Raw genomic sequence first — 64,914 nt, forward strand, 5'->3', positions numbered from 1 at the left:
ATCTTCCATTGCCAAGGCATCATGAGCGCGTTGGAGAGCCTATAATTTGCCTTTCAGCTCCTCATTCTCCAAACGCAGAGGCTCAGCAACGGCTTCAGCCTGGGCAGCCCTCTCGGTTGCGTTTCGCGCAGTTTCCCTGGCCAGCCGAAGCTGTTCATTCACAGCTTGGGCAGCCTTGGAACGGGCCTCGAGTCGCACCTGAACTTCAACCTCGAGGGCCTTGAAGGCCTTCTCCTTGGCGGCGGCAGCTGCCGCCAGCTGTTGGTTCTCCTCCCGGAGAGCACGCGCTTCAGATACGTCTTTGGCGCGAGCTACTTTCAACTTGTCGTTTCACGACAAAGCAGCTCGATGCGCGGCTGCATCCGGGCCTGGAGAACCCGAAGCTCATTGGTTAGCCTACCCTCCTGGTAGCTAGCCATGGCTTCCCCAACGCACCATGAGGAGCAGCGTGGCGAGCCCAGTCCACGCACTCCACAGGGGTACGAAGGGTTGTTCCTCGGCGTATGTTCCATCGTGGAACATACACTTCATTGGAATCCGACACTGCAAAAGAAACAAAGACAGTAAGGAAAAGATGATAAAAAAAGGGGAAAAACAAAGGAACCCTACGCACCTGTAGGGTCAATGACAGGCCGATATCCGCCAAACCCATCACCTGAACCTAAAGGAAATCCATCCAACAGGTCAGGCAGATGGGAAGGTGGCAAAGATCGGCGGGGAAGCCCTGCGCGTACTGATGGTCCGGCTGTCGGTGCCGGTGGCGCGGGCATGGTGGCAGCCGCCTGTGGTCGCCGTCGTGGTCTCCGCCGCGGTCGCCGCCTCCTTAAAAGCAGCAGTAACCGCCGGTTCCGTGAAGGATGCTGTAAAAATCGCACTCACGGCCGGCGGGTGACGTCATCTCGGCCGGAACAGTTGGCTCGACGGAACGAGCAACTGGACCAGCGGATGCAGGCGCAGGCGACTGGGTCGACGCCTCAGGAAGGCTGACGAGCCTACCGTCATTGGCGAGGAGGTACTCCCCTGCGTTTCACCCCGGATTGCGTCAACATCCACGCCTGCACAAAGAGTGTTAAAAAGAAAATTATGAAGTGACAAATCTACAAAGGCATTATGATTATACTTACGGGTTTTCTTGACCCTGAACGTACGGACGGGCGGGGAGGAACCCGATGGAGCCGGCCTCTTGGTACCGGTCACCGTCGTCTTCGTTGGTTCTCCGGATGGTACGGTCGTAGCCTCCGGAGCAGTGGTCTTCTCACCACCGGGCTTCCCCGCCACCTCTTCACTATCTGACTCCGGTGTCAGATAGAACCACTGGATCAGCTGTGGAGGCCTTCTCCTTCCCCTTCACGCCTGGCAGCAGTCTTCTTCTTCCGCACAAGGGGAGGACCATCTGCGGATTCCTCAGAAGAAGATAGGATGTAAGGATTTCCAACAGCGGGTACAGCATTGAGGGGTTCGGGATAAAATATCTCCTTACCTGGGCGCCGGTGGCTCAGGATCTCTTGGCCCGGCGGATAGACCTCCACAAACCTATCCGCCGTTTGCTCCAGGATGGGCAACTCATTGTCGTCCAGAGCACGAGTGCCCACCCGCACGGGACTGTCAGCTTCCCGCGGGAACAGGAGCGACTCCAAATTATTCCCCTCTGAAAGAAAAGAAACAGTTAGAAAATAACTAATATCAGCAAGAAAGACAAGACATACCATAAGGAATAGAGTTCAAACCGTATTCGAGAAGGATAGGAAACCGAGACCATCCTTCCATACCCGGCTCATCCCCAGCAGCACCATCCCGGACTCCGCAAACCGGAAAACCGGAGATTGGACCCGGGATATCTTCGCGAACCATTCCGCCTCCTGGTAGCTGGAAGCGTGAAGGCTCGGAAGCGCTTGACCCTTCTTGAACTTCATAGCAATGGGGATGGCGCGGGGCAGAGATGTAGAAGAACTCCCGCTTCCACGATCGGAGACTGCGCTCGGTCACGCAGATCTTTAAACCCTTAATACGGGTTGTCAGGGTGTACCACCCTTGGACGCACCTCCAAGTATAGAAGGTCATCAGGCGGTCCACGTAGGGCTCAATACCCAGAATCCGGCACACCCACTCGAAGTGCCGGACCTTGGCAATCGCCATCGGATGCACCTCGGTCAGGTGCACCCCGTGCCTCTCCAGGACACGGTACATAAACTTTGTCAATGGGAACCTAAGGTTTCCATAAACAAAGAATGCAGCATATACCCCGATCTTGCCACTGGGGGGCATCGTACACAGTCTGGTGAGATTCAGGAAACTCAGGCTCGAGAGACTCGAGCATGAACTTCCTGACGATGTACTGGTACTGATCGACAGGTAGAGCACACTGGCACTCGCCAGCAGTACTCCTATCGTCGGCTACAGCTTCATCATCATGAGAAGACATTTTTGCAGAAAGAAGAGTGATTTCGGGAAAATGCTTGCCTGAAAAAGGGGAAGTATTTGCCGGAAATCACTAAGAAGAAGAAGAGAGGTGAAAGTGTGAATTGCAAATAACCCTCTTCCCCTTTATATAGTAATCGCAATTAATGCGGTGAATTTAATGCGGAGGAGAGAGAAATCGACGGTGCAATGAAACTATGACACGTGGCAAAAAGCAAGCTGGCAACAGCTGTTGAAAGGACGTGCCAGTAACTTCGCGGCCACGCGCCCGAAAAAACACGCCCACGCGCCTGAAAAAGCGACTGGAATGACCATGTTCTGTCACGTCACATAACTTCCTGCACGTCCTGACAGTCAGAAGAAACTGTCGCACGACGTTTCAGATGTTTGGATTGTTCTTATCCTTACCAACCTTTTGAATTTCAAAATTCAAAAAGATTCAAAAGTAAGCGGGAAAACACCCCTTACCTTGGCAACCAAGTAACCATAAGACGGACGCGGGTACAGTGTTAAGGCAAAACCTTCACATACCTTGCACCCGCAGGGAATTGAAGCCAAGAATACCCCAGCAACAAAGTAACTATAAGACGGGTGCGGGTGCAGTGTTAAGGCAAAACCCTTCACATACCTAGCACCCGCAGGGAATTGATGCCAGGGGCACCTTGAAAGTAAAGTAACCGTAAGACGAGCGCGGGTACAGTGTTCAGGCAAAACCCTTCACGTACCTAGCGCTCCGCAGGGAATTGAAACCAAGAAGGATCTTCTGGGCAATGCTTGCGGAAACGGAAATACATCCCCGCATAGCGGGAACGTCGAGAACTACATTGTTTAGAGGCTCAGGATGGAATTGGTGGTTTAAACATAATTGATCACTATGTTCAAACCACTAAAACCTCAAGGAGAATCCACACAAGTGAGACTCAACGCTCCTGACTTGCGAGAAGGTTACATACCTACCCGCATCATACCCAAAGATCAAGCAAAAAAAATCGGGAATTTTGCAAGTGACATTAGGAAACCCGCGGGAAGAATCCCCACGGAGAACCTTAAAACTAAACCCTTTTCAAAACCCTTGCTTAAAGTCAAAGTTCACCTCACTTTATTAAACATTCGTGAGAAGAACATTGGACTGGGGGGACTTGAAGAGGTAGGTCCCAGCAGAGACCAGTTGGTCCCGCAAGACTCACCTTGAACAGGGACGTCTGCGCAAAGGCCATCTGCTCCCGCAGGACCCACCATGCTCATAGAATCTTACGCGCAGTACGCAAGCTGTACACGCAGGGAAAGCCTCCCAATGGTGAAGTACCCCGCCTGTTCCCGCAGCTGCGGATACAAGCCATCAGGGAAGGCTACCCGCAGACAGCAGGGCTACACGCACAAGACACTAGCTACTTCAGCAGTCACGTGAAGGAATGAGCAAGGCAGGAACAATCCCGCCCAAATGAGCCAGTCTGATTCTGAAAGATCTTTTGTACCATACCTACCAAGGTATGGATAGGACAGACGATCTGACCAGAACAGCCCATGAGCCATCACAGGGTGACAGCTCACCGACAACAGTGCGAGGAGGAGCACCCTCTAGTACTGTTTGTCACTATTAGCCGCTGCCTACTCACCAACCCTTACTGTGGAGCATGCGCAACCTACAGTTGGTGGAATAGTGTTACTGTTGGCCGTAACCTACTCACCAACCAGCATGGCCTGCGTACAATCCACAGTAAGTGGGACGTGCATAGTCTACAGTTGGTGGAATAGTGCAGCCGACTTTGTTACTGTTGGCCGTAACCTACCCACCACCACCAGTATGGCCTGTGCGTAATCCACTGTTGGTTGAACAGGAATACTATTCAGCCGCTGTACCTTCTAGAAAACCTACCTTCGGCTATAAATACTCCAACATCTTGGAATGGTAAGATCATCTGCTATCCAGTTATCTAGCAATCTCTTAATATACACTTATATTCAGAGCAACCTAGTCTGATTCTCACGCCGGAGGGTGGTCACAAGGAGGAACCCCCCCCCCTTCTCAGTGACGAGCTTACGGTGTTTGTTTTGCAGGTCTCCTGAAGAACAGCCTTCTCAGCTAGACCTCATTCGTGGGAAACATTACTTAACCCCCAGATTATCTATAATCTGTACCGGGTCACTTAGTGTTTCTTCAGGTTTACACTAATCACTTTATAAATGTTAGCAGCCGTTCAATTAAGACTGTTTAGGCAGAATTAGCATACAATTATTGTCTCTATCAAGACTATAATTAGAATGTTAATCTCACCTTTATTATTAAAAAAAAAACTTGATTTTTTCAAAGGAAATTACCACTAGTTTGATCTTACTTATCAATAATTGATCATGCTTAAACGCCTCTCTCACAAAACGCCTACACATGAACATTGTGTACAAAGCGTCATGCCCAAAACTTTGGCCGAAAACGGGCCCGGGGGGGGGGGGGGGCATTGGCGTTTTGACCCAAAACGCCTCCAAATATATACCACTACGGATGGGCTAAGGAAGTCTATCGATTCACGTATCATTAAGCTCCAAGTCTCCCACCGACAAACCAATTGTATTTATGAGCAATTTGAACTCATGTACTTGTCATTGTTACATTTGTTATTTGTTATAATCATATCAAGCCTTAAGTGGATTATATTATACCACATTTTGAAACACACTTGCATTTTGGGAACCCGTGAAGCTCTCCTTGAAGTTGATCATACGGTTTTTAGTCTTATTAGGTATCACATTTACTTGATCGCCTAATCAGGTAAGAATATCATTCTACTTTTGAGAAACATACCTCAGTGCTCTCGTATATCAAGTACAAAACCTCGAACAATCATTTTAGGTGTTTGTATGCAAAACCCAACCTATTTTTAGCTTAAAATATATGTAAGGCTCGTTTAGTTGGACAACTAATGAACTGAGTACTTAATCGACTAGTTGATTTATACTAAGAACGTATATTGTATGTCATCTCAGCTGTAATACAGTAGGCGAATAATATGTAATGTTTAGTTTGTGTACTTATATTATGTAAAGTTTGTGTGTAAGTTATCTATATTTGCGATTTATATTATATTAAGTTTTTTTTTTTCATTACTGAAAATAAAATTGTATGCTTTGTATCATAGTATCATAGAAGACTAGAAAGGATAGCTGGTATCCAAGAATATTTGATCGAAGCCCGAGTCCATTAGCATGGGTCCAATTGCTCATAGTTTTGACTAATTTGTCAATCCATGGCCCAAGATCACTCTTATTTGTAACCCATCCATTTTAGTCTTTAGACAGTCAACCCAATCTTTTAAGTAGAGGTGCAAAAAAAAAACCGGTTCCGGACCCGACCCGGCAGTTCCTACCTGGAACCGGACCCGACACTACTCTACCCGCGGGTATGACTGGGTTTTGGATTTCCCTCCGGAACTATACCCGGAACCGGTGAAGCGGTTCCGCCAATACACTGTCAAAACCTTACCCTACCCTACCCGAAACTCGAAGAAAACCCGATGGAACCGGTCAAAACCCGGTCAAATACTCGAATATACTCGGAATCGGTTCCTACTCGGACCCAGTTTTTGACTTTTGTTGACCATACCCGGTTCCGGTTCCTAAGAATACCCGGTTTGTGCACCTCTAACTTTAAGTTATCGTCTTTAAGAGCAAAGTCAGGCCCTCAGAACTCAGAACATCCACAATAAGAACCTTGAAAACCACAAAAAAAAACATGTCTAATCACCCGCCATATCATAAAACATTATTCTTTTACAACACCTAAGTCTCACCCAAAAAAAAATCCACAAAAACACCCAAAAACATTCTCACATCATCGCCACATTTTACTTGGGCCCAGTGCATGCAAAAAAGTAAGTTTTGGTAGTTCTGTGAAAAACCTTTATATTAAAAAAATGATTGTTAAAAACAATCCACAGTAAACAAAAAAGGGTGATGCGGACAAACAAGTAAAAAACTTCATAAAAATGCCCCTTATTGGAAATGTTTTTAGAGCATTCTCTCGTGCACTATAGTTATGTGAGTGAGTTTTGTAAATTATGTGGTATAGTTATGACTGTTAGTGAGGAGAGAGAAAATGTTATACGAGAAAGTTAAATCTTGGTTTCATTATTCACCCCGTATAATCTTTTAATATTTTCTGAAAAATGGTTATGAGTAGAGGATAGATAAAAGATAATAATAGAGGTATAAAAGATATTATTTAATTACAATTAAAAATAATAATGAATTTTAATGTTATTATAGGATATCAATAGAGAATGAGCTAAGATGTTCTCAGCTTTTTGCACTATAATTTCATTTGTATGTTAACCTTCTTCTATATATATATATATTTAAAAAAATTAAAAAAGAAATAATAATTTTGTAATTATTAGAAAGGAGGTTTTGAGGCTTTTTACAAGTGCCATAATAGTTACGGGCAAATGTAAATAATTACATAACAATATACAACCAATTACTCATAAGAATTTTGCAAGTTTTATTCACATTAATAATTTCGCATGTAACATGTTATATGTAAAACACATCGACGTTTTTGAAGTCGATTCTTTTGAAGTACTAAAAAGTAAAAACTATGCTGAAATTAAAATGAATAAAATGGTTGACATTATGGTATCTCTTTTTTTTTAAATGGTTTTAAATAAAATAAATGATACTGTCTTAGAACAAAAGTATTATACATTATATAAAAATTATGCAGTTATACCATTATAATTGTATTGTTATATTATTATAAGTGTGTTATAAATATGCTAATAATTTTTGTGCAAGAGTAAACAAAAATAACCCTCTCTTATAAAAGCAACTACGTGGCACATTCTAATTGCAGGAAAAAAAATCCACATTTTAATATATGTGTGTGGTATTCAGTTTCAAGGCATAATATTTTCACTTTTTAGACTAATTTTATGTTATAGTAGTTAATGAACAATTTAACTTAGAATATATATAAATGTTTCTTTTGATTGATGAAATGAATTAGAATTTTGTTTCGGTTGTATGAGGTAATCATATTTGACTTTTTAATTTGTTGTTAGAGCAATTAAATGTAATATCTACCAACATTATTATGGTGGTATATTGGTTGTACTTTCTAATTAATGGAGTGTGTGTTTTTCGGTAAAAAATAACAATGTAGTTTTTTTTTTTGAGATTGAGAACTTGAGTCCGTAGTTGACAACTAGAAATATTTGGAATAGTGAAAAAAAGCATGAGCCCTTGCTACCTCAGTTGACCGGCCAGGGCATGAAAAGACACAAAAAAGGCGAGGGTTCGGGGGCTATTGTCGTCAACTGATGGGCATGTTTATTAAATTTTGTATTTTTAGTTAACATTGTAACTAATCATTTATCTCCATCACACTCAACAACCACATTTCATATCTCACATTTCAGCCCACCATGAATATTGCCGTCTTTTTTTTTGGGGGGGAAGATGCCTTTCGGTTCGATCACCCCATTAGGCCCGTAGTTTGCAGTTTCTTTTTAAGGGGTAATTTCATATTATAGTAAACAAGTTTTAAAAATGTTTCAATTTGGTCACTCAATTTAAAAAAAAAATGTTATAATAAATAATTAAACTTTCAATTTTATTAAATCAAAGGTTTTAAAATGTTTTTTTAGCAGTTTTTTGTTTCACATAGGAAATCTTTTTATATTTTTATTAATGTTGACGTTGAGTGACGACATGAATTTTTTTTTATTATTGAATTTTAATATAATTAACGTTTTTTAAAATTTAACTACATATATTTCAAATTTCGACTCCCACATCTTATCCTCCATTTCTTTCCTGATGCACAAAAATTCGATGAGACTCGATTTGAAAATTTAGTTATCAAATTTGAGGGAAATATGCATGATTGACCTAATTGGAACACTTTTAAAATTTGGTTTCCATTATATGATATGTTCTCTTTTTTTAAATATATACTTAAAAAATATGTGTTCTCAATATTAAATACAATTACCCACTCGTTTAAGGCCGTTTTTATATTAAAAAAAATTACACAACCCAAATCATAATCTAATAAGATCATTAAAATTTTAATTGTTTTAAACATATTTTTCTCATATTTGTCTTGAAAAATTCGTAAATGGCCTTGTATTATAACACATGTTTTTAAATGTGAGAAAGTGCTTTTGCCTTAAAAAAAGTAAATTACATGAATATGACATGCTTTAAGTCGGTGCTGATTTTTATGTGTGACGTTTAATACTGTTTTTTTTTTTGCATTAATGTTTTTCATAAAAATTAACGCTTTTTGTAACTTTTAAAAAATATAATATTATTTCTTAGAAAAGTAACATATGTAGGAGATGTCACCGCTAAATAATATGTTTATGTCACATAGGGTCCTTAATTTGCTTATAAATAGCACTAGCAAAGGTCTAATATTTCACAAATAACTTCTTAATTTACAACCTTTTACAATTAACTATGAGCACAAATTTTATATACATCAAAGATCAAGACTTCAAGTCTGAATTCGATCTAATTCATACGATTATGCCTACAACACATGAATCAAATATTTACCTAGAAGATGATTCGATCATAGTCTGGTCATCTCGAACACAAGTTTTAACATCAAATGAAGTTTCACCTGAAGAATCAAACGTTACAAACCCTGAAGTGCCTGAATCTGCAATCAACCAGTCTCCACCACCACCACCACCACCACCACCGAGGCCAGAAGTATCCTGGACTACAGTCTACCTGTCTCCATCGACACCACCAACTTCTAACATGTATTCGTTGGGAGAACAAGCCACAAGCGAATTACCGAATCAAAGCAACACACAGAGGCTTTACCGTTTCCGTCGACCTGCGGAAAACTCTAACCAATGAATATGTGATCATCGATAGGATATTGAGTTGTGTTTTAAAAAAAGTTTCATCTTTTATGGAATATGTATATATTGTTGATCTTCTATAGGATATTGAGTTATGTTTAAAAATAAGTTTCATCTTTATGGTATATGTATATAGTCTTGATATAATGTTAGTTATGAATAACATAAATTTATATGTTTTTGGATGATGCAGTATACCTATTAGCATGTTAAATTGTAGTTTTTAATCTTTTAAAAAATGGCGCATTTATGTAACGATATTCTTTAATAACTTCCGATTCATAAAATCGAGCTGTAAAGTTATAATATTTATAAACTTTTGCACGATGAAGCATACGTATTAGCATGTTGTTAAATCGTACTTATTGATTTTTTTGAAAATGGCGCGTTTTTTATAACGGTATTCTTTTAATAGTTTTTGAGTCATAAAATCGTAATTCTTTGAAATGGCGCGTTTTTATAACGGTATTCTTTTAATAGTTTTTTAATCATAAAATCGAGTCACGAAGTCATAATACAATGTCTTTATATAACAAAATATTCATGTCTCATCATAAAAAACTAAAGTAATGAAGTATTATGCAAAAATCGGTTGTTATTATAAAACTTGCTATTTATTGTGTTAAAAATAACTCTGTTAAATAATATTGCTTTATTAATATAAGTCAAGACGTGTCAAATGCATGTAGATGATTGCGTAATAAAATGTACAATTAAAGTTTTTTTTTTTCATTGATCGGCAAATCATATTTGCTAATAAATTATTACATCATTAAGATAACTATGTGTCAAACTAACTTAAATTTATGAGAATCAAAAACTGAATAAAATGTCAAATCTTTTGTTCTTTCGATAGATAAAATTAATTGTAATTATCAACTATTTTTATGAAAATGATTACAGTTCAACTAGTTGAGGTTATTATTTTAAAATAGAGAGTTTCGGGTGTGAAAAAAATAAAATAAGAGGTTTTAAATTAGGTAATGGGGTTTTCTCATAAATTATGAGTTTTCAGAGGGTGTTGCAGGTCGGGACTGATAGGACGACTAATATACGAGCTTCCGTCCAAAGACATGCCAACTTAGCACCCCACAATCTTATACTTAAAATATAAAGATTACAGGGTCGATCAGTGGTCCGTCGATAATTCAAATGAACATAATAAAAAAAGTCAACTATTTGTATGACATAAACATATTTGAGTTTTTAATTTTATTTTGTTGCAATAAATGCAACAACTAATTAATGTAAATGGTTGTAAATGTCTTAATTACCCATTTTGTTTATTCTATAAAGATTAAAAAAAATCATTTTTAAAAATGTTTCATACATAAATTTTTTCATTTTTATAAACTTTACAATTGTTATACCACTTTTTATTTAAAGTATTTTCTAAATATTATGAATAGCAAGAACTAATGAACTCACTTTTTTTAAAACGGCTAATAGTATTAACAAAATACAATTAAATCTACACCAACTATCTCAACCCAACAAGAGGCTTGCTCGGTTTCAAACCCAAACAAACGTGGTTATCTTGATGTGTTTAATGATTTTATCTACCGGAGTCGTCACCCCTCAATATCTTTTCATTTCTAGGTTTCCACAACCACCAACATGTCGAAAAATGACGGCGTACAACACCTTCTTATACTTAAACTTGCTCGATTTAAGGAAAGGACAATTACACCGACCGCACCAACTTACATTAATGTTGCACCGAACACCATATTTCTTTCCAAATTCGTGTTGGCAACGTACAATACATTCCAACAATAAATTCTTGTTGGATCCCCAACTGTGACACCCCTTTTCTACAACGCCTCAAATAGGCGGAATTTTATTCACAAGCAACCCTTCACCCGAACATGTTTACTTTTGGTATCCATTTTAATCAATAACACACATAGCTTCATTGCGAGAAAAATGTACCCGATGTCCCATCTAAGAAGTCGGTAACCTCATTACTATTCAACCCAAGTTTTTAGGAGCAAGCAATGGCCGGTTATATTCGTTGTGTTCAAACATCTATTTTTATTATTTTTGTTTAGCTTCTATTTAGAATTGTGGTACTTCAAGCATTCTTCTGAATTTTAGGTTATAATATGTTAAAAGACACAATTTAAAAGCGTGTAATTCAATAATGTTAAGATTCTCCGACAGTTTCCAAAGCTTCAAGGCTTGGAAAATTCTAGATTAAAGACCCTTAAAATGATGGAAATATCAGCTAAGACTAATATCGAATTCCTAAAATATTCTTAGATGGTCCTATATCATTATTGCTAAAAAACATGTATTTGTAACGACCAAATCCGTAGTATACATCGCAATTGGATTTGGTTCATAGGGTACAACTCTCATTGCTAATTAATTTGCTATTGGTTTCAGCTACATAATCATATTCTGCGACGGTTTATTGCTACAAAACGAGACATCACTATTCTAACTACGGATTTTGCTATGAAAATATCAGCTACGGATTTTTCTGCTATGGAATTTATAGCTGCAAATTTTAGGAGTTATATTTAATTAAAACCAACCATTTTAGGAGTTTCACATCAACCTTATATCTTACCATGGAACTTATGCTTCATTTTGGTATTAGGCTTGCACTTAATAAATCCTCAAAACCCATTGAATGATAGTATTTTAGACATGTAATAAACGATTAAACGTCACATCGGATATCTACATATGCATACAAAATATCAAACCCATTGAATGATAGTATTTTAGACATGTAATAAACGATTAAACGTCACATCGGATATCTACATATGCATACAAAATACTCAAACCGTGAATTATGGTGTTAAGGTCTTTATTCTCAAGAAAAACATGTCGATATCATCTAAGGTGCATATACATATACCATATAATACTCAACAATTACCAAAACAGACCTATCTTGCTAAAACTCGATGTGGTGAAAAGCTATCCTCGGACAAATAGGTGAACAAATCATCACTCTTACACAACGCGTAAACAATGTCCACCATACTTGGTCGTTTTGAAGGATCCTTATGTAAACACGCAATAGCGATTGACATAACATTCATCACTCCGTCCATTGTGCAAGATTCCACCAATATAACATTATCAACAAACCCTTTTAGCATATGTTTATAATTCTCCTCATTCCCATTAAAATTGGCATATGCCTCTACCCATAAAGCCTTTCCCGCTTCATCCACGGCTTCCCTTCCCGAAATAAGCTCAAGTAAAATAACCCCGAATGAAAACACGTCCATTTTAGTAGACACAACTCCATCGGATAAGTATTCGGGGGCAATGTACCCTTGAGTTCCCACAATATGCATTGTTATAGCATTGCATCCCGATTTTGCTAGCCCGAAATTGGCAGTCTTGGCTCTCATTTCTGCATCCAGGAGGATATTATTACTCTTGATGTCTTTATGCACGACTCGTGGTATGGTGTGTTCATGGATGTATTGTAGACCGTTGGCTATATCAATCGCGATTCTTAGCCTTCTTTTCCAACTTAGCCTCTCTGACTTGCTATCGTGAAGTTTTGTATATAGAGATCCGTTTTCGAGATACTCGTAAACAAGATAACAATTTGCATCAGCCGAATCTATACAAAATCCTTCCAAATTCACCAAACTGCCATGATTTATCTTCAAAAGAAAAGTAAACACTAAAAGTTATGGCCATCTAAAACAATATAAAAAAAAGGTAAGTTTCTAGTGACTAATCATTCTCTAACTGTCATATTTGAAGAAAAAAAAATGTATTGTTAACATGTTTTTTTTATGACCTAAACATATAAAAAAGTAGAAAAGCATATTTTCATTGACCAATATCCTTCCTTCATCCGCCGTTTTGTAGAAGGCGCCACCCACCAAATAAAGCCCAAAGCGCCCAGGGGTCGGTGTACGCCTGCGCTATGTGGTGTTTTAGGCTACACACAACGCACACCATGCACGGTCTAAGTCTAAGCAATAGTCTTGACGCACTGTCTAGCCCGATTTTATGATCTCTAAATCTTTCATTTTCTTTATTGTAGTCATTTATATCACTTTTGAATTAATTTACATGTTTATTTATGTTATTTATTTCAATATTTGTAACTATTTTGTAAAATTTGAAAAACCTACTAAACTTAAATTTTCCTATAAAGTAATGTTTTATTCCTACTTGAGAGAATTCTAAAAAAAATTATCTATGCTTTTGTTGTTCATCATTAATTCAACTTTCTTAACTTCAAAAAATCGTCAATATGTTTTATGAAGTAATCTTGAGTGAATGAAAGATGAAGTGATATGTACCTTTTGCAAGATCTTGAGTTCTTCACAAGCATTCCACTTCATCCTCTTGATTGCATACCACTTCCCATCAATACAACCCTTAAAAACTGACCCTTGGATCACACTTCATCAAATCCATCTGTTGCTTCATACAACTCTTCAATACTATACACTTTATATTTATCCAAACAATTTGAAACATCAGCCATAAGACCAACTCCCACTTCAAATTTCTTACTCTCTACATCTTTTTTATTCTTTTCTACCCTATTTTTCCATTTAGACTCTCTATATGCCCAAAAACCACTCATCAAAAGTAGCAGAACTCCACAAACTCCAAGTCCAACTCCCAATCCAATAACCTCACCTTTTCTGTCACGCTTTTGATCCGATGAGACGGTAATTGGTGGAGGTTGTGAGAGCTCGGGAAGCCGCAAAACAGGCACGAAAACGGTGTCGGAAGGTCGAATATTATCACCATTTGTTTCTACTATAGAGTTTGTTGTTGTCCCAAATCTTGAAGCTATGGAAGATATGGTGTCATATGGTTCAAAAATATATGAAATGAGATAATTAATATTATTTTGAAGTTGGGTTTTTGTGGGGCACTTGCAAAATATTGGAAAGGTTACATCTTGGCCTGTGGTGAGGTTTATAGGGACAAGGGTAGGATTGACTCCACTGATTGGTAACTTGTGAGGTTGTGAAAGAGGCTAGTGGACACAAGATAAAAAGTGTCACCTGCCTTGATAGTGTAGTTGATACTAGCATATGATATATTTGTAGTTGTGTTAAGTGAGTTGCATGTGCAAGTGAGTGGAATAAAGAGGGCTTGGTTAGGTGAAAGAGGTGAGGTTAGAGATGTTAAGTTGCTTGGTTTCGCGATCATGGGGCGGCTCACGGCGAATAGATCGCTTATTGAAGCTAAGTCGAGTTGGTTCGGACCCATGGGTCGAAAGAAGGCGTAGGTTTGGCAAGAGGGTGTGGTTTGGTTAATATTGCATGCATAGCCAGTGGTGTTTGGAGGTAAGGCTTGTGGGAATGAATGTTTGAAGAAGTTTTGAAGGTGCAAAAGGAAGAAAAACAAAAGGAGTCTCATTGTTTTTTCTTTTCTTTTTTTTTTTGGTATTTTGTGATGGTGTTGTTTTGAGAAGATAAGTGATGAATTCATTGAATTGAACTAATGAAGTCACATGGGACTCTATTCAAAGTTTGATGGTACTAGAAAGGAAAGTCTTGGTCAAGCATGACACTAAAGTCTACCCATACAAAATATGATGACCATGGCGGCTCAACAAGGCCGGGCCCACTAAATTACTCTTGGGTCAAGGGTGTAAGTTTTTAAAACACGCGTAACTATGACGTTATAACTCATTCTTTCTGTATATAACCCATCTTTTTAAAATATTTGTCAGTTTATCAAACAAAAAGAAAACAAAAACGAGAAAACCAAACATGGAGCATGTAGCGTTACGTGTGGGGAGCATCAAGGATGGCTCAACCTCAACATCGCATGACTTACATGCAACCTTTGTGTTAGCCACACCAAGATTGTCTTAACCTCAAAGTTGCATGACATGCATGCAACCTCTATGTCAGTCACATATGGATATAGCCTATACTGGAATAAGCGTTAGAGACACTCTTATAAACTAATTTGTATGTCATGGTAGGTTAATATGTTTATTATCGAAACTTGCTTAGTTCATTATTTTTCGGATATTGAACATATTAATATATATGATAAAATAAACTTGACAAGAAGTAGTTAATCTTAATTTTCTTCGGTTAAGGTAAAGTTTGAAGCTTTTGTTGTTTTTTTTTTTAATTTTACGTGCAAGAATCTTAGTTACTCTCTTTTACCGAGTTTGTCTTTTTTATTCTACGTACAAGAATCTTAGTTACTTTTTTTTACCGAGTTTTTGTTAACAGAAAAGCTAACGAAAACACAATTATATCCAATAAATAAAACATGAATTATTTATTTACAAGATATCTTAACAAATATTTCAATAACTATACCCGATAAAACTCATATTATTAATTGCTAAGTCAATGAAATTTTTTGTGGCTGTCAAGTTGGGAAAATAGTGTATTTTAGCATTCCAATAAACGTATGATATAGATTGTTTTTTTTTTTTTTGATATTGATATATACTTATATATAGATCATGTGTGACGTGGGTCGATGAATGATGGGGTGGCTTATAAAAAATAATAGAATGCTGACGTTTGGATCCAACAGAAAGCATTTGTTAAGTAGAGTTCTTTTTATTTTAAAAGTTACTTATTACCTGATTGAAAAAAATATTCACTTAATAACATGTACACGAATAACTGTTTATTTATTTTTAAATGGGTACGTGTTTAAAAGGTATAAGATATCGTTGAGGAAAAACTAACTTTTTTTTAGCAACTAAATAGTTATACACTACGGGGTTTGTACATAAAAGCTTTTTTCAGGTCTGTCGTACACGATACGTACGGGTGACACTATTTCGAATTAAAGACAACATGTGTGTCACACCCCGAAAACCTTAACTTAACACAGCGGAAGTCTTAACTTTAATTCGTCGGGTTATGACAGACGCCGATAGTCAACAATAATAAACAATTAATAATAAAAGCATCATCTTTTATTATAAGGAAATATTTTACAACATCAGAGTTTACTACACGTGCTAATGCACGGTTTACAACACATCACTTTTGTTCAAACACCCCACGCTCTCGTTTCCATACCATCTCGAAACCTTCACTTTCCTGCAAAGCATATTTAAATAATATTTGGGTCAACACGAATGTTGGTGAGTTATTCCTGAGAAGAAAAACTTATTATATAAATATAAACAATTTATATATAAACAACACATGAATATAATGGTGTACGGCCATTATACTCCCAATTAAAGACCGATCAAACACGGTACACACAATAACGAAACCCACATTTAACCTTTAAGCACAAAAAGCGTTAGTTGTAGACTAGCTACAAATATAACGCGTGTATGACTACCAATTTGATAACTCGAAACGTACCATACTCAAAATATTTCCACTTTTAACCCAACGCGAATGGAAGTGGGGGGCGTCACCCCGATAGATCTACCAACATTTCTGTGCCCGCCGTCCGGTTAACAGTTATTTAACCAAATTGATTCATCCAACAATAACGACAATTTGTAGTATAATGCGTTTTCAAAACATATATATATAAATACGAATATAGATATACAATATGCTTTTCGGAGGAAGAACTCACCTTTAATTTCAGTGTTCGAATAAACTCTTGTTCCTATATTAGTACACGTTCGTTAATCTTAAATTTGACTAAAATATACATATTCTTATTCTAAAATCCACACAAGCATATAACACATAAAGTTTACTACTTATAAACTTATAATTTTATACTTAAAAATATAAACAAGTAATAATCAACTAATAATTGTTTTATTTAATAATTTAATTTAATTATTAAAATTTATAAAAATTATTACCTTTAGTTGCTGGAGTGTTTTGGAAAAGTTCAAGTTATTATTTTATTTAAAACTTTGACTCTATTATAATCGGTTTTGTCAGTTTTGCCGGTTTCGTCGGTTTTGAGCTTAAAAACGAACCGGTTGTCCTTTTTACGAAACTTTTAGTTTTAAATTATCTAAAACACTTTTTATATAGTTTTTAGTTAAGTTTTATTGGTTTTTCAATAAAAATGTTTTGGTTTTTATTTTATTGCCAATTTCTTAAAAATGCCAATTTTTAACGTTTTCGTGTCGGTTTTCGCGACACGAACCGTGTTGGTTTAAGTTTTGCTATTCTTGACTTTTCTTATACTTTAACTTATGTTAAATATAAGAATATTATGACTTTAGGAGCTGTTTTAATTCAGTTCCAAAAACTCATGTCGGTTTACCTTAAAAGTCGAACTTTCCGACCGTTAAAGTCACCGACAAGCTATTTAAGTTACAATGTCAAAACCAAACCATTTGGTACAGCAAATATACATATAATAACAAATAATATATCATCATATACATGTTTGATCATCTAGCACCAAGTATGCACACAAAACAAATTTCTAATTACACATACTCAAAACCTTAACTTAAGTCTTCAACTACACAATGAACATGTTATTTCTATGTCTCTACAAGGTGTTTATGTACCAAAATTTCCAGATCTTAATAACCCATATTAACCTCTTATTTCATCCCATTATCATCTTTAAAACAAACACATACTTGATTCTTTAACAACAAAGTTTCTTTATTTAGTAAGTTGTTTGCTAATTCAATTATTGTGTTAGCTAATCAATCCTTTAATCATGCATCCTATCTTAGTTTCAAGTTGCCATTAATAACAAATTGATCACATTCATCACAAGTATTCACATCAAAATCCAAATTCCAACTTTTCTTAAATTAAAGTTTCCTTATTTAGTAATTTTAACAATCTTTGTTAATCTTCAAGTTCTAACTATTAATTCTAGCATATAACCTCTCTTACTTTCAATTAAGTTATTCCATATCACTTTTGATTCATCAATCCATCCAAAATCCATAATTAATCCAAAACCCAAAAATCCTCAAATTTCAATTATGAACAAACTCTTGTTTTGTTTATCTCTAACAACAATTTCTCAATAATTCATGTCCATATTATCAATCCTTTTTATCAATAACTAACCAAAAATTCTTCCTAACATTAAACTCAAACATCAATTTCATCCATGATTACACTTAAATACCAAATATTCAACAATGTTTCTAATCAATCTTAACAATCAAAGTATGAACTTCAAGATGAATGTATGTAAGTATAAGTGGGTTTAATCCTTCCTCTTACACATACACACATACTCACGGCTCATACACACACACAAACATCCATAAATTTCAAACTTTCAAGCTTCAATCAAATTCAATAACAACCAACATCAACCTTAAATCAAAACTTACTTGGAGATTTGAAAGATGAGAATGGTGATATTATTGAGTTGAGAATGGTGTACTTTTTCCTTAATCTCTTTCTAATTTTCTTGATCTTATTCTTGATTTGAACCTCCATGATTTCTTGATTATGTATGTGTGTGTTAATATTTGAATTTGTGTTGGTGTGTGTGTGATTAGGGGTGTTTGGCCGTAGCTTTTTAAGGAAAAGGAAGAGAGTGGGTTGAGTGGTGAGTGGGTTAGTAGAGTGAGAGGTGGAGGAGTGGGGTTGGTACAACACAACATCTTCTAGAAGGTGTTAATGATGGGTGTGGTGATTTGGTGATTGGGGATTGGAGAATGAAGGAGGTGGTTTTGATGAGGTGTTAAGGGTGGGGCCGGTCCAAAGGGGAAAGGGTGGGAAAAATGTGGGTTTTAAACAATAATCTTAAGTTTCCGTTTTAACGTCTAACGAATTTTAGCTAATCAAACGAATCCCGTTCCTAATAATTTTTGTCAGACTTTGAACGAAATTGGATTCTAGATAATAGAAGCCTAAGAAATTAATTTTTGGAAATAGTTGTCGTTGGGTCCGTACCGGGTCGTCCACCGACACTTAGTTTACTTATTTTGCAATTTTAGTGATTCAAGCCTTCTAAAATTAAGTTTATACATTGTCTCTAATACTTTAATAAGTATTTTAATTTTTCGAAATCATTTAGCCTCTATAAGAATTTATTTACTTTTTGACTCATTACCCGAGGTTATTCCACGTCAGGCTTGTTACGTGGCGATTTTTGCACTTTTTGTTGACTTTGGAATGTCTAGATTACTAATAAAGAAGATTTTTCTCATAATGACGAAATTTTTATTGCTAATCGAGATTATAGTAGTCGCGGTTTTGGCTAATTTTTAGCCGGGTGTCACAATGTGAACAAAAGAAAAACTAGTCCTAGACTCTCAAGTTTAAAAAGTTGAAAGTAAAAAGAAATAAGTAAAAAAAATACTGTAATTTAAATCCATTTATTATGAATGATGTAAATCACTAAATCATGCTAGTGTAAATTTTGTCAAGTAATAAAAAACATATTAAGAAAATAACATAAAAACGAAATTAAAGTTTTGCTGAGCTAGCATTTTAGTTAAGGAATATAAAATTTGAAGGATTAAATAAGTTAAATCCATGTTTATATCAATGCACTAAATAATTGAACCATTGATGTGTAAGATAAATATTCTTCCATCACATAAAGAGTAGTAAAATCTATCACTTTCTTAGACTTTGAATTTTAGAAAACAAATCTAAAATGATCAACATTTTTATTAGGAATGGACTTTTCTAATTCACTTTTGAAATGTATGAACATGTGTCTAGTAAATAGTAATCACATATAAACTTTTCTACAAACTTATTTAAGCGAGGAGGAAGTTGTCTCAAATTTCCTAGATGTCACGTCAGCGACAAATCAGTTTTTTCCTCGTTTAAAAGGAGTCCCATTTTTCCTAATTTTCCCATTTTGATTTGTTTATCAAAATGCAAAATATATCAACTTGAAAATAAATTAATAAACTAAAAATAACTTAAAAATCAATAAAAATAAAACGTTATATAATTATAAATACAAACTTTACAATACTTTAATGACCATGAAAATACAAATAGAACACCATAAACAACATATTTTTTATGAGATTTTATAAAATAACATGTAAAGAAAATAAATACAAAGTTTCAAGTTTTTTGCCATATACATGAGGTGAGGTTCTATTAAATTTTGACTATCTTTTCATGATATCATCCTTAGTGACTGTGAAATCCCAAAGATCCCCATATTTCTCATTAAAGTCCCAAATATCCATCGTGTTGTAGTCCGATATTAACTTGTCTCGCGCACCTCTCTCCATGTTATATATTTGCGGCTCAAAGTTGTACGCCTCGCTTGGTTTATCCATCTCGATTATGCAAAATATTATAACGAATATGGCCGCCCCAATGTACAAATACTCTCCCTAAACAATATAAACATTTGTCACACTTCTATAGCATCAAAACTTCACGTATTTGTCACGTCAACAAGGCTCTTACTTAGATACTTTTGTGTGTAAAAAATGTGTTTTCACGTTAGCGAATAGAGTTATCTTGTGATCATATTCACTTTTTTAATCAATAAAAAAGGGATTAAATAAAAATATATTATAGCGCGTATAAATAGTTAAAAAGTTTAGGGTGAATCTAACCGGAACATTGAAGTACATCCCAAGAGCCACGGAGGGAAGAAATAACCACGAGATGAGACCTAACGATGATGCAAAAGAAGATCCATGTCAATTTAATATTATACGCACACTAATACACTATATGCATATCACTGAAATAGTGACATGTCATACAGTCTACGAGTCATATAAGCTCATGGGAACCATTTGATATGGCAAAAATGCATATATTTGCCCTTATAAGGTGTGATACTAGTTATACTAATACGAGCATATATAAATTTACTTGAACTGACTATGACTATGGTTGATGTGGTGTGCCAAAAACCATACGTGCCAAATGATTTAAAAATTTGCTTTATACGGCCCTTATGATACGATAGACATGACAAATTTGTGGTTATGCAAAAGTTATACGAGCCGTATAACCTCATACGGCTCGTATGATGTGACATGTATGCTGCAAAACAAAAGATGTACCTTGAAAACCAGATGGAGGATCGACCCCCGCGTAATCTTCTTTTATCGACCCCCAAAATGTCGCTGCAAACACGAACTCTAACCATTAGATTAAAAAATAAAAAAATCAAAATCAAAATAAAAAAAATAAAAAAAAATTGTTACATTTGTCATCTCCTTCATAATAAGTGTGGTGTCCATCATAGATTCCGTACACAAAGTCATCCTACACCAACACCAAACTCACTTCATCAAAATTTAGCTCAAATCCTAATCGAACTCGAATCAATAAAAAAAGCTCGAAACAAGTCGAGCTTTTCCAAACCTGCGCCTCAAATAACGCTTGTTTAGTTAATGAGCCTGAGCCCGAGCCTTTTGTATTTTCTATGTTATTTTCTTTTTTCTACTTCTATGTATTAGTCATACACTACACAACCGAGTTCGAGCCGAGCTTTAGCTCGTTTAAGGTATTGCACGAGCTCAAGCTAATTCAAAATTTATTAAAAAAATGTAAATACGAAAAACCGTATAAATTAAATAATAAATAATAAAAGACCCGAACTCAAACTTAAAAATACAACTCCCGAGCCAAACTCGAGCTTTAGAAAAAGAGTTTGAAGCCTCAATGTTAAACCGATAACATCTCTGAATATTATTGGATTGTCACAACTGTATTACAAATTATACAATTATAACAATCCAATAATATTCAAAGATATTATATGTTAAGTGTTATAACACTCAAGCTCGAGCTCTCATAAGTCAAAACAAGTTGAGCTCAGGCTCGTTAGAAATTCGAGAAAATAAGAAAACATACGTCACTAACGCCGGTATTGTCCCACCGATCAACGGGATCTTCATTAAGATCGGGTTCGTATTCGCTCAATCCCGCAGCGTTCAATCTCCGTATCCAGTTTCTACCATTGTTGTTGTTGCTGCTGCTTCTATAACTGACACTGAATGATGTGGACCAAATATTGTTACAAGGAACCGTTATTCGGTTAGGAGGTTGTTGGGAGTTAGTTAAGATTTTGGGTATTGAAGTGATGGATAGAACAGATGCTGAAACTGAAACACCCGCCATTTTTTTGTTATTTGGATAGTGGTTGTGTGGCTTTTGGTGGTTTGAGTTTGTATGAAAGAAGATGATGATCATGTGACTTGTTGGTGAAAGGTTTTATCTCAATGTCAAGTTATGTTGTGACACTGTGTACTTCACCAAGTTTTTGTTGGTCTTGTGACTTGGGGATCAAGAGCATTTTTGAAAAGAATCCTGACTAGTCATCGATTAACTCTCAATTAATTGCTAGTCTCTACTTTACTAGTAAATTTTGGGCTAGTTGGCTAGGTTAATTAATCGGTCAACGGTCAAATCCAGTCAAAATTGGCGGTTTTCGGCGAGATTCCGACCAAAATAAGTGATTTCCGGCAAGATTCCGGCTAATTTCCGTCCAAAATATGTTGTGTATGTATAAAACTAAAAATTACGTATAAAAATGTGTGTGTGTGTGTATAACACTGACAAATATACATTAAAAGTCCGACCCAAGTTCGAATCCCACCTGTGTCACTTTTGGGTGGATATTAGCAATGAAGGATTTGAGCTAGGCCTTGTGCAAAGGTCGTCAGTTCGAACCCAGAGCACACCTGGGTTAAGACAACATAGTATGGCACAACGGCTGTGAAGTGGCAGTTGGCGGTATTGTTTCTCTAGGGAACGCCCAAGCCAAACTCTGAAGCCAGCGTGAGCCCGGTTAAGACAACATAGTATGGCCAGAGTGGGGTATCGGGGCTCTTCAAATTTGAAGAATGCAGCAATCTAAATACAAGAAAATCGTCGTTTTAAAAAATATGGTTAGAATATTTATACGAATTAAAATTTAAAAGAATTGAAATAAGAATGTGGGCCGAGCCCAACCTGAGTCCAGTCGGCCCAAACTCACCTTTTTGAACAGCCCAGGCCCACAGAGTGTGAGCGGTTAATATTCATGAAAGTTGAAACCAGACAGTTATTGATTTTCTCGTTGTTACTTTCAAACCCACAACAACAATATATCGACTGTAAGTAATGTCATCACGTTAAATCTTTATGTACTATCAACATACGAATGTAAACTGTAGAAAACATATTAATAAATTGCAAAGTTAAAAAGTATGTTGCAGGCCCGGGGCCTAAATCGAAACAAGATTTTGTGGCCTTTTCATGACAATTGTTAAGGGAAAAAATTTGCTTATTACAAGTTTTGTACTCATATACTTTAGTAACAACCAGCCTACCACCACACCAGTACATTACTTTGGGTTTACTTTACTCATTATAATATATCTATATATAATGTTTTTTTGTACTTGGAGGCCTCAATTAGTGTGGGCTAAAGTCCTAACTTTTTTTGTATTACTTTTTGTTGAACTTGAGTTATTGTAGCATTTGCTTTTTTTTAAAGTTATGTTTCATGTTTAGTATTTCATAGTTGTAATATCGCGCCTAGGCTTGCTATTTAGTCAAAATCGAAAATTTATATGTACATAAAAAATTTGGGATATATGTAAACATGTATAAAATGGGTTATATCCCAAACCGGTTCGGGTGAAAAACCAGTTTTGAAGAAACCAAATCGGGTTTAAAACTGGTTTCGAGGCAAGAATGTTCAGCCTGATCAAACCAAACCGGTTTGGATTGGGTTGAAACCAGTTTAGGACCAAAAACTTTTTTTTTGGCATGTTTTTCGAATCGGGTTGGGTCCAAACCGGTTTTGAGGCAATGAGACTACAAAGCCGTTTTTTTGTATGCCTCTATGTATATGCATATATCAAAAATTACATATAAATTTTCCAATCTGATTAATCCCGATTAATTGTTAGTTGGTAGTTGGTACCCCAATGGATGACTAGCACCTAACGAGTTCTACAACTCTAAGTATTTCTGCATGTAATGTTGTCTAGAAGGACTAGAATGGAAAGTGCGTATTTTAGGTATACATTATCATAGTTGGTGAAGGTTATGTGATAATAACTTTGCCATATGAGAATATTTGTTGCTCATTATTCTTCGTTTAGCGAAGTAACGATGAACATGCTTCCCGTTATTATAACTTAGATCGTAACGAATGTATGTTATTATAATTTTTAGTGAACAAATTTCTGAACTTTTATGCAGGCATACCATTATTATTATTGTTATTACTTGCCAATTTTAATGAGTTTCAACAAGCATTATAGTATTAGGATCCTATGGATACTTGTGTTGGTTTTACAAACAACCGACTCGTTTAAATGGTTTTTCTCGAACGAAAAAGTTGATTCTAGCAAGAAACATTCGCCAGAAGGTTATGATCATGATATTATTGGTGAATTCTCGATGGAATCGTTTGATAGCAAAAAGGGTGTGAGTTTGGTTGAAAAAGCAAAGAGAAAGGTGGTTGCGTTGCCGAATTCTTGTTGGCAAAACGCGTATCAAAATTTGTTTGCGGGGTGCTCAGAGATTGTAGCAGATGAAGAACAACGGTCCCGGTTAGCGTGGCATCTTAGTGATTGCTTTCAAAAGGATAGTGGGAGGTCTCCTTTTCCTTATTGTGATGCTAAATCACTCATGGTTGATTGTTTCAAAAGATTAGAAAAAGAGGCTCATAGGGTTTATCTCGAGTTTTATCTTGAAACCAACTCCATATGCCATCAATTACAGTCAGTCTTTCTCTTTCTCTCTCTATACACACACACAAATTGATGCATTCTGTTCAGAGCATGTATAATGTTGAGGACTACGAGAACCACATAATGCAATGGTACAGTGTGCATAAAGTATAATTAGAGATAGTGGAAGAGTGAAATATTGGCGGTTAGATAAGTGTCAAGTGTATTGTATTTAAAGCAATGGGTACAAATGCATTACGCATTTGTTGTAGTTTTCAACGTATTTCTTGGTTCTAATTTGAACACTCCCATATATGCATGGGCAAAGCTTCTTTAGGGCCCAGGGTGGCCCCCTGCTTTTTTACGCAGTAGTGTAAATTGACCATTTTTCGCCCGGAAATTTTTATACGTAGTGTAAATGTACCCGTTTTGGTCCAAAATTTGAGCCCGGCCCCCTCGTTTATGGTTTTCTAAATACATTTTGACCCCCCCCCCCCGACGAACTAATATGTTGAGAACTGCTAGCAATGCATATTGCATTTGTTCATATTGCTTTAAATGTGGTACACAAGACAGTTATGTAACTACCCATTTTTCTCTCATACTATCTCTAATTATCTTTTACGCACTATGTACAAAGCACTTTTACACGCTTCTTGCACTTCTCAGTATGCATTTGGTTCTAAAAAGATTGTGTCCGCGTATATATTTCTTTACATATATCATATGGTTACTAAAATTGATCTATGACCGGTTGTAGGACCGACGCATTCAAGAAACAAACGGAAAGATTAGTGAATGAACTCAAAAGATCTGCCGAATACGCAGAAGACAAGTTAGATAACATAAACAAGAAAGCCGAAAGTCTGTTGCATAGTTCAAATGATATTCACAACTCTTTATCTTCTATCGACGATCAAACACAACAACTGGCTGAAACATCAAAACACGTTGAAGAACGAGTTAATATCGTATTGGAGCATTCACACTCGGTTTACAAACAGTCTGTTAAAATAGCAGACTCTCAAACTGAGCTGCAAAAAGGACAAATGATAATGAGTGAAAGGATAGATGAAGGAATGATGATGGTTAATGAATCTGCTAATAAGTTGAGTGAAGAAATGATTAGTTTAAGGAATGAAGCGGTTGAGATTGAAAAGGAAATCGGTAAAGTTGGAGACGCAATGTTTATGAAGATGAATACTTTACAAAGTAAAGCCGATGATATTGAGAACATAACCGAGACCTCGTTAGACAAACAAAAACAACTTATCGAAAGCCAGAGTTCCGCTATTGAAGTTCTTCAAACCGTCACACGGTTTCAGTCACAAGCTCTAGAAGAAAGCAGGTATAAAATAACAAATATTATATATATATATATATATATATATATATATAATATAGGATGAGTTTGAATACAGAACTCTTAAATAATTTAAGAACTTTAAGAACTCTTTAACATTCTATCGTTTTTTATTTTTACTTTTTTGCATATTAATACTATTTGAGGATAGTCTTGTCACTTATATAATATGTATATTTATGATTACAATAATGAAAATTAGTTTTTATACATATCTAATTTTTTTACACATACGTAAATTTGTAACTGATTTGTTAATTTACACATATGTAAACTTGTGATTTATATATGTAAAAAAAAATTTATATAATAAACGTTAAAACTACTCTCAAACAATAATAATATATAAGAAAATTTTAAAAAAATAGTTTTTTTTTGTTAAGAGTTCTTAAAGCTCTTAAGATAACTATATAATCATATGTATGTGTATTAAATTATCAATTAAGTTTTGAATATTATTGCAGGGGAAGTCTGCAGCAGTTGATTTCACTTGGTCAAAGTCAACAACAGGAACTAATACAAAGGCAACAACAACTTAAACAATGTCATGATGATCTAGTTGAGAATTCAAAAAATATATTAGCTGCACAGGTTCACCTTTTTCTATATAATTTGTTGTATTTGTTCTAGACAGAATTACAAATTTTGTCCTTTAAATATATGCGATTTACGGATCAGGTCATTTAAAAAGTTTATTTGCGTGCGGTGTCCTTTATATGACAAAATACATTCACTTTTTGTCCTTTACACTAACTGTCATCCAAAATCTCAGTTAAATCCAAACATGCCAAGACTTAACGGGGTTTTTGTTTAACATATATTATTTAGTTTCTTTTTCTAATAATAATTTAATTTGTTTTTTAATGTAAATACTTAAATAATATGCGTAAAAAGACTTAAATTCCCTCACATGCCAAGACTTAACAGGGTTTTTGGATGCCAGTTATTCAAAAGGACGAAAATCAAACAAACATGCCGTGTAAAGGACACCGCCTGCAAATAAACTTTTTAAAGAACCTGATCCATAAATTGCACATGTTTAAAGGACAAAATTTGTAACTCTGTCCTTTTTTATTAAGTTAATATTATTCTGATTAATTCATTTGTGTTATATAGGATATATTCAAGTCAAAGCAGTCAAGCATGTTCGTTGCAATCGACAAGCTTTTTACTCTACACAACGCGATATTGCTTGAATCGCGTGTCATCAAAGCTTTTCTCGTGTATTCAATATTAATATTCACTCTTTACATGTTTACAAGTACAAAGCAAACCTACAATGTGAGATCAAGGTTATACGTAGGTAAGTAACCGAGATTTGACTTTAAACGAGTCAACTTTTGGATTATTTTTTTTTATCTAATAATAATCGTTTTCTTCGCAGGGTTATGCATGACATTTTTAATTGAATACGTGGTGCTTCGATATGGAAACGACATAGAACAACAAGCATGGATTATAAGCATTGTTCGGTTAACGTTTGTAGTTCTTGCTTCGTGTCAACTTTCGTATGCTGTTTACACGTACAAAGATTACGAGACGTTGAATCACGAAATGCTGCAATCGCTTATTGCGAAGGTTAATGTGATGGAAGGAAATAAAGGGTTTGTATGTGAAGATAATGATAGTGATATTGACTGGTGTTCATGGGTTGATAAGGATATAATATCTGATGATAAATTAGAAGATCTTGACTATTGTTTGCAGCCTGAACAAGTCAACACGGGCTCGATTATCGCTAGAGGATATAATCTTCGTCGTCGCGGTCTATAGTTTGATTATTATTATTTTGTAGTCAGTTTAAGAATTGTGTATGTAGTAATGAGTTTGAAATATGTTTATTGTTAAAATTAAGAGTAATTTATAAATATTATAGTTTGACTTTCCAAAGTCAGCATTCATATTTGAATGAAAGTATGAATGCATTCAGTTTGTCACCAAGAGTAAATTGAAGATTTTGCACCTCAAATTCTGGTTTGACTATCTAAAGTCAAAATACCAATAGTTATAGTTGAATAAAACCATTCAGCAAATTTTCTTGTCAATAATTATTATATAATACAATTACAAAGCTTGGTGCCTCTTATATATATATATATATATATATATATATAGGGGAGGGTTATCCTAAAAATAAGTAGTTTCCTAGGAAGACTAAGAATAAATCATAGCCATTGGATCATGTTAATCAATGGTTGAGATTTAAAATTACCACCTAAAATTACTCTTTCACCATTATAACCGACATAGTTTCTTAGAATTATTCTTTCATCACAGGTTTTAATGCCAAATGTCAAAATTCTATTGGTTCTTACCTTTCCTAGGAAACAACTACTTTTTATTTGAACCCTTTTCTCTGTTAAGAACTCTTAGGAACTCTAAACAACCAAACATTTTTAAAATTTTTTTTAAATACTAACATTATTTAAGTGTAGTTTTATCATGTTTTATATAAAAATTATCAATTACATATATTAATCACAAGTTTACATATGTGAAACTTATGTACTAACAAATTTACATAGGTGTAAAACAAAGCATAGATATGTAAAAAAAAACTAATTTTCAAAATTGCAATCGTAAATATAGATATAAAAAATCATAAAGCTACACTCAAATAACATTAACATACAAATTTTTTTATAAAAAACGTAAGTTTTTAAGGGTTCCTTCAAGTTCTTAAATAATTTAACAGTTCTGTAATGATACTCATCCTATATATATATATATATGGTAAGGATCCTAAGAGAACCCATTGCAAATTGAGAACTTTGAGAACCATTTTGAACCACTAAAAACACCTTTAAAAAATCATAAAACAAAAAATAATAAAAATTTTTAAAAAGTAAAAAAACCAAAATTCTTATATTTCATTCCGGTTTCATTAAAAAATACAAAAAAAACGTCGTATTATACACATATGTATAATTTTATATAATCTTTAGTTACGTAATATACACATATATTTATCTTAAATTATACACATGTGTACAAAAAAACATGTAAATATACATATATGTATATATTATACATATGTGTATATAATTTAGCTAAACCGAGTATTTTTTTTATGAAACCGGGATGATAAAATAAGAATTTTAGTTTTTATACTTTTTCGATTTTTGTGATTTTTTTATTTTCCGATTTTTTTTATTATTGGGTTTTTTGTGGTCCAAAATGGTTCTCATAGTTCTTAATTTCAAAAAGGCTCTCTCATGATTCTGATCCTATATATATATATATTAGTTTTGGTAGAATATTATGTAGCCAAATAATTTGTGGTGGAATCATGTGTCAAGTAGTATGAGTCATATAATTTACTGTTGGGTTTCTATGAAATTAACAAGCTTAGTTAACGATTTAACTAGTCACAATTAAGGCGGAAGCGTGATATTTACAAACTAAACATATGTATCCATGTGTTTATATATGTATATGTTCATGAATAACCTAGTTTATTCATGTTATAAGATTACCAATAATCTATTTACTAGAAACCCGAAGCAAGGATCAAATGATACGGAAAAGCTAAACTATCAAGCTTGTAAACACTTACATTCTTAACCCTTTAAGAGTTTAGTAGATGGTTGAAGAAGATGATGATGTGAATGCTAGACTTTCAAAGGAAAACCCTCAAACGGAATATACCCCGAGCCTCCAACACACACCGAGCTATGCTAGGAAGCTTGAACACGAAAAACCCGAGACCCGAGCCCTTCCTTTTTCTTTTGGCCGTAAACAAGAAAGAAAGAAAGAAAGGAAGAGTTGTTATTTTTTTGTTTACTTGAAAGTGTATATATCTTGATCTTTTCTTTTCCTTTTCATCATTATACACCATCATGCATAACATGGTGTTTGGTATTTGTTTTAGTCAACACTCAACCTTTTCATGACAATATTATTGATCAAGACATGGGGTGTGGGGCCCACCCAAAACCGGCCCCAATATATTTATTTATTTATTTTTTTTTTTATTTTATACTTTATAAAATATATAAACACCCCATCTTTTATAAACCATTTTATAAAAGAATACATAGTTAAATAATCATTCCAATAATAATTATTTGAATAAATAAATTAACCAATTAATTTATCTAACACTTTCAAGTAAATATTCAGAAACCCGATTTTCTGAATGTGTCGTGTTCAGTATTTGTTTTATAGATCTTATCTTAACAAATATATAATTGGTGTGTGTCTAACTCGTTATTGGGTATGACCCGACTTGGATCAAACACGGCTAGCCACATTAACCTAATTATGTGTCTCGGGCATACGGTATTCCAACAATCTCCCACTTGCACGTGACTCATAAGAAGTTAATGCTAATGGTGAATACCGCCTAACAACAGGTCACCACCACTAGTGTGTTTGACTAAGTGCCATTCAATAACATCATCCCCTTCAAGTCCATACTTGATATGATATAGGTAAGTCTTATCATTATATCCCTTTGTTACTAGATGTCCTGTTAAATCGAAGAGACACAGAGTGATCATTCTCTCAATGATTTAACTTAACAGGCCTTAGACATCTAAACTCTCAACACATAAGAGGAACAAATCCCATCTTGACTGCATACATCCTTGTTGACATCTCGTATGATATCTGAGCTCTTTCTTTTACGTCATCGTGTTACCGAAAAACAAAGAAGAGAGTCAAGTTATCAGACTTGATGAAAAACCAGATCCAATATGCATCTCAGGTCAAAGGACACAATAATACTCGCCTTTACTCAAGGATTACTTATGATCAGTTGCACTAACTCTATGCAGTGATCCTTGAGAGCGGATCATGTCCAATATTTGTATCCCACAAATATTTATAAACCTTGGTGGCAAACCTATGCCCTATATTCATCACATGAATATCAACCAATCCCAGTTCATAATAGTCTTACCTTCATGCCTGTTCCCACAAGCATGATCGACTACGGACGTTTAGAACAACATAAGTCATTCATGGATTAAACATGCAAATATAGAACATAACTCATTGAATAATTAAACATAATTAATTTTCATGAGATACCCATTATATTCGTTCTTATACAAACACTAAACACAGATTAAATCCACTCACTAGAATACCGAAGTCCTAATGCACAAACATGACCCTCATGCTTTGGCCTATCGAGGAGCTTCGTGAGTGGGTCCGCAATATTTTGATCGGTATGAACTTTATGAATACATATCTTTCTCTTTTCAACTTCATCCCTTATGTAGTTGAATCTGCGCTCAATGTGCCTCGTTTTCTGATGAGCACGAGGCTCCTTGATCTGTGCAATAGCACCCTCATTGTCACAGAATATCTCTAGGGGCTCCTGAATGGTAGAGATAATCCCTAGATCCATGATGAACTTTTTCATCCATGCAGCCTCTTGGGCTGCCATTGAAGCGGCGATGTACTCAGATTCTGTAGTGGATAACGCGACAACATCCTGCTTCGAACTCTTCCAAGAGACAGCGCCTCCATTCAAAATGAAGACATATCCCGACTGTGATCGAGAATCATCTCGGTCAGTTTGGAAACTCGCATCCACGTAACCCTTTACGACGAGTTCCTCCTCACCAGACCCATATATTAAAAACATATCCTTAGTCCTTCTAAGGTACTTTAATATATTCTTGACAGCCATCCAATGACTGTCACCTGGGTTGTGCTGGTATCTACTCGTTATGCTTAAAGCATACGAGACGTCCGGTCTAGTGCACATCATTGCATACATAATAGATCCTATTGCCGAAGCATAAGGAACATGCTTCATCCTATCCTGCTCTTCCTTAGAGCTAGGACTTTGGGATGAGCTTAACACGGTTCCTCTAGGAATAGGTACCAAACCTTTCTTAGAGTTTTCCATCCTGAACCTTTTCAGGATTTTATCAATGTACGCACTTTGATTGAGTCCGATCAATTTCCTTTGTCTATCCCTATAGACCTTTATTCCCAAGATATATGTCGCTTCTCCAAGATCCTTAATTGAGAAACGACTACTTAACCACGCTTTAACGTTTTCCATACTTGGTATATCATTTCCAAATAAAAGTATATCATCGACATACAAAATAAGGAAAATGATTATACTCCCACTAGCCCATTTATACACACACGCCTCATCACTGTTTTGGACGAAACCAAACGCTTTGATTTCTTCATTAAAACGATGATTCCACATCCGTGATGCTTGTTTCAACCCGTAGATTGATTTCTTTAACTTACAAACTTTATCTGGATTAGATGGATCGACAAAACCTTCAGGCTGAACCATATGGACATCTTCCTCAAGATATCCATTTAGAAAAGCGGTCTTGACATCCATTTGCCATATCTCATAATCAAAATGAGCTGCAATGGCAAATAATATCCTAATCGACTTAAGCATCGCGACCGGCGAGAAGGTTTCATCATAATCAATCCCTTGAGTTTGCGTGAAACCTTTTGCTACAAGTCGTGCTTTGTAAGTATCTAAATTTCCATGCATATCGGTCTTCCTTTTGAAGACCCACTTACATCCAACCAGTTTGGAGTTAAGTGGACGATCAACCAATTCCCAAACTTGATTATCGTGCATGGATTGCATCTCGGCGCTCATGGCTTCAAGCCACTTGTCACAATCAGGTTGTGACATAGCATCTTTGTAGGAGATCGGTTCATCCGAATCGACCAAGTAGCAATCATCCACAAGAAATCCATATTTCTTGGGAGGTCGACTAATCCTATTAGATCTGCGAGCAACGTGTGTATGATCAACCATTTGATCATCTTCAACATCCTCGTGTTGAAAGCTAGTATCGACCAACTGTGTATCATCCAGTGATTCTTGAACCTCTTCAAGTTCCACTCTCTTTTCACTAGGTCCTTCCATAAGGAACCTAGTTTCTAAGAAGTATCCTTTGCGTGAAACAAACACTTTTTGTTCACTAGGATCATAGAATATATATCCTATATCATCCTTTGGGTATCCTATGAAGATACACCTGATGGATCGAGCCTCAAGTTTATTTGGGGTGTCACGTTTAACATAAACTATGCATCCCCATACCCTTAAATATGAAAAGGATGGAACCTTTCCATGCCACACTTCATAGGGTATTCGATCCACCTTTTTGGTCGGGGCCATATTCAAAATACGAGCCGCTGTGAGTAGCGCATATCCCCAAAATGATGGCGGTAGTGAGCTTCGTGCCATCATTGATCGAACCATGTCCAACAGTGTTCGATTCCTCCTCTCGGATACTCCGTTATGTTGAGGAGTTCCAGGAGGAGTGAGCTGTGAAATAATTCCACAATCTCTAAGATGACCTTGAAAAGCATCACTTAGGTATTCGCCTCCTCTATCGGAGCGGAGTACCTTGATTGTTCGGTCGAGCTGATTTTGTACTTCATTTTGAAATTCTTTGAACATTTCAAAGGCTTCATGTTTGTGTTTCATTAGATAAACATACCCATATCGACTAAAATCGTCGGTAAAGGTAATGAAGTACCTTTCACTATTCCTACTAGTTGGCTTGAAAGGTCCGCATACATCCGTATGTATGATACCTAACAAATCCTTAGCCCTTTCATTTGTACCTTTGAAAGGCTCTTTGGTCATCTTGCCTTGAATACAAGATTCACACTCATCAAACGAACCTAACTCGTTTGTTTTCAAAAGACCTTTCTTTTGGAGAGTATTTATACGATTCTTGTTTATGTGTCCAAGGCGACAATGCCAAATGTAGGAATCACTCAAATCCTTTTTGAGTCTTTTAGTAGAAGTTTGATATAATGAGCTATTTAAGGTATTATCATGAACCAATTCATAAATACCGTTGTTTGGTACAGCTTTAAAATAAAAGATACCATTAGATGATACATGCATTTCTGATCTTACAAATTTAAAGTCAAAATTACATTGTCTAAGAAGGTGCACAGAAATAATGTTCCTAGTCAAACTAGGAGCATACAAAACATTTCTCAAAACAACTTCCAAACCACTTGGAAGCGATAAAGTGAAGTCTCCTCTAGCGACCACGTGCACCCTTGCACCGTTGCCCATGAAAAGATTCACTTCGCCCTTCTTTAAGTCTTCATTCTTTTTGAACCCCTGCAACCAATTGCAAATATGAGTTCCACATCCGGTATCCAATACCCATGTGTTAGAAGAAATAAGATTTAGCTCAACATTAATCATAAAGACATTACCCGAGGTATGCGCCGCATTCCTCTTGTCTTTTAGCTCTTTTAGGTAGACCGGGCAATTGCGTTTCCAGTGTCCGGTCTCCCCACAACCAAAACAAGGATCATCCTTATGACCCCTCGGTTCCATAACCTTTTGTTTCTTTGCCATAACCGGTGATTTGCCCTTACCCTTAAGATGCACAGGAGGACCCTTTCTTTTGGCTACCTTAGCCTTAAGATTGGGTTGAGATCGATTCTTGGATCTACCTTCATTGATCGCAAACATGGGTAAAACCCTTTTGCCCATGCTCGCCTCGGCTGTTTTAAGCATTGAGTGAAGTTCTCCAATGGTTTTGTCCCACCCGTTCATGTTATAATTTAATACGAAAGTGTCGAACCTTTTCGACAAAGAGTTAAGGATCAAATCCGTTGCTAACTCTTTTGAGATGGGACAATTGAGCTTGGCGAGGTGATCAATGTAACTTTTCATCTTAAGTACATAAGTTGAAACTGGTTGATTATCATCCATTCTACATGCATGCAAGGCTCGAACCGTTTCGAACCTTTCAACTCTTGATTGCTTAAGGAACATTTCCTTAAGTTGAGTAATCATGTCGTACGCATTATGGTTTTCGAAATCCTTTTGGATTTCGGGAACCATAGTCGCCAACATGAGGCATGACACTTGAATGGAATCTTCCGTGAGTTTGACCCAATTCATATATTCGACCTCACTTCCCTCTTCCGGTTCTTCGGGGATAGGTGTTTCCAAAACATGATATAATTTTTCTTGTTTTAGAACAATCCTTAAATTTCGGAACCAATCCGAAAAGTTATTGTGGTTAAGACGGTCTTTAGCGAGAATAGATCAGAGAGATACGTTTTGGACGTTAGGGATTATGTTGTCGTCGACGTGTGCGGCCATCTGCAGAATTTTAATTAAGTTCATTTTAGTGTTTTACCTTTTAATTATTAATACCCTTTTTATATATACCAAATATAATTAATAATTAAAATCTAGAATCCAACGATAAACCCGACTCCGGTTAGGTGACCTTTTTCCCATTGTCGGTTTATCAAGGTAGTTATTCATAACAATTGCAAACCCTTTTGCAACTTCTAGAGTTTATGGGACCGGTTCGAAATCATATTTCGTGTCGGCATGTTTACCCCATCAACACCTATTAGACCCCATGCTTGGGTGACCCTCTTCACATGGTTCTAATTTAAGTCGTCCTACTTGTATCAACTTGTAATATTAACATACAAACGGTTAGGTGACCTTTTTCCCATTTATATGCCAATATTACCTCAACATATTAATTTACTCTACGTGGTTAGGTGACCTTTTTCCCACTAAGAGCTTACTAATATGTTAAGCGTTATACAAAAGGATGGTGTTTTAACTTATTATCCTTAATTTTAAAAGGGAATTTTTAGTTTTAATAATTCTAGTTGTAAAACTTTAAATCATGTTCTAACATGCATTTAGTAACACGATATTTTGAAACCATTTTTCAAAATTCTAATTTATAATAAAGCCATTTTATTATGGGCGTGAGACGGCTAGTTAATAAATCCATTTTATTAAGCTATGTGTCACGTAATTACCGATAATTATTAGAACCCGTTTTATGCTTTGTTAATTAATTCTATGTGACGAAGTTGATATCCTAATATCTAACAACCACACAATCAAACAATCAATTAACAAGCATACACAATTATACTAGACATGAGCCACTAAATTAGACCACACTTGTTAGCCGAAACAAGTGTGTGTCTTAGGTCCAATCCTAAGGGACACATGACACATGGATGTTGTAGCTCCCACTCGATCCCGCATCCAAATGCTTCGAGCATCTTCTTCAACCCCGTTGTGATCCACTGGGCTTGAACTTGGGCCTTAGCTTCCATAAGCTTCCATTTGGGCTCAATTGGTGGGCTTAGGTCCTTTTGGGCTTGAATCCCTTAATGGGCTTGTGAGACCCATTATTACCATACCCGGCCCAATTAGGCCCAAACTTCCAATTTTGCAATCTTCTTTATTTTACAAAACAAATGTCCTAATACATTTTTCTATAAAATAAAGATATTACAAATAACCTATTTATTACATACCCATATGAATAAATAATTACAAAATTACAAAATTGCCCCTAATTAATTATTACAAACCGAAACTTGAATAATTAACTACAATCACAACATCAACCACAAACAAACATCCACTTGGTCTACGGCTCGGTCTAGTATTTTCAAACATAACCCGTTATGTCTTAGGAACCCGTTCCAAAACCCCTTGGCTTTATCGGGCCTAGCCCAACCCAATTTGGGCTTGACCCAATAACGTGATTATGGGCTTCGGCCCACATGTGCAAAACACATGGGCTTCGGCCCAATTAAAAAACTCATGGGCTCGGCCCATTTAACCAAAAATGGGCTTCGGCCCATATAGTTTTTCCCTTTAATTTCCGGTTAGCCCAATAACCATATTAAAGTGGGCTTCGGCCCAAATTCACCCGAATTGGGCTTCGGCCCATTTACTCGGTTTTAATTTTTTTTTTTTTTTTTTTTTGAACAAAGCCAAAAACAATAACAAGATTAAATACAAAAAAAAAACATGCATGTTAATTTTTGTATAAAATCTTTCAAGGGGAAAAAATATAAAACCGAGAACCCGAAGCTTAGTTTCCCGTATCCCGGCTCTTGATGCCATTTGTTGGGTTTCTATGAAATTAACAAGCTTAGTTAACGATTTAACTAGTCACAATTAAGGCGGAAGCGTGATATTTACAAACTAAACATATGTATCCATGTGTTTATATATGTATATGTTCATGAATAACCTAGTTTATTCATGTTATAAGATTACCAATAATCTATTTACTAGAAACCCGAAGCAAGGATCAAATGATACGGAAAAGCTAAACTATCAAGCTTGTAAACACTTACATTCTTAACCCTTTAAGAGTTTAGTAGATGGTTGAAGAAGATGATGATGTGAATGCTAGACTTTCAAAGGAAAACCCTCAAACGGAATATACCCCGAGCCTCCAACACACACCGAGCTATGCTAGGAAGCTTGAACACGAAAAACCCGAGACCCGAGCCCTTCCTTTTTCTTTTGGCCGTAAACAAGAAAGAAAGAAAGAAAGGAAGAGTTGTTATTTTTTTGTTTACTTGAAAGTGTATATATCTTGATCTTTTCTTTTCCTTTTCATCATTATACACCATCATGCATAACATGGTGTTTGGTATTTGTTTTAGTCAACACTCAACCTTTTCATGACAATATTATTGATCAAGACATGGGGTGTGGGGCCCACCCAAAACCGGCCCCAATATATTTATTTATTTATTTTTTTTTTTATTTTATACTTTATAAAATATATAAACACCCCATCTTTTATAAACCATTTTATAAAAGAATACATAGTTAAATAATCATTCCAATAATAATTATTTGAATAAATAAATTAACCAATTAATTTATCTAACACTTTCAAGTAAATATTCAGAAACCCGATTTTCTGAATGTGTCGTGTTCAGTATTTGTTTTATAGATCTTATCTTAACAAATATATAATTGGTGTGTGTCTAACTCGTTATTGGGTATGACCCGACTTGGATCAAACACGGCTAGCCACATTAACCTAATTATGTGTCTCGGGCATACGGTATTCCAACATTTACAGAATCTTTTATGGTATCATTGTCGGATACTGTATCATGTCAAATAGTTTCGTCACGTGAACCGAGGAGAATATTGTACCGCTGGAAATAATGTTGCTTTGATACATGTCTCATATGAGTCGTGTAGAGCCATACGACTCTTATAGAAGTGAAGTTTGGTCAACGACAATTCTGGCATCTATGTATGTATGTATGGTGTCAGGTACGAAAAAGTTATACGAGTCGTATGACTCTATACGACTCAGACAAATGGATACCTGCGCAACTTGGGAGGGTGTCCGAATAGTATGACCCATTTTATATCTTGTATTTTAGGATTATTTTTTTTTTATTTCTTGGTATAAAATAACGGCTTCGTGTTTGATATGAAATGTTTGATAACAAACAGATATTATTATTTAGGACTTCAAAATGTAGAAGCCAAGTAAGTTGAAAATTTATCAATTTTCTCTCTCAGTTTGATTATGTAATAATCACATAGACATATGGAGAAGATATTTGATGCTCACTTATGTAGTTATATATATTCATTCTACTTTCATATTTTTCTGCAGGCTTATTGTCCAGTATCTCATTCATCTTACCTCCGTATGGTGTTAACACCAGGATTGCCATTCCGGTTTCTATTTGATCATTGTAAAACCTCCATATCCCTTCAAACCCTTCTTCCAAAATAAGATTCGTTGCAAAATTCGACTTTCCTTTAAACGAATTCTTCGGCATCATGGTTCTGTTTAACAGAATCTCAAACTAGAGCCGATTCAATCCAACTCATTTCGGTACAAAGTGAGGTTTTGGAGTTAATGGTGATGGGAACCTTAAATTGTTTATGGAGGATTGCAAGACTGATGTGTATGATGAGTTGTTTGGACTGTAAATGACTCGCGGGTTTGAAATCGGGTCATTAGAGTTATGAATCAGGCAATTAAGAAAATCGGAATCAGTATCGGTACTGGTATTCGTTGATAGAAGTTGACATGCTTGTAAAAGTAACAAGAAGTTAACAATAATAATGAGAAATATGATCAACTGATCAAGGGCATTTGATTTATACATGGATATATGATATACATATATGTAACAGTCCTTAATTGACTTTGACCATATTATGTTGTGCACTGCCCATAAAGGCCCCATGCATACGTATGAAAAACGAACCGAACGAATACGAATAAGGACGTGCTTGTGTTTGTTCAATTAATCGGACAAATATTGTTTTGTTCATGCCCGTTCACTTAAGAAATAAACATGCTCATGCTTTCATTTAAAATCTAAATGAACATTCATGAACATATGTAAACGAACATAAGCAAACATATCTAAAGAAACATGCTCATGCTTTCATTTAAAATCTAAATGAACATTCATGAACATATGTAAACGAACATAAGCAAACATATCTAAAGAAACATAAATGAACGTACTGAATGTGAAAATATAAGGTAAAAATTAAAATCATATAACCGCCATCCGTGTGACTCGAACCAACGACCACGTGGTTAAAAGCCACGCGCTCTACCAACTGAGGTAGAACAGCACTTGCATTTAACACCTGATTTTTATTATATATATTAATAAAACGTCTATAATACGTACTTGTGTGTGTATATATATATGTATTAAGTTATACAAGTTATTGGTGTTTTGTTCATTTACAAACTACAGGTTTAACATAGAGAAATGTGACAATCACATCATCATTCCACTCGAACGATGAATTTGTAGGGCCCACTCTTAAGCCATAAAGGATCGTTGTCTCACTAGGACGTTTTAACGTTAGATTTTTGTTCTGAGTTTATGTTCCAACATTCAAGGCATATCATAACTGGCATACATGCAACTATTGTGGAAAACGTTTTTAAAACAAGAAGTAATTAAGTAAGTATTTGAGTTTATGAGTGGAACAATCAATAATGTGTTCCTTTTGGATTCGCATTTATCTAATAATGATTATTTATATTATATTCCCACTTAGTGATCATTTTCTCTTTCATTCATTGGTGAACGTTATGAAATTGGCTATCATATCATCTTTTTCTTGATTAATATGTTAATCAAATTCTTGACCCAACATGAGATAGATTATACTTACTAATGTTATTAGGTGTCTAATAAGTGTATCAAATAACAAACTCGAATTGTTTGCGTCACACTAATGATGTTTTCATTAGTGAAACGAATGTGTCAGAAAAATGTGTTTCGGCTCCCTCTCATACCTATGGTACATCTATCATTATCGAGAAATAAGCATTAGTCTTAACCACACGTTGCTACAAAAATTCCAATATGCATGGCTAGTCTTGGTCTCATCTGAAGTGCAAAGAGCTCGCTCTTGTATAAAGCGGTCTTGGTTATGTACGTGATGTATAGCCGAATAGGTGTTGTATCGCATCTTCCATAGTCATGGGAGTGGTTGATGACATCACAAACAACTCATTAGATTACCATGGCCCATACCTAATGGGTACATGTAGTCGGCCTAAGCGATCAACCCAGGCCGGTTAAGGTAACGAATCTCTTGAACATGTTTTAATGCCCGTACCAAGGTCTTGAAACTTGAAATGATGTTTCATCTAAGTGGTGAGTGTTTAAATGCCGTTTTAGACAGATCATGTAGATTTAATACTATAAGTTTAAAGATACGTGAGTTTGACGCAAAGAAAAAACAAGCATTAAGCTACATTTGCTTTCCATTTCATTCATTTACATCCATTAAAAATTGAAACAATATTTAACAAATGACAATGACTTTTAAGTGCCTTAATTTAACCACTTGCTAATTAACTTCTATTACAAAAAAAATAAAAATAAAAAAAAGGTGGTTCACTATACATCATTATCACATGTAACAACAATGTCTTTCAACCCATCTTTCAACTCATCCCAAGCCACCTCACTAAACTCATCACCATCATCAACCACCATCATCTCCACCAACAACAACTCTGGCACCACCTCCGTCACCTTCACCGACACCACCACCCTCCCTTTCACCAACCCAATAACACCATTCTCACTTTCTTTAACCCAAACCCTAATTTCCTCCCAATTTCCACCACCTTCTTCTTAATCTCCACCACACTCACCATCGTCGTAAACCGCCACTCTTTCTTCGTATTATCCTCGAAAATACCCGATAAATTCAACCCGGATGACAATGATATTATATCAAATGCATTCATTGTATTCATTGTATTCATAGTATTCAATGGTGTTTTATATGCCATTGAATCCAAATTAGTCAAACCATCTTCGTCGTCGTCGTCGTCGTCGAATATTTCAATACTCGGGTTAGGTTTCAAAGATTTCTTGAACCATGAAACACCCATCAAACTTTCAATGCTCATTCGGGTTTTGGGGTTCGGGTCAAGAAGTTTACGAATAATAACCCGGGGCTGCTTCGATATCCAATCGGGAAACACGATTTCCCGATTGAACATTTTTCGATACATGTCGGGTAAGTTACTGTCGTCGAACGGTAAATATCCGGTCAAGAGGTTAAATAATATAACCCCACAAGACCATGCATCCGCCTTTACGCCATCGTAGCCTCTTCGTCGGATAATCTCGGGTGCGGTGAATGCCGGAGTTCCACACGCCGTGTGTAGTAAACCGTCCTTTCGAGACTCCGGTAGCGCCGACAAACCAAAGTCGGAGATTTTAAGAGTACCTGTTAGATACAATGTAATTAGAGAAACGTTAGAGGTAGTAGTTTTACACTATGGATGTTAAACGGGTTGTGTTTGTAGGTTCACCCCGAACAAAACCCGAACCCAAAAATCGTGTATGAAGTGTGAATCCGAACACGACCACGCGACCCGTTTGACCCGAAAGTTTATTTTTTCTCATATTAATATTTTAAATTTACAATTTCATTAAAAATACAAATTTATATAAAGAAAATTACATTTTAGCTATAAAATGTTTTGCAAATTTACTTACTTTTTAGTTTTAAATTTATTTTTTACACACCGTACCAAACCAATTGAATTTATTACATAAAACACGTTTTAAAAAAAACAAAATAAAAAATAATTTAACCCGTTTGACCCGAATTTTTTATATATTTGTCACATATTAATATTTTAATTTAACAATTTCATTAAAAAAACACAAATTCATTACAAAACAATATTACATTATAGCCATTAAATATTTTGCCAATTAGTTTTAAACCAATTTAATTTATTTCATAAAACCTATTTTAAAAAAATAAAATAAAAAATAAATAGTAATTTGAACAGGTTAACCTAGCAGGAAACACAGGTTAACCTGAATCCGGCCCGTTTAATTAAACAGGTAATCAAAACCGACCCTAACCCATTTATACCACACCCGACCCCACAAACCCCACAAATTTCATGTTAAATTCATGTCGTGTCATAAACGTACCATCTTTATCAAGCAATAAATTCTGCGGCTTCAAATCTCGATGCGCAACGCCATGCTGATGACAAAACTCAAGCGTTGCAACCAGTTGCTGAAAGTAAAACCTAGCAGTAGCTTCCCTCATCCGTCCACGTCGGACAAGCTGCGTAAACAGCTCACCACCGGCCGCCAATTCCATGACCAAATAAATCTTTGTCTTTGTCGCCATCACTTCGTGGAGTTTAAGGATGTTCGGATGGTAATTCAACCTCCGCATGGCGGCTACTTCTCGGACAAGCCTAGGTTCCATTGTCGGGTCTCCATCGGCCGGTTTTTCGATCACTTTGACCGCCACGGTGGAGTCGTCGGCGAGTGTACGGCCGTGGTAGACTTTGGCGAAACTGCCACGGCCTAAGAGGCGAGTGAGGTGGTATTTGTTGAGGATGATCGTACCACCGTCGCTGGTGGTACGATTAATGGTGGACGGTTCCATGACGGACGGCAATGACGGCCGTTGATATAATATTGATAATGATAATGATAATAATATATATAGTAGGTTTTTAGTTTGGTTGTTGGAGTGGAAGTTGTTATAATAAGTTGTTTTTATAGGGCTTTGGAAAACACTAAGGACACAGTTGGTGCTTAACTGTATTTATGAGTATGGGTAGATTTTTTTGGGGGTGTTAAATTACATTTATGCCCTCCAAATTTTGGCCTTTTGTGACATACTTTTTTTTGTTGTGTTCTAAGTTATTGTATTTTTCAAATTGAAGAGTCTCGTTCTTTCATTCTGGTCAGACTGTTTGTCTTAATTGGGCTCATGTTAGTTTCAAAGTTTAGTTTGGGCGTTTTCCCGAAAATCATAACGTCGACTGCCACTTTACAATTGTTGTACCGCTACAATAACAAAACTCTCTGACATAATAGTTATAAGGCTTTGTTACATAATTAATGTTTTTTTTTTTTTTTGTTAATTTTCTAGGAAAATTCTAGCATGAATATTAAGTAAGATTGGTGTCGTTTAAAAGAAAAAATGGTAAGATTAGTATAAAATATTTTAATTTATATTGATAATAGTTGTTGAATTAACATTTTATTTCAACTGAAGAGATATGATGCCTGAACATATACGGGTCAAACGCGGAAGTCTAAATCCCGCAAAAGATTGAATCCACGTGCCAGCATTCGTTGACTTCATAATAAATTTTGCGTTTGACATTAGATCTATGGTCTGATCCGTGTGAGTGCCTCTAGACCAATTTAATGCGAGAGGTTAACATTAAAAACGGTTATTCTCGATTGAGTGGTCCCCGCTCAATTACAGCTGATTTTGAATCAATTACCCTATTTTGATTTGGGGGTTAGGGTTTTATAATGCTTAGATGCTTGATTTGGGGGTTTGACTTTTATCGGCCGGTTAATTATAAGCAGAAACCATTTCAAGCGTACATGGATAAAACTTTTATCGGCCGCTAATGTATATTGAAATTACAGTTTTACATGTCATATGATATAATTTAACTAGACTTTTGGGAGTAAAGGAAAATGACTAAAATTGCATCAAAGTGTCATATAAAGCAACTTAAATTAAAAGAAATTGTATGTATGGAAAGAAACTCTATTCACCTATAATTGAAAACTTTAAACTGTTTATTACCAAAAATAGTCGGTTATAAATATTTGAAAATCAAAAGATTGGCTATAAACCAACGGGGCTTGCCCCAATGGCCAGGAACATGATGGATGACCCGGGTGTCTCGGGTTCGAATCCTGATTCCGACCGGATTTTTCCAGAGCATTAAAAACATGTCGTGTCTTCGGGCGGGGTGAGCAAACTGGGTTTTACCGGGAACGTCAAGCCAAACTTGGACGCCAGCGTGGATCCCGATCATGTCAACATAGCTGGCCTGAGTGGGGTGGTGGGGCGCGAATTGGTCGCGCAGTGCTAGCTTAACTGTGAAAGTCACCGTTCGAAAAAAAAAAGATCGTCTATAAATTTGCTTTTGACTCTTAAATGAACCGAGTCATGAGCATTTCCGTATTTCACTTGTAACTTAAAATTAGGTTACTGATTTATTTTAAATCTGAAATATATATAATTAGTTCTCAAGTTAGCAAACTTATATGAAACCCACGACCAAATAGTCAAGTGATATGGTGTTCATCCTTTTAAAATGGAGGTAGTGGGTTTAAATCCTTACGATGCAAGGTTAGAGGTGTTTCGATAGAAATAATAAGTTCAAACAAAAAAACAAACTTGTATGAAAACATGAGTTTTGTTGTTTTTATTTTGTCATCATACAACACGAACTTACATGTGCTAGAAATGACTTTGTACCACATAGACAAAAGACAACATGCCAGGTGCATTTAAAAATAAAGACACTCTATACACGATTTACATGTCTAAAAGAAAATAATGACACAGGTGTATTTACACAGTACATCTAAAACAAAACACTATGTGCATGATCTGCATATGTCATGTGTGGATTCAAAAACACACACACAACCTTTGAAATAAGAGTAAAAGCATTGATCATATTTATTGTACATGTCATAAAAAACCTTATGTGATATGATAGAAAAGTAAAAGATTTTATGTAATAAATTCAGGGCCGTCTCTGAGAATTTAAATACCTCGGCCAAGCAAAAATAAAAATGCTCATTTGCCTTAACGAAAGTTTTTTATTCGCTAGCGTACATGGATAAAACTTTTATCGACTAGTTTATTATAAGCAGGAACCATTATGAGCATGTACTCATCTCATAAACTATTACAAATAACATTATTTTTAAAACCAGAAAACATATATATGTAATATGTATAAAAAAGTTTGTGCCCCCGAACCTTATGTGCCTCGGCCAATGGTGCGACTCGCACACCCTCCGAGCCTCCCCTAAATAAATTTATATTCTTATACTGTTTATTTATACATGTGCATAATACATAGAAACATTTATTGGGGTATTCCACAAAAGCAACCTGGTATCGAGCCTTCGATTCTCCTTGTGAAGTTGTCTAACCCTAATTTTTGTTTTCAATTAAGCTTTGGCGTCGATTGACTCTTTCGTTGCTCCACATTGGGCCTTTCCACCGCGATCAAGCCTAGGTCGCTCGTATCAGAAGTTAATCCTGAAACGAACTTAAAAATAAAGTTGAAGGAGTTAAGTGAAAAGTTTGGGTTATTTTAATTAGTTTATTTGAGTTTTAGTAAGATTAGATTTGGGTTACTTGTTTATTAAGTTTTGATTAGTATAAATAAAGGGTCTAGGATTAATTGTAACGTATGAGTTTAGTTTTTGTTTTTAATAATATTGAAAAGAGTCGTGAGGAGTTCTCACAAAACATCGTGTTCTTAATTCAATTATTCTAACACCTCGTAGACACGTTTTCTATGTAACCCTCTGCCTGGAGTTCAGTGAACACCAATGTAACTACACTAATTAGTGAGTCCATGCTAATATCATATTAATTAAATACCCAACAATCTCTCATGGTCTTATAGCCCTATAGTTAATGATGCATGATAATGACCTAAATTTTAACTCTTTCTAATTTCTTTCTTTATATATAACACACACATAAGGTAGAAGAGTTAACAGGGGACAAAATGTGTGGTTGTTATCGTCCCTTTCAAATTTTTATTGCTAATGCTAATGCCTAATAGACTAACTTATATTAAATTATTTCATTATTTTCCACTAATTAATTCTTTCCTTCTTTTTTACATTAGGAAAAACACAAATCTATTATGATCCTATATATAAAATTCATTATTCATCATCAAACTAAAACGTTCACTTTTACAAAGAAGAATATTATCATGTGCACATATTGAAATCATTTAGTATTAATTTTATCTGTTAAAAAAATATTATAATCAGTTTGTAAATTTTTTATGGTTTTCACATTTTGTTCTTCCTTCAACTGTGTTTTAAAGCATAAAGCGAAAGCCTTTTACGGGATTAATGGTCATACAGTAGTTATAAAAGAATTATACTCGCAAGCTAAAAAAGCAGAAAGAAAACTCAATGATCTTTATGTAAACTTTGAAAAAGCTTTTAGCGTATCCGATTCTCTACACCACAATGGTTGTTCTAAGTTAGATCTTCAATGCTTATAAACGAGAAATATTAAATTCAGAGAGGTGTAAGACAGGAGGACTCGGTTATTTTCATCATTGTTATGAAAGACATAGGGAATGCTTGCTCGTTAAGCATCTTCCAGATACCGCCCTAAAAATGGTCTATTTCTCTCTAATTTTTTTCTATGTCGATGACGTCTTATCTTGGATGAATATTGGTCTTTATCAAAGCTTCACAATCTTGCTAGAATTCTAATATATTTTTTCTTAGCCTATGGTCTTAAAAGTTAACTTCAATAAAAGTAGAGTTTTAGAATCATATTAGAATGGAGCCGAATGTTATTGAAAATACGTGCACCAGTATTTTTATAGACGACAACATCTCACACTAAACAAAACACTTAAATGTATTTACATAGTGTCATGTATTATTATTTTATAACCTCTACAAGATATTACTTAACTTCTTGTCCATGTAATGTTCCTTAATAGCCGTATTACTAACCTTTTTTGGTTGTTTTATATAGTATTTTTTTTTTAATAATCATCAATTAAAGATTTATCAACGACTCATGTTTAAAATCACTTGATGACAAAATTGGAAAAATCCTTATTATTTAATTGTATCTATTAACTATTTTGATCTTGATCGATTCGGGATTTAGTGTGATGCCAATTTTATATAATAACCCACCCACTCACAAAAAGTAAAAGAAAATAGTCAAAAGAGGCTCACTTGAGGGTTGACTATTAGCATCTTAGAACAATTTGAATATATTTCTAACATTGACTTAGACCACCCGTAGTGGAGGCAGTATCCCGAGCGTTTTCCTTCATAACGCCGGAGAACACCGTCCCCTATACGTTATGGGGTGGCGTATTGAGAAAGCGTTTTCTACATAACGCGTTTTGTACATGAATTTGTGTATGGAGAGAGGAGAGAGAGAGAGAAATAAATGTAATTATTGTAGTAGAGTTACGTTTTGCCCACTACGTTACTTTTTGTAAAACTCTCAATTGATGATGGGGATACCACATGACACATAAAGTCTAAGGGTAAGACGTTTTGACTACACATTGTCTTAACTTTTTAGTTATACTATAAGTTGTTTGAAAATATAAAAGATTTTCATTTACATAGATGTTACATGTAATAAGCATTTAAGATTATGTATTAATGCTATCAACTAATAATGCATTATCATTCATACGTTGTAAATTACGATGATATGTTTATATGTTATAACACTTATTTATATAAAATTATAATGTATATTTTATAAGAACATAATACATCTCTAACAACATTAATTTATTATGTACCAATTATTTATAACGGCGTATAAATTATCTCTTATATCGTCTACTTAATAACATATATGTGTGTGTGATCACGTATTAATTTGTTATATGCCATCTGTATATGTATCTTATGTATCAGATAAAACTCTATTTATTACTATACTAAGTTTTTCGGCATTCTTGATATACTCAAATATTCGTGTATAAACTAAATATATCTTGAAATCACACTTCTAGCGAGGGTTTTGTTCAATACAACAAATCAATAGTTCTTACACACATTTTAACTAATATGTATGTGCTCACATTTAAACATATGAGAACTTATGAATAGTGTGAGCCAAAAATGTTAGAAATATTTTTATTTGAAATATGAAAAGCAATTAAGATTTGTACATTTAAAAAATAAAACAATTCTCATAATTCATACACTTCATTCTTTTAAGCTTGACTTATTTTGAAAATAGTTGTTAGTTATTATTATTTTATACATTTTGAAGAGCAAACTTTATATTGTTTATTTATATAATGCTTTCAAACACTCGTACATAATTTAATTCATGAATCACTAGTTTGAGACCCGTGTATTACACGGGAAATAATAAGGGTTATATTAACAGTTTTTTAGGAATGGTAAATATTATTATAAAGTAATTACAAAATGTGAGTTTTTATGTGGAATAAGTGGCAAAATTTGTAAATTTTTATTAAATTTGGCATATATATATTCTACATTTATATATGATTTTTTTTATTTTTCCCAATGTGTGTAAAAAAAACTTACATATAACCAAATAGTGAAAATTTATAAATTTAGTAAATGTGTATTTGTTTCCTATACCATCCACGAGTTTATCATTTTAATGACAAAAATTTTCATGTGTATCTAGTCATGTTTTTTTCCCTTTTAAACCATCATTAATTATATATCTTAATTTGTTTTACTAAATATTTATAACAAAGAGACATAATAATTATTCAAAATTATTGTTGATTATATTAGTTAATTGAGAAATAATCTAATCATTTGAGACCTGATAAAAAGATACTATGAGAATATATTAATCAAGGCAAACTTATCTTTTGATCTTTTCATGTCAAATCAAATAAAGAGAGATGAAAAAGAGATCAAAAGGAATAATAATTGTTTAGAAATGCTTCTTTTTGATAAACATGTCGAAGTTAGGGGTGAAAATGGGGACCTTATAATTTGCTTTCATTTAACTCCGAAATAATAAAGTATTAGAATTGAGAGACAGCTAATATAATGAAAAATTTTTTTTTTTTTTCAAAGTGTTTAAAACTACCACCAATTTTTAGGTGGGTTTTCTGAGACCAGATGCCAACAGTCTATACTAATTTTGACGTTCGACGTCTGACTCACCCAAAAACATTATCAAGGAGAAAACTCACCACTATAGGAAAATCCTCTTACCTCAATTTAAAACTTGGGACCTTAAAAAATCAAAATCTTAACCATCATCCCCTTGTTGTTTGAGCAAAAGATTAATTGCTATTTTGTTAATTATAATTAAGGTATATAGCTTTTTAAATTTGTCTTTTTAAGTCTTATTGCATATAACTTTTACCTTATTCTTATTTAATTTGCTAATGGGAAGTCATTAATCAAGCAAGAGACATGATTACAATTAACATGCATTATTTTAAGTGTTTTATGTTTAACCTGATAATTATACTTTTAACCAACCCGTTAAACATGAAGTATCATGATTAATTAATTTATGAAATGTTATCATCTACAAATTAAAGTGATACTTTTTATATAAACATATATTAACATAGCTCATATATATTTAACTATGTTCACGACAGTCTCGAGATTATAGCCATGGTATCCTTCTAACGGGTTATTTTCATATTGCAACTATACTTTAGACTTGGGAAAACTAGATTTGTTTCGCGTGACTCATTAATGGGTACTAGACAATCGCCGCTCCAACCGTGAATATACATATTACTTTTAAAAATAGTAATGTCTCCAGAAAGAGAATATCAGAATAATGGTTATAAGTTATCACTATATACTAAAAACTATAGGCGCGTAACGATGATCAATCACTCCAAAATTTCATTAATCAAACGAGTTATAATTGTGTGATCAAAGATCAATTACATACCAAACGTGTTGAGAGTAAACTCACATCTTATCATATCAATCACTTATATAATTAATTAACTCTGATTTGTGTTAAGATATGTTTCTCTACACGTGTTATTATAATATAAGTTAAGCAAGGCAATATATGAATTTGTAGCATTTTGGGTAACAAGACACAAATCTATTATAAATTGAATAAAAATCATAAATTTACCCATTAAACATAAGCAAAATAAACTCCAAACATCAAAGTTATTACTAACTTTGATGGTGATTTTTGATAATAATAATAACGTGACATGTTATCTATGAACAACTTTGGTGAGCCACCAACTTTGATGCTGATTTTGGATAATCTTTTTCTGTTTATGTAACATGAAAATCATAGGGGTGAATAGACTTGGACGGAGAATATTAGAGTAAACAAAATCATCATCATCATTGTACCATTAAATTCATCACCAAACATTTTCTACGGCTATAAATTCCTTTATAATTCCTTATCATTTATATTAAACTAGTGTTATACCCGGCGCGTTACGCTGGGCGAGTTGGTAAAACTCGGGCGATGATAAACCCAAACTTTGTCAGTCCCGGGCGTTGAGGCGGTAAGTCGATGCATATTCGGTTGGTTTCGGTTAAGTGCGTTATAATACCGGAACTAAAAAACAAAAATAAATCAAACACGTAAAATTTGAGGTGGATCAATTGAGTAGCATCAGTCAGTAACATTCGGGCGTTGGGAAGATCCGAGCATTGCCGATCCCGGAAGTTGAGGCGGTGAGTCTACACAAATTCGGTTGATTTTCGTCATCTTGGTTATAGTATCAAAATTAAAACAAAATACAGTTAGTATACGCTAAATCCGTACGGTTTTCGTTATGTTTGTCACGGTACCGAAACTAAAAAAAAACAAAAAAAGAAAAACAAAATCCAATGACCAATACAGTGCCACCAAGTGACCCAATAGACACTTAGCAACACCAAAGTTTGTAATTATTATATATGAATAATAATAATAATAATAATAATAATAATAGTCATAATAATCATAATAATAATAATAATAATTTATTATCAAAATTTGTTACTTTATATTGAATCTAGAATTATTCTTCACAGAATTGGGTTTTAGCATTAAAAACTAAACTATACCAAAAAAAATTTAAGATAATTAAGCCATAAAGAATGTTCATGCTAGTCTATATTAAGTTATTCATGAACATCACTTAAACTTGATTCTTTGTTTGGGTTATTTTACTAAAGCAAATTACATAAACAATAAATAAATAATCAACCGATTAAAGTTCAAGTAACTAATATATGGTCACACCAAGGTTCAAGATTGAACACTTTTAACAGACAATGTGACCTTATCACACACTTATCACTACATAAATATAGTTAATTTAACATATTCACTCAATCAAAACACCTTGTTCTTTAATTAGTAATACCAAATATAAGAAACAATGAGCTAAAGTGTTCGAGAAAATAATTCAATTATGAAATTATCAAAGGTGTTAAGTACTTAACAACTCAAATAAAAGTCATGTCAAGTGCACTTGAGCAAATTTCTTATATTTCCCTTTTTGTTTTCACCTTACAACCATTAAAATATAATGTTTTATAAAATTCTAGATATAGCTTATTAGCATGCTTATTTTTATACAAATATTATTTAAAACCGACTATGTCATATATGGCATATTTTTAACTTTTTCTCACATTAACTTAATACTTTCTAAATTACAAATAGGGGTGAGCATAATACCGAATTAATCGAACCGAAAGCGAATAACCGAAAAAACCGAACCGAAGCATTAACCGACGGTTAATTTTTTAGTTTTTTCGAAAAACCGATGTTTGGGTTTAGGTTTGGTTATGCCTTTTAAAAAAACCAAAAAAATCAAACCGTTAATCGAACCTATGTTTTCTACGTGTTTTTTTAAATGTTATGACCGGAAACAAAACACCAAAAGAATCAACCATTGATGGTGATGAAGATTGGGTCTAAACTTTGAAGACAAATAAAACAATGAATGAAGATTCAGGCAAAACTTTTAATGATTTTTTATTAAGAACGTTATTGAATTTTAAAATCTACTACTCAAACAACTTCGTATTTGTTTGGTTCACAGTAAAAAATAATGGAAAACCCAAATATCCCCCCAAAATATCATGAATATGAATGAACTAAAGAAGTTAATTTTGGTTTTCATGAGATTATGAATATGTGATTTTACAATATTGACATGGGAGTGTACTTGAGAGTGTGAGATGTCTGCGTGCAATTGGGAATATATGTTGTGTGGGCCCTTGGCAACTGAAATAACCATTGAGTTTGAGACACATGTAGTTGACTAGTTGTTTGACACAAAAACCAAATCATGGTCCCGTTGGAAACCTCGTCAAGTGGGGTCGGATTTTATGTCGTCCGTTCACCGGAGTCCGTGCATGCCATCATGTCAACTTTTTTATATTTTATTATCGAGATTCCTAAAATGTCTGCACTTTTTCTTAAATTCCAAAAATGTTTCTTACAAACTCGTTGCAGACGATTATGGTTTTTTAAATACCAATCGGAAATAGCCACGTGTCTGTAACTCGTCCTCTACTGCAGTATTTGAAACAAACTCATTGATAAAGACAACTTTGGAAATAATTAAAAAACTGTCGTATGCGACTGTCTCTGGAATGTTCTCGTCGACGTCAACAGTTTCCACAATCCCGTCACCTTAGTTTCTCCAAACTCGCCAACGAAGACGCATTTGTATCCAAATTTGCAGTCAAAATACATAATTATAATTTTTTAAAAAAATTACGTGTTAATATTTTCAAAAAAAAAATTATAACATACATAAACTGTTTTAAATTTTTTTAAAAGTTTATGTGTTAATATTTTCCACCCCTTAGTAGTATGCGGGTTCTAAGCAATTATGCATATACATATACAATTTTAGTATGGTACCATTTCGTCTAAAATTGTACACACATGACACTTTCAATCATTATCTATTCTCTTCTCTATAAATACCCATGTCTCAGATCGTCCAAACAAAAAACCTAAAAGATGTATCCTCTATAAATTGAGAAGACGGTATCTCACTCCAACACTACTTGAACCTTAATTGTAAAAGATCAAGACAAAGCGACCCAAGCTGCGTTGGCTCGTCTATAAACAAGTTGAACCGAGTTGGTTCAGTTTATAAACGAGCCGAGCCTTCGAAATATAAGTTTCTATTTAAATAGTCTCCTTTTACTAGTTGCATAGGTATACACCACTAACATGAGTAACAATGTCATGTGTCATATTGCTATAGGTTTTAATTTTTGATGCAATCAGTAAGAGATGGGCTTAAATAACTAAACCCAGAACTAAGCCTAGAAGATGAGATAACAAAGGTCAAAGGGGTTGGGTCGAGACTAAGCAGCAAGGAAAGAATAACTGGGCCAGGCCCAAAAAGTTGAGCTGGGTCGAGCATGTTGGGTTAATTCTAAATTGTAATCAGAATTTAACATAATATTAACATTTTTATATATTTATATAAACTAGTATGGGAAAATTAACGTACAAATGAAATTAACGTGTTAATTGTGAGAATCAATTAAATTAATTATTTAATTACCCTATGATGTAATTACATAAATACTCTACTTGATTCTCACAATTACCACGATAATTTCATTTGTATTTGATCAAAACCTTAACTAGTATAAGATGGTGGGTGGATTAAATATATTTAGTAATCCTGGGTCTATTAAAAATATCAATTATTTACAATAATCATAGCAGTTGGTATTCTGGTCCAATAGTATGGGGATGATGTTAAAGCTTGGGATTCTTAACGTATGTTCAAAATCTGACTTAAGGGGCTTTTCTCACATACAGTGGTGGGTTTCCTCCTTGATGTTGTTTGTCGATGAGTCGGGTCTAAAGCGTTAAAATCAGTATAAAATTAACATTCTGTCTCAGAAATGCTCACTCGAATATTTAGGGTAGTTCTAAACGTTGTTAAAAAGAAATTACAATAACCAGATACACCAGTTTCAAAATTAGTTAAGTAGATCTAAAGTAGGTTAAAGATGAAGTCACATTCACATATACTCATTATAGAAGCAATCTGTAAACAAACATTTTTGTTACCTAAATGGCTAAATGATAGGTACGAAATATGAACAGTTGGTTGACAACTAAAGTTAAATTTTAAATATATAAAATAACTTAAATTTAAATAAGACTTTATATATGCTCTTTTAAATATATGTTAAATAAACTTAAATTTAAATAAAACTTTATATATATGCTCTTTTTAATGGACGTACGATAACCAAAGTTGGGAGGTTGACACAATTCAATCAACAAAGACTAAGGGCTCGAAAACCGAGTGGACGTAGATGTAAAGTGTTAAGGAGGTAATGGTTGTTATCTCGATGACTATTTTATATCTCGAATAAAGATATAAAGTCCCCTCAAAACTTGTTGATGCCAAGATTTGAGGTTAGACAAGGTATTCACCGTCAACTGCATATATTATTTTTTGATTTTAGAGAGGGGATGTGTTATAAGGCGGGGTTTTAAGTGATGTGATTTAATAATGTATAAGAGTTATGAAACAAGCCCATTACAAAGTGACAAATCATAGTTAGTAAGATTGGTTTTATGTTGTTTAGTCAATGAGGAAACAAAGACTACTTTTAAAGTAAGCTCTACCAAAACCTACCTAAAGAATGTTAGACACTTGGTGCTGCAAACGGCAATGACTCTAGAATTTCCTTCTAAAATTTGGATAACTAGTAAAACTAAAATATAAATCAACAAATACTTATAATGTCTCATAATCGAAAATCAATAAATAACAACAAATACTTATAAAAACAAACCTAATAATAATAGTAAATTTGTTATCACTTTTTTATATTAAGAACTAACTATATTTGATCCTGAAAGTTGTTATTACTTTATTATTCTTATCTAAATAAATGCAGACGGAGAGAATGTATATGTTTAAAAGTCGAAACTAGTTTCTTGTCTACCACCCCAACTACACGTTGCCTTATTTTATTGAAGAAAATTATATAGTTTTTTGAACTAAAAACGTAACATATTTTTAAATTTTTATAATTTTCAATAACATGTCTAATTTACAACTAAAAAATAACATCTTTAAATTATCCACTTAACATTTTTTAATTCTCTTTATTTTCATTTAGCTTTTTTGACAGCAATTCGTAAAAAACAATAAGAAAAGTTTTTAATCTTAACAAAAAGTATATGGAACTTTCAGTGGGTGTAGGTGTTTGGTGTTTGGGTTTCCGAATACGTGGGAAAGATTTGTAAATTATATGATATAGCAATGAGTAGTTGTGAATAAATAATAGAAAAAAAAGTTATATTAGAAAGCTAAATTTGGAGTTTCACTATTCGTATCGTGTAATTTTTTAATATTTTTTTAAAGTGATTGTGAGTGGAGGAGAAAGAAAATATAATGTTAAATGTGCAAAATTATTTAATTGAACAGAAAAGAGAAAATACCGTAATTTTTAGAGTAATTATATGTTATATATGGATATAATGTAGAAAATAGGCTGGGAATGCTCTTATAAGAAAGGACGAGCACCAATATGGGTAGGGTGCATGACTTCTAAACCATATGGTAACACTGCCGTCACCCCATGTGGGTAGGGTGCATGGCTTCATTCCATAACAAAGGTTTGACACATAAAATTGATTCATTTTTTACGTTTATTGTAAACATCTCCTAAAGGCCAGACAAAAAGTCTTAAGGTACTTGTGGGTATGTTTTACCAGTGAATTTGTGGTTTGTGGATACATGAGGGTGGAAATGAAGTGACGGTGCATGAGTAATATTTATGAGTGTCCCTCCCCCCTTAACTTATATAACTCATAACCTTATAACTTTTTCAAACTCTTTATAAATTGTAAGTCATAAGAAGATAAAATAAGAAACATCTTCTAAAATCAGAAATAACTTTATTAGATAAAAAGGAAGCATTGTCAGCCAACCTACAACCGAAAACAATAATAGCAACGCATTAAATAAAATTAAGTAGTTAGCTGACTGCTAGAAAAAAGAAAAAAAGAAAATTTGACTACTAGAAGTCAACCTTTTGAACGTGTGGTGTTAGACTATGGACCTATGGTCCCATGTTACATTATTTTATAAAATTAATTTCTATATTTATTATGTAGTACAAATTTTTAAGAATATGGGACGATAAAAGGTTTCAAAAAAAAAAAAAACTACAATAATAATCATAAACAATCTAGGGTAAATTTAAGATTATGTTATTTTTTAGTAAGTTTTAGATGAATTTCATATCTTTAGTTCAATATACCAGACGCCTCTAAGTATATGCGTAGTGGGGTAACAAAATGTTGAATTTGGACGCGATAAGTGGGCGACAAGGGGGGGGGGGGGGGCGACATGTATGTTGGAAATCTTGTATTAATAATCTACAGAAATAATGAAACAATCAACACAGTAAACCGGGCTTGTGTTTAACACAATTCCCTTAAACAGATTCTCGGTCTGTTCGTAGGGTACTCCGGTTTGCCAGACTCGGACATTCACCTGAAACGAAATCGGAATTAACACTGTTGCAGCAGTAGGAAGAAGATGAAGTGTGATTTTCGTTGGTGTGTCTTGGCTAAAGAATGGTCATCTTATTTATAACCAAAGTCATAAACATATAATCAATTCAGAGTTTATGACCATTAAAGAATAATAATATTCATCTAATGATCATTAGTGCAGAATTGAAACTTAATAATAATCATCATCATCATCATAATCATTAATGGTATTGACCAGACCAACCGATTTGAATTTCAAAAACGAATTCAAAAAATCGTCTCACGCGGGCTCGGGTTTTTAGAGTTGCATTCGTGTCCGCGGGACGTGCGGGCACGCACGAGTTCGATGGATTTCTAGTCCAGAAACCCAAATTTGCACCCCCCCCTGCGCGCAGCGTAGGACTTGTGGTAAAACATGTCATAAAGAATTCAAATGGGTGTAAGGTTACTACCTTATAAACCATTCATTATTTTGTTCCCAAACCGATGTGGGACAAACCTTTACCACTTCCACCACTTCCTTCATTCACACACTTAAAACTTCCAACAATCCCCCACATGAATGAAGGTCGAAACAACATTATTCCGATTAGATTTCAACAGTTGAATCTTACATACAATAGGTAGGTGTTATCCTTTGAACCTTTGCTTATTAAGCATACTTAGTCCACTGGCTCTGAGTAGACGGTGATGCATTTGAACTCGAGGCCGTTTGTGTAGACGACAATACACTTCACACAAGACTCTCCCTGATAAAGTCAAGTCCTCATAGTTATGTTTGTTATGGTCATGAACATGCGCCTGGTTCTGCAAGAGCTATTAAATATTGTGCCCAACAATACCCTTCGAAGCAACCCCACTTCTCTCTCACATAGGTGATTCACCATGTATGACTACCTTGGTCGATTAATTAAAAGCCATATGTTTAGCCTCACACTTGTCACTTTTAGGAATGGACTAGGAAGGTTACCTTTTCACGTGGTAAACTCCCTCTTAAAATTGTAGGGTTATCCCCCCCCCCCCCCCCCCCCACAGTGACCACACTAATTCATACAATTAGGTTTTCCTATTGAACTCAACTCTTGGGATCTCCAGTCTGTTGAGTTAGGTTTCTTTCGCATGAACTTTAATTTTCCAAGGGCTTCAGTCCCATTCCCATGGACGACTTCTGAACTAACTCTCTACTTAGGCCTTTTGTTAGCAGATCCGCAATATTATCCTTTGACTTCACGTAGTCAACAGTGATAATTCCAGTAGATATTAGTGGTCGTACCGTATTATGTATACGTCTAATATGTCTATTCTTACCATTATACATTGTGCTATGAGCTCTGCCAATTGCCGATTGGCTATCACAATGTATACAGATGGCCGATGCCGGCTTAGGCCATCTTGGTATATCCTCGACAAATTGGCGTAACCATTCTGCCTCTTCGCCCACTTATCTAGGGCGATGAATTCTGATTCCATCGTGGATCTAGCTATAACCATTTGTTTAGACGATTTCCACGATATAACAGCACCTCCAAGTGTGAATACATACCCACTTGTTGCTCTGGAATCATTCGTGTCAGATATCCAGTTTGCATCACAGTGTCCTTCGACAACTGTTGGATATCTGTTATAATGTAATCCGTATTCTCTAGTGTATCTTAGGTACCGAAGCAACTGAATCACACAGTTCCAATGACTTGAACTTGGGTTGCTTGTGTATCTACTTAGCTTACTCACAGCATATGCCAAGTCGGGTCTAGTGCAACTCATAAGATACATCAAACTGCCAATAATTCTTGAGTATTCCAACTGGTTAACGGGTTCACCTCTATTCTTAGCTAGATGTTGACTCGTGTCAATGGGAGTTCTAGCTACATTAGAGTCATTCGCATTAAACTTCTCAAGAATTTTGCTCACGTAATGGGATTGACTTAAAACAAGTCCATTTTGGGTTCTTGTGATTTTAAATGCCAAAATCACATCCGCAAGACCCATGTCCTTCATGACAAATCTTGCTGTTAACATGTTCTTAGTGGACGTTATGATTTTTTCATCACTACCAGCAATGAGCATATCATCTACGTATAGACACAAAATGACATATCCATCGGATGTGTCCTTCACGTACACACATTTGTCACATTCATTGATTTTGAACCCAACATCAGGCATGACATGATCAAACTTTTGGTGCCATTGTTTAGGAGCTTGTTTCAACCCATACAAGGATTTCACAAGTTTACATACTTTCTTTTCTAGCTCAACGGCTATGAAGCCTTCGGGTTGTTCCATGTAAATCTCTTCCTCTAGATTTCCATTCAAGAAAACCGTTGTTACATCCATTTGGTGAACTTCCAAGTTTCTAATGGCGGCAATGGCAAGCACCAACCTTATAGATGTTATTCGCGTAACCAGCGAATATATATCAAAGTAATCTAAACCTTCTCGTTATTTATATCCTTTGATCACCAACCTTGCCTTATACTTATCGATGGTGCCATCAGGTTTCATCTTCTTCTTGAAGATCCATCGATATCATAGTGGTTTACACCCTTGAGGAAGATCCACTAGTTCCCAAGTATGATTTTGTAAGATAGAATCTATCTCACATTTAATGGCCTCCCTCCATGAGGTCCTTCAGCGGAGTTCACCGCTTGTTGATACGTTTGAGGTTCCTCTTATACCATGTAGGTAAGGAAATCAGGGCCGAAGGATTTTTCAGTCCTTTGCCGTTTACTTTTTCTGATTTCAACCTCCTCTGTCTCATATTGTTCCCGAGGTTCATCTCCAGTATTCTCGTTTTGAATACTTTCCTCAACCGGTCTAGAATACCTCGGTAAACATGGAAACTTATATTCAAACCATGATGCATCCTTTGCTTCTATTATGGTGCCATTGTTTATTCCGGGATTCCTGGAATCATGCACAAGAAATCGATATGCACTACCGGAAGGGTATATCATATAAACACACAATCCACGGTTTTGGGTCCTATTAGTAGGCGTTTTGGTGGAGTCACCACTACCTTGGCTAGGCACCCCCACACTCGCAAGTATTTATATGGTGGTTTAATTCTCGTCCATAACTCATATGGAGTTAGATCTTTCTTCTTATTCGGTATCATGTTTAAGACATAATTAGCCGATAAGATTGCTTCCCCCCCACATGTCCGGGCTTACCCCAGAACTTATCATCATGGCAATCATCATTTCTTTCAATGTTCGGTTCTTACGTTCCGCTATGCCATTTGATTGAGGGGAGTAAGGAGGCGTGACTTCATGTATGATTACTTCCTTTTCACACAAGTCCATAAAAGGTGAAACATATTCACCTCCTCGGTCACTCCTTACTCTTTTAATTTTCCGATTTAGTTGATTCTCAACTTCGGCTTTAAATAAGATAAACTTATCAATAGCCTCGTCTTTACTCTTAAGTAAGTAAACATAGCAATATCTTGTACTATCATCAATGAACATGATGAAGTACTTGTTCCCATCATAAGTAGGAATTGCTTTTAGATTACACACATCGGTGTGAATAATCTCGAGGGGTTTGGTAAATCGTTCAATCTTTTTGAATGACGATCTCGTTTGTTTTGCTTCGACGCAAGTTTCACATTTATTATTTGAGTCGATATTGAATGTTGGTATGCATTTAAGTTTAATCAAACGTCGAATGGAATTAAAATTAAGATGACCTAGTCTACCATGCCAAACATTAGAAGACTCAAGCATATAAGCAGAACTAGTAGCATTCTCATTCATTTTGTTAAACACGGTTACATTCAACTTGAACATACCAATAAGGGCATAGCCCTTACCAACATACACACCATTTTTGGTCAACACGACCTTATCTGACTCAATCATCATTTTGAACCCAAACTTGTTCAACTGCCACCCCGACATAAGGTTCTTACGAATTTCGGGAACATACAACACATTTGACAAAGTAAGATCCTTTCCCGAAGTCATCTTCAAAACCACATTCCCCTCACCTTTGACTTCGGCCGTAGCGGAGTTTCCCATAAACACCTTTTCTCCATTAGTCACCTCTTTGAAAGTGCTAAAGAGACTTTTGTCAAAGCACACATGACGGTTAGCCCCCGTATCAACCCGCCAATCTTTGTTATTTTGCCCAACCAAGTTAACTTCGGTGACAATAATCGAGAGGTCCGTGACCACCGCAACAAGGTTCTCAACTTCATGAACCATGTTAACTTGTCGAGCATTTTCTTTCTTTGGAAGCTTGCACTCATTGGCCCTATGGCATTGCTTCCCACAATTGTAACAAGTTCCTTGGAACTTCTTTTTCTTCCCAACTCCCCCCTTAGGACCAAGGTTGAAGCCTTTCCCATGATTTTTCTTTCCACCATTTTTACCCTTTGAAGATTGGCCATGTTAAAAAACATTGGCCTTTGTTGTTCCGGGACCGTCAATTCTTTTAAGAGCAATTTTGTTATCTTCTTCAATACAAAGACGAACAACAAGATTTTCAATGGTCATCTCCTTTCGCTTATGCTTGAGATAGTTCTTGAAATCGACCAAACTTGGTGGTAGCTTTTCAATAATACAAGCAACTTGGAATGTCTCACTAAGCGACATCCCGGGCATGTATATCATGAAGAACAACTTGTAAATCTTGAACTTGACTCATAACAGTTTTTGAGTCTATCATTTTAAAATCCAAGAATTTAGCCACCACGAATTTCTTAGTACCGGCATCTTCGGTTTTGTATTTTCGGTCCAACGACTCCCATAATTCTTTGGCAGTCTTGGCCTTACAATACACATTATAAAGTGCATCAGCCATGCCATTCAAGACATAGTTCCGGCACAATAAAGGATGATTCCAAGCCTGAACCGTGCTTAACGACAGCGCATCCGTTGCCTCTTCATCAACATGAGGAACGGTTTCAGTCAAGAAACTTGCGAGGTTCAAAGTGGTCAAATAAAAAAACATTTTTTGTTGCCACTGTTTGAAATTCACACCAGTGAACTTCTCCGGTTTCTCAGCATGAGACGTGACAGCACTCGGCAACGGAGCAACCAAACCGGTTGTCACAGCAACCGCGTTAGTCACGATGGCAGAAACAGCAGCGCTCATGGGTTGGGATTCCATTCTGAAAAGAAATACAAGTAATCTGTTTAAGTTTGTTGGAAATCTTGTATTAATAATCAACAGAAATAATGAAAAAATCAACACAGTAAACCGGGCTTATGTTTAACACAATTCCCTTAAACAGATTCTCGGTCTGTTCCCAGGGTACTCCGGTTCGAAACAGAATCGGTGCTATGCCGGACTTGGACATTCGCCTGAAACGAGATCGGAATTAACACTGTTGCAGCAGTAGGAAGAAGATGAAGTGTGATTTTCGTTGGTGTGTCTTGGCTAAATAATGGACATCTTATTTATAACCATAGTCATAAACATATAATCAATTCAGAGTTTATGACCATTAAAGAATAATAATATTCATCCCAAAAACTCGTCTCACGCGGGCTCGGGTTTTCGGAGTTGCATTCGTGCGGGCACGCACGAGTTCGATGGATTTCCAGTCCAAAAACCCAAATTTGCACCCCCCCTGCGCCGCAGCGTATGACTTGTGGTAAAACATGTCATAAAGAATTCAAATGGGTGTAGAGTTACTACCTTATAAACCATTCATTATTTTGTTCCCAAACCGATGTGGGACAAACCTTTACCACTTCCACCACTTCCTTCATTCACACACTTAAAACTTCCAACAATGTATTTGTCGTCAGGTGTGTGGCGATTAACTAATGTGGGAGGGGCGATTTTTGGGCTACAACAACCCCCCACCCTCCCTCGGCTACATGTCGCCCTCCTTGGCCACATGTCAAAAATCTCCTCAATTTTGTAACCCCTCCACTACACATAGCCTAAAGTTATAGGTTGCAATAGTACGGAATCCTTTATATCAATTATCGCTAGAGCTTTCTGTTCTTTTTGAAAAACACTGTTTTACCCTGTTTAAAAGATTAAACGAATACACAACACAAAGCATTCTGTTTAGTCAACCAACATTACATGTTCGCAAACAAATCTACATTACTAGGTGATTTCGTGCTAGAATTAAAACACATAACCATCAGTTGGTTCAATTTTGTTGGAGAGTATTCCATTTTGGAAGTTGCCCATAAGCAAATTTGCATTACAAAATCACGCAAATTCTATACCCTCTGTTATTGCAACAATTTCATCATCGATCATCCAACAACATGTTTTTTCATGAAAAATGAGGAATCATTTGCCTGTCGGATACATAAACACAACCGCGTCACCAGTGTCAACACATACAATATATTGATGTTAGATTTTGACACTCATTGCATTAGATTCGGTGTCCTCCATCACAATGAGAATTATGCGACCATTAAAGATTATGAATTAAAACAGTTGGACGTACGTCTTCATCAAGATGTGGATCTATAGCACAACTAAGTAGAATATCTTTCTTATGGTCATAATCACAACATATTATTTTGTGGGTTAGTATTAAAAATTTTATAATTGTTTTGTGACAACATAGATGTTTACATTGCTAAATGCTCGTCAAAATACAACGTATACTTTGTATATGTAAATTAATAGCTACCACCAAGATATGAATGAGATGTGGACATTAGAAATATCTTTGTATAAAGATATGTACAAGAAACCATAGGTTATACTTTTCTTGTGTGGACTTAAAATTGTGTTTCGTAATAAAGTGTTGAGTGGACTGCGGTTTTTGTTTCTTTGGGTTGTCCAAATCTGTGGTTTTAGTCCAATAGTTTCAAATTTGTGATTTTCGTCCCTGTGGTTTCATTCCACCTGCAATTAAGCCCAAATTCATTAACCCCGTTAAGTCTGGTTGTTAAACCCATCAACATGCCCCTCACGTGAGAGGCGTTTTTGTCCTTTATTCCCCAGATAAACCCAGTCGTAATTCGCAAGCCTACTCACGTGAGGGACTAGGGTGTATTTGGGGGGAAAAAGAGACAAAACAACCCCTCACGTGAAGGATACGCTGATGGATTTAACGACCAGACTTAACGGGGTTAATGAATTCGGGTTAATTGCAGGTGACATGAAACCACATGGACGAAAATCACAAATTTGAAACTATTGGATTAAAACCGCGTATTTGAACAAAACACATAGACAAAAACCGCAATTTACTCTAAAGAGTGTTCCCATTTTTGGTGCCTTGTATTATACTAATTTGTGTAGCTTATTGCAATAAATAAATGTAATCTTTAAGTTTCTATCAAGTAACTTTTATGTTGGGTCATATATGTGACAGAAACTATGAGAAGATAAATAAAAGCATATAATTTATAATTAGTTGAGCTTAGTCTATATTTGTATGTAACCACCATACTTAGTTGACCAGCCAGCCAATATCAACAAGAGGGCCACATGTTCCCCTAAAATACGGGTAACGCATAAACCCTATCCAACTATAAACGCTCACAAAACGCGAAGTAGTAATTATACAACGAGATGCCAACCAATTATGTCTAGCAACTACATTCAATTCAATTTTGTCGTTACAAAATATCGTATATCTCTTTCATGTATGTCATCTTCTGCGGCTATGCCTTTTACTTCCTTGACCCACACTCCCAACCAATTTGCACACCAATCCTCTATCGACATATAAACGTGATCAAGTATGGTCAATCAGATATTATAGAAATCCATCATTCATGTCGATAGTTTTTAACTAAATGTTTCGATAAAAAAATTCCCAAAAAAGGAACTCAAACAAAATCTTTGTTTTTTTTCTTCTTTTATAAAATATATGTTTAGAATATATTTTTCATGATTAATTAATTATGTTCGTGGTCATGTATATTACGTCACCCGCTTACTTCAAAATCTATAAATTTAAGTATATTTAAGGATAAGTCATCTATAAAAGAAAATTTTATAGTTTATACATTCAATAAACAATTAAGTTAATAATAATAATGTACATATTCGATTAAGTTTCTGTTTCAAAAGTAAAAAATTGGAAAATATGTCTTTCGGTTTACAATTTCACCTAAACTAGACTATTAGATCATATGTTATATCTAGCGGGGGTGAGCTATGAAGATACTATATAAACGTACAAATAAACAAGAGAGGGTCTCACACTCACATTCACTAGCCTTGTGTTATACTTGGTGAATGTGAGTCACTTAGACTCCAAATAAACAAGAGAGGGTGTCACACTAACACCGGTAACCATTTGTATACCTATCGAGTCTGAGTGAATCAAATTTTAAATTGTTAATACAATAAGGATTGAAATTTCAATATTTTAAACAATTACTTATTTAAAAAGACATAAAAGATTAATATTTGAACATAAAAGTTGAGTCAATGGACTTTTATGTACAAATTTAACAAGTGGAAGGACTTTTATATGCAAAAG

General features: G+C 35.0%; 2 protein-coding genes, 1 non-coding gene and 2 pseudogenes across 3 annotated transcripts; 1 reads left to right on the top strand and 4 right to left on the bottom strand.

The window, feature by feature from the left end:
• Nucleotides 1-12,081: 12,081 nt before the first annotated feature.
• LOC143605114 (serine/threonine receptor-like kinase NFP) lies at nt 12,082-14,657 on the bottom strand (annotated as a pseudogene).
• Nucleotides 14,658-20,148: 5,491 nt separating this feature from the next.
• Nucleotides 20,149-22,246, bottom strand: LOC143605116 (photosynthetic NDH subunit of subcomplex B 5, chloroplastic-like). The gene is made up of 5 exons (XM_077081346.1): nt 21,980-22,246; nt 21,328-21,388; nt 21,184-21,246; nt 20,725-20,783; nt 20,149-20,496 (listed from the first exon to the last, which is right to left on the bottom strand). Exons 1-5 carry the CDS (start codon nt 22,244-22,246, stop codon nt 20,266-20,268), a joined length of 681 nt encoding a protein of 226 aa, XP_076937461.1. The 3' UTR covers nt 20,149-20,265.
• A 1,909-nt stretch (nt 22,247-24,155) lies between these two features.
• Nucleotides 24,156-27,928, top strand: LOC143605113 (protein GAMETE EXPRESSED 1-like). The gene is made up of 5 exons (XM_077081345.1): nt 24,156-24,843; nt 25,553-26,140; nt 26,620-26,746; nt 27,272-27,458; nt 27,540-27,928. The coding sequence occupies exons 1-5, from the start codon at nt 24,314-24,316 to the stop codon at nt 27,926-27,928; spliced, it is 1,821 nt and encodes a 606-aa protein (XP_076937460.1). The 5' UTR covers nt 24,156-24,313.
• Nucleotides 27,929-39,478: 11,550 nt separating this feature from the next.
• TRNAK-UUU (transfer RNA lysine (anticodon UUU)) lies at nt 39,479-39,551 on the bottom strand. Its single transcript has one exon. It is a non-coding gene; the product is annotated as a tRNA-Lys (tRNA).
• Nucleotides 39,552-40,840: 1,289 nt separating this feature from the next.
• LOC143605115 (CBL-interacting serine/threonine-protein kinase 7-like) lies at nt 40,841-42,882 on the bottom strand (annotated as a pseudogene).
• Between the last annotated feature and the right edge of the window lie 22,032 nt (nt 42,883-64,914).

This window comes from Bidens hawaiensis, unplaced genomic scaffold, assembly GCF_021521415.1.
Source record: "Bidens hawaiensis isolate Kalapana, Puna unplaced genomic scaffold, B.hawaiensis_p1.1 tig00067961_1, whole genome shotgun sequence".
NCBI lineage: Eukaryota > Viridiplantae > Streptophyta > Magnoliopsida > Asterales > Asteraceae > Bidens > Bidens hawaiensis.

What these genes read in the sequence shown, in the direction of transcription:
- LOC143605116 (XM_077081346.1), bottom strand. Translation starts at nt 22,246, where the DNA reads ATGGCGGGTGTTTCAGTTTCAGCATCTGTTCTATCCATCACTTCAATA. An exon ending in ACAATACCGGCGTTAGTGAC is followed by an intron (nt 21,389 to 21,979) that starts GTATGTTTTCTT and finishes GTGTTGGTGTAG; the next exon opens with GATGACTTTGTGTACGGAAT. An exon ending in GGATGTACTTCAATGTTCCG is followed by an intron (nt 20,497 to 20,724) that starts GTTAGATTCACC and finishes TATATTGTTTAG; the next exon opens with GGAGAGTATTTGTACATTGG.
- LOC143605113 (XM_077081345.1), top strand. Translation starts at nt 24,314, where the DNA reads ATGCAGGCATACCATTATTATTATTGTTATTACTTGCCAATTTTAATG. An exon ending in TCCATATGCCATCAATTACA is followed by an intron (nt 24,844 to 25,552) that starts GTCAGTCTTTCT and finishes GACCGGTTGTAG; the next exon opens with GACCGACGCATTCAAGAAAC. An exon ending in GAGATCAAGGTTATACGTAG is followed by an intron (nt 27,459 to 27,539) that starts GTAAGTAACCGA and finishes TTTTCTTCGCAG; the next exon opens with GGTTATGCATGACATTTTTA.